This window comes from Prunus persica, chromosome G4 (genome assembly GCF_000346465.2).
Source record: "Prunus persica cultivar Lovell chromosome G4, Prunus_persica_NCBIv2, whole genome shotgun sequence".
NCBI lineage: Eukaryota > Viridiplantae > Streptophyta > Magnoliopsida > Rosales > Rosaceae > Prunus > Prunus persica.
In genome coordinates, this window is record NC_034012.1 from 22,206,249 (window position 1) to 22,271,195 (window position 64,947).

General features: G+C 37.2%; 2 protein-coding genes across 2 annotated transcripts; one reads left to right on the forward strand and one right to left on the reverse strand.

Annotated features, from left to right (window-relative positions):
- Positions 26,333–31,921, forward strand: LOC18780853 (ras-related protein RABC1). The gene is made up of 6 exons (XM_007211990.2): positions 26,333–26,636; positions 26,789–26,857; positions 27,671–27,736; positions 30,510–30,631; positions 31,164–31,292; positions 31,553–31,921. The coding sequence occupies exons 1-6, from the start codon at positions 26,501–26,503 to the stop codon at positions 31,661–31,663; spliced, it is 633 nt and encodes a 210-aa protein (XP_007212052.1). The 5' UTR covers positions 26,333–26,500; the 3' UTR covers positions 31,664–31,921.
- LOC109948718 (protein FAR1-RELATED SEQUENCE 9-like) lies at positions 48,865–49,455 on the reverse strand. The gene has a single exon (XM_020562421.1). The coding sequence runs from the start codon at positions 49,453–49,455 to the stop codon at positions 48,865–48,867; it is 591 nt and encodes a 196-aa protein (XP_020418010.1).

Below are 64,947 nucleotides of genomic sequence, written 5' to 3' on the forward strand. Positions count from 1 at the left end.
ATAGTAAATCGTAGTAGTGTCTCCCCCACTGCTTTCTTTATGTTCTTCTTTCTATGGGGAATTTTACTTAAAGCTTTCGACATGCACAAGAATAAAAAAGGGTAAACACAACAAAACTTCTTCTTTTTTAATCTCGTCCATCTGCAATTATTGTTATAGTTTTTTTTCTTATCTTTTTCATTTTATCTATACAATGGTTGGCTCACTTAGATCTGGATTTATTTTGGGTGTGTTTTGAAGGTGATTATTTGCTACTTAGATCTGGGAGTTTTGTTTGTTTGTGCTCTTTAAAATGAAGGCTGAAAGCGTGAGCTAATGTTGAAGGTGTGATTTTTAGTTCAATTTGTTTGACTCCTTAGTTGTACTAAATCATTGTCTCCAATTTTAATTTGGTTAGTTTTTTTTTTTTTGGGTGTATCTGCAGGTTTGATGGAGGATGCATAACTTTTATTTACACTACTACAAAAAGTGAAAAAGACGACCAGAAAACAACGACGGTCTAAGTGAAAACCGTCGTGGTTTTTAAAAAGACGACGGTTCTAAAAACACCGTCGTGTAATACCACCTTAGACAACTAAAAAATGGAGATTCAAATGGCTGTTCAAAAACAACGACGTACCTAATTAAACAACCGACGTCTATTTGAAACAGATTTCCGCAGTGTAAAATCAAAGCCAACAAAGAACGGCAGAAGTTATGAATCGACCGACGTAGAAAGTAAAGACGACGATTTCAATAAAAGCCGCCGTTTTTACTCATAAAATAACATGACGAGGTTTTCGTATAAGACGCCGTATAATTACAAACAAATCCACGGCTTTAAAATACAAAATATTGCCGTATTAAATTAATGTACAACGACGGAAAATATAAATATATCGACGTCATTCTCGTATAGTTCTACGACGTTATCTTTAAATCGTACTATAAAATTTAACGTCGTATTTATTCATTTTATACGTCGTACCTTTAATTGAAACCGTCGTCTTAATAAGAATTTTTGTTAACAATTTTTTTCTTTGATTTTCTTATCCTACGTCGGTAGATCTACTTAATGACAAGAATTGAAATAACCACGACGGTTTATATAGAAAACCGCCGACATAATCAGATTTTTCTGAGATCCCAAGGGTTACGAAATCTTACCAGATGGAACTCTGTTCCACATCATAATCTTAACAGATGACACAGATTTGCAATCAGAGAGACAATTTTTTGGAAGTTGATGATGTGTGTGCGTTTGTGTACCTACAAATATTATACCTAACGTCGTTGCAAATTTGCAATCAGAGAGACAATTTTCAACGACGGTTATATTATACCTAACGACGTTTAAAAAACAAATCAACGTCGCTCAACAAATATATTACGTCGTCTTAGTCTTACTTAAGACGACGAAAAACGACGACAGTAATACAAAAACAGTCGTTGTTTTTATATTCTTATTTATTTAAATCTGTCATCCAAAAAAGAAACTTTACATATTCCAGAACATTAATTTCCTTCATTTTAAATTTCCTCCGGAAAAAAAACTCTATTTATAACGCACTGTAATTGAAAAATAAACTGAAAGGTCACGGGAAAAAAAATTCTATTCATAATTTAAAAATTCAAATCCACGTCGGTTATATTAAACCTAACGACGTTAAATGAAAAGATTCCACGTCACAAAACAAAGAAAAGACGACGGTAGAACAGAAAACCGCCGTTGTTTCAGTTTCTTTAACAGTTTGGTCCTTTATCTTTCTGCAGGACTTGTATAGTTCAAAGCATTGACTTGTATAGTTCAAAGTATAGTTCAAAGCACTGATTCGATTGCTCATGCTTTAGAGGCCATCTGAAGCCATTTCTATTCTTTATCGCATTCTTGAAACCCATCGTCTTCTTCTGAAGCTCTACGGATAAAGGAAGAGGCTATCACAAATCTGACCGATCTTCTTAGCCAAGAAAATCAAGCAGAGGATCAGGCACATCTGATCTTCAGATTTCCCTGAGAAGCGAACTTTCCTTCGACAGCGAGTGGAGGCCAGGCTTGCATCTCTTTTGATGGAAAGCAAGGAGTATTCAGAAGCACTAAGTGTCCTATCAGGCTTGATCAAGGAAGTGAGAAGGCTAGTTGACAAGCTTCTTCTTGTGGACATAGATTTGATGCGAGTAAGCTCAATTTCTCTTTGAGAAAGACATCCAAATTATTGTCTTTGAGATGTGAGAGACAGTGTCTCTGAGAGAGGAAGAACTTGGAACCCTAAATGTAAACCGAAAATGAATGAAAGCGACAAATTTATAGAATAAATTTTTAAAACCAACGGCGGTCCTTACAAAAAAACCGCCGTTTAAATTGTAAAATCAACGTCGGTATTAACGACGTATATTACAGAAATCCACGTCGGTACATTAATAAAAACGACGTGTTAAATAATCTACCATGACGCGAGTTATTACTTATGTACTTTAATTTTTGAGTTTACTACGACGGTACCTACAACACTACTGTCGTATTTATTTACCACGTCCGAAGTTAAATGTACCGTCGTATTTTGTAATTTATACGTCGTAGTTATATGTAACCGCCGTATTATTTTTTTGAAATGGTTTTATATGTAAGCAACTTTTCGTCTACCTGACTTACACATGCACTGTTTCCAAACCCGATTAAAAATTTCAATCTCCAGAGAAAACTTTTTGTCTTTTTTCCTTGTCAGAGCACTGTCAGAGTATCTCATCGTCTTCCTCTCGTCTTCTTCGTCGTCTCTGAACTTAAACATCGTCTTCCTCTTGCTTTGATTGCACGCAAAAGGTAAGCTTTCATTTTCACTATTTTGGTTGCTGTTTTGCATGCTCATACGTTTTTTGTTTGAAAAATCTTTTTACCTTTTTTCTGGCCAAAATCATTTTACTTCTTTCCAAGTTTGATAAAATATACAGACAAAGAGGGAAAGTTTCCAACTTTGAAAACAACTACCTCAACTAAATAAGACGACGGTAGCTTCTTATTTACGTGGTTAAATATGTAGACCACGACGGTTCGTCAGTCGTTCTAGCGTCGTCTGAAAATTGACAAAGTTGTTTTTAAAATTATAGTCTTTTTTTTATTTGCTTGTTTAATTGCAGGTTTGATTTCTCTGAACAATGGTTTTTGTTTTTCCCTAATTTGATAAAATATAAAGAAAAAGAAAGTAGGGTTGGTATCTAATATAGACGACAGTATCTTATTGTTTTACGTCGTGTGAATGTTAATACCACGACGTCATATTAAAATACCGTCGTCTATATAAGATTCCAAAACTTTTTTTCTTGGCCTTGTATTTTATCAAATTAGAAAACAAAAACCATGGTTCAGAAAAATCAAATCTGCAATCAAACATTCACAGAGAAAGAAAGAAGGGTTTTGGATCCTTATATAGACGACGGTATATTACTACTGACGTCGTGTGAACATCAATACCACGACGTTATATAAATATTTCGTCGTTTATAGTTAATTATCACGTCGTCCGGTAAATATCGACGTAATAAGTTATTATTACGTCTTATTTTATATTATTTCGTCGTTGTTTAATTCCCTTGGTTTTAAACATTTATTACGTCTGAGATTATTTCATTGCGTCGTTTAAAATCATATCATACGTCGTATTTTATTAATAACCGTCGTTTGTGTTCTTAATCTTTTCCTGAAATATTTTCACTTGCAGTTTTGTCTGTAAAAATGGTTTCTCAAGACCAAAGTAAGGACTCTAGCTCCAAGAAAAATGGAGGTAAGGAGCTTAGAATGGTAACTCCTCAAGAGAAGTCTTCGAAGAAGATGAAGTTTGCTTCATCATCTGCTGAGACAGAACCAACCAGCACGACAACAATCTCTGATGATTCAAAGTCTGGTCGAGGTATGAGCACAATGCCTCGTGTTGTGAAGAGAAAACTTCAGAAACTCAAGCCAATTGTTGAGTACAATAAAAGGGGGAAAGGAATTGGCCAAGCACATAGTGAGATGCAGTCCTACATTGGTGTGTTGGCACGCTCCAGAGTTCCACTTGTGGACATGAAATGGGCTCAAATCCCCAAGGATATAAAGGAGCAGATTTGGGAAGCAGTTGACATTGCTTTTGTGGTAGGTCAAGGGGGCAAGAACTCTGTGTTAGCTTCTGCTGCCAAGAAATGGAAGGATTTCAAGTCTACACTAACGAGGCATTATATCCTTCCATACACCAATGACAGGGAGAGATTAAGCCAACCCCCTGAAACATATAAATTCATAGAGAAAGCACAATGGGATGCCTTTGTAGCTTCAAGGTTATCCAAAGATTTTGAGTCTGTGCATTCTCAACATGCACAGATTTGGGAGAAACTCGAGTACAATCATCGATTGTCTCAAAAAGGATATGCTGGTTTGGAGGATCAATTGGAGGAAACCATGCCTGGGGTAGAAATTGATCGATCTACCTTATGGAAGAGAGCTAGACAGGACAAACATGGTAACATCCCGGATCCAAAGGTGGCAGAGAAAGCAAAATTAATTGTAAGCCTACTCACTCTGTTTTAAATTTTTATTAAACTGTGAATAATTCTTATTACGTCTTATGTTATATTTTGCGTCGTGTGAATGATATTACCACGTCGAAATTTTTTAAAAAACGTCGTTAAAGGTCTAAATAGGAATCACTACTCTGTTTTCTGTAATTATAGCATAAGATGTCGGTGGTTCATTTTCGCGTCGTTTGTATTAAATTACTACGTCGAAATGTTTTAAACAAGGTCGTTAAAGGTGTGAATATTGAATCATCCCTCTGTTATCTGTAAATAAAGCATAAGACGTCGGTGGTTTATTCATTTCGTCGTTTTAAAAAACTAACCACGTCGGTATAACTACCGTCGTGATAAATTATAATAACGTCGATTTATATGTTATTGCGTCGTGTGAAATTATATAATACGTCGTTTGTATATAAATAACCGTCGTGTGTTTTTTGTTCTTACTTTTTTATATATCTTTGCTTTAGGATGAATTGCAAAAACAAGTCTCGGAAGGCAAAGTCACTGCAAAAAAGATGGAAGCTAAGGCAAGGGAAGAGGCTTTAAGGATGGAGGCTAGAACCAAACAATTGGTAGAGGCTGAGAGGGAGCATTTCCTGAGTCAGCTTTCCCAATTAATTCCCAATTTTGATCCAAGCATGCTTAAACCAAGAATTAGCCAAAGTCCCAAAAATCCAATGTCTGACAAAGTAAGCTGCTCTGGAGGTGATGTGAGATCCCTACATTTTGAGGATGATACTGCCAAAAATGGGAAACATCAGGAAGAAAAGGTAACATATCTGAACTTTGAATTCTCTGTTTTTTTAAAAACCATTAGACGTCGTTATTATTAATAAAACCGTCGTTTGAAATACATACCACGACGATTTTAAAAATAAACCGTCGTTTGTATTTCAATACCACGTCGTATTTAGTTTACTTGTTTTACACGCCATTAAACGTCGTTATTTTTAAAACTTTGTGGTTTTTAGACGACGGTGTTAGTCATTCCCGACGTAATATATAAATCCCACGACGTTTACTATTTACCATCGTTTAATAATTTAAGACGTCCATAATTCTTACATATTGTCTTGTGTTTTGTCTTACCACGACGTTTGAATTTAATTTTTTTACTTTCTCTACATTCTTTATTACTTAAAACAGAAAAATGAAGGAAATCAAGATGAAGAGAAGAATGAAGAAAAACAAGATGAAAAGGAGAAAGAAGATGAAGAAAAGCATGACGACAAGGTATGTTCACATAACTTTGCCTTTTTTATTTGTTTTTCAAAATTTCAGACGTCGATATTTTTCTTTAAACCGTCGTTTGTTTACAACTTAGACGGCGGAATTTTTTTTTAAGACGTAATAAATTATTCACCACGACGGTTTTTTCACCGTCGTTTAAATTCTTTTCAGACGACGTTTTATTCCTTAAACTGTCGTTTTTATTGAATTACCACGTCATTTTTTTTATTTCTTTAAACAGGTTATTAAAGTTGTTGATTATTCAAATATGGAGGCGCCATCTTCTTTAAAATCCCTTTGTCGTTATGTGGAAACGACACTCGTGCCTCAGGATAAGACCCTGCACTTTACAATTGATAAGGAGGTGTTTGGTCTAGAACGCGATACCTTCGTCCTGCCTGAAGATATTACACAATTTGCAGGCATGGAAGAAATATGAGCTACTGTGGTTGCTGTATATATGAGGTTTGTCATTCTAAAATAATACGTCGTTGGTTTATTTATTGCGTCGTCTTAACTAACTAACCACGTCGTTAGTATGTACCGTCGTGATAAATATATTATAACGTCGTTGTCTATTTCAGTACGTCGTGTGAAATTTTATAATACGTCGTTTTGTTATACATAACCGTCGTGTGTTTTTTTGTGCTGACTTGTTTATATTATTTTATATATTTAGGTACTTACATGATGTTTTGAAACAAGCAAATATGTGCAGCATGGTTGGCTTTATCGACCCTGCTACAGTTAGTGCCAACTCTGGGACAATAGCTGACATATCACGATTAGTAGCAGCTCGACTTCAGAAGACTGATGGTGAACAGATTTTCATGATGCCTTACAATCCAGGGTTAGTCTCCTTAACAGGATTTTGTTTTTATGATTTTCAATAAATGACAGCGTATAAACTAACCACGTCGGTGTTTTATTTTATTGAGTCGTTTGAAACTACTAACCACGTCGGTAGTTATTTATCGTCGTGATAAATATATAATGTCGTCGATTGCTACTTTATTTCGTCGTGTGAAATATTATAATATGTCGTTTTTGTAAATAACCGTCGTTTTTATATTAATTTTGTGCAGCCGTCATTGGATCTTGCTGATTGTGAGAGCAAAGAGGGAAACCGTCTATTTTCTGGATCCTCTGCCCGGAAATCGTGTGGTCGATGAAGAGGCCAAAAACATCGTGAACAGTGCTATAAAAATATATAATTCTCACATAGCCAGAGCAGGCCGTAAAGCAGTAATTTGGAAAACTCTGTCAGACACACCAAAGCAACCCAGCAGTGTCGAATGCATGTATTATGTGATGCGCTTCATGAGGGACATCATCATGGATCCTTCCTTGGCGTTTGAGAAGAAGGTAAGAAGAAATTACCTTTATACATTTTACGTCGTTTTTTGTATTATCAACGACGGTCATGTAAAATTACCGTCATTGAATAGATATACTACGTCGGTTATGAAAAATATCGTCGTCTGTGATTGAATTTCTTTTTATTTATAAACCCTAATAGTCATTGTTTATGCAGTATGCCAAGGGAAAACAGGAAGCGCCATACCCCCAAGAAGCAATTGATGAAGTCCGGAATGAATGGGCAGAGTTTGTTTGCCTTCACTTGGAATAGGGGAATTATTGAACACTTGATATTTATGTATAATGTACAAATTTTGTCTATAATATATAATGTAAAAATTTGTTGAGGTTTTCTTAAATTAAAGAAAAAACAAACATACAAATTGCGTAACCGACGTGTAATACTTTTCCAACGACCTAATAAAGTCAAAAACCGTCGTTTTTTGTTGTTTCGTTTTAAACAAATCCGACGTAAAAGGATATTTAGACGACGTTCTTTGAACAATTGAGTCGTTTATGGTTTACAACGTCTTCAATTTCTTAAGGGTTGAGGGTAGTACTTTGTAACGACAGCGGTTAAGTCGTGGAATATATATTTTACGTCGGATAGTTAAATATCCGCCAAGGTTTCTCATTTAAACGACGTTATTTTAACAACTTAGTCGTCTATTACAATTTACAACGTCTACAATTTATTAACACCGACGTGGTTTGTTGTTGTGATAAGAATATTTTATTATTTTTATATCAAAATATTCAAAATAAATTTAAAATAAATCAGAAAAATGCAAAGTCAACTCCTATGAAGTCATTGATATATTTTCTTCCCCCTAAACCTTGAAAAAATTCATTTTGAATAACAAAAATTTAAAATGACCATCCAAAACAAAATTGTTTTGATGAGTCATAAAATCACTTCTAGTTTTATGGTTTAGGGTTTAGAGTCTAGGGTTTAGAGATTAGGGTTGTTATTTATTGGGGTTTATTTTTAAAGTATAATTTTTGGGTAGTCTAGGGTATATATTAGGCTGTAAAACCATAAACCCTTTTATAAACTTAAATTTTTAAATTATATAATTTAGTTTTAAGGGTTTAGGGTATTAATTTTTAACGACGGTGGTTGAGTCGTGGAATACATATGTTACGTCGTGCAGTAAAATATCCGACATGGTTTATACTTTAAACGACGTCATTTTAATATGTAAGTCGTCTATTATAATTTACAACGTCTTCAATTTCTTAACCCCGACGTGGTTTTTCAGTCGTCTTTATATCAAAATATTCAAAATAAATTTAAAATTAATCCGAAAAATGAAGCGTCAAAATAAACGGCGTTACGTTCAGTGTTTCCGTCGTGGAATATTACATTTACGTCGGTTCTTGTAGAACTTTCGCCATGGTTTTTCTTTCGACGTTTTAAAGAGCGCGCTCTCTAAAAATTTTCGCGCGACCTAAATTTTTAAGATTTGGCTCTTATTCTTATACTTCTAACCCTGAACCCTAAAATTTTCAGATTTCGCGCAACATAACATTTCGCTCTCTCACTTCTGCTCTAATTAAAAGTTGCACTCTCCAGGCTCCGTCGAATCTGTGAGCTCGTCCAACCTGTAAGTACAAACCCTATCTTCCCCTTGTAAATTCATTGAATGATATTAGGTTGTTTTGTTAAAGGGTTTTAGGTATATGCTTTGCGATCTGTTAATAATGTGCTTATAGGTATGGGTTCATGGATTTTCTGTTTAATGGGTTCATGGATTACATTATCTGTTATGTTGAATTGGGAATGGATTTAATTTTGTCGGATCTTTTAATCACCCTATGTTATGTTGAATTGGGAATGGATTTATTGTTTTCATGCTTGGTTTCATGTATATGTTGGTTTCTTGCTTGGTTTCATATATATGTTGTGTTCTTAATGGGTTTTGGGTTCTTGAAAATAAACTGAGACACGACGCCTTTTTAGGCATACGACGACGATTACACGGATGAGTCCTACCTTATATCGAGTACGTATGAGTTTTATTCTTTAAGTTTCCATTTTAAATTATTTCTTATGTTTATCTTATATATTTGGGACCGTAATGCTTGAATTTTTCGTGTCATGTAGGCAACATATGATCCACATCAAGACTGCTTATCCAAAATTTAGAAAGAGAACAAAGTGGCTGCAGGATAAGCACAATAGCACTTTCATTCAATGGCTACGCTTCAAGGTATATGTTGTTGAATAACATATTTTTCTTTTAATTTTCTTCTTATTTCTATGTTAGATTGAATTAAGATATGATTAATTTGCAGGTTCAAAGTGAACTTGAGGAAGACAATCATGGCGTATCAGAAAATTTAAGGTGGCTAGCAGCTGGTCCAAACATGGCAGTGCCATTATATAGGAGCTATCTTATTAAAGGTATTAAATTCAATATCAAGGCACAAGATGATGTGCGGACAACTCAAAATAGTGGAGTTTATTTACTTGCACATACCATGCAAGTTGCTAGTGCCAAGGATAAAAACCCAATTCTCTCAAATATGGGTTTCTATGGTGTCATTCAAGAAATTTGGGACCTTGACTACCAAAAGTTTACAATCCCAGTCTTTAGGTGTGATTGGATAGATAGTTCTGGTCTTGTAGTCGACGAACTTGGATTTACCCTTGTAGATTTGAGTAAAATTGGACATAGGAATGACCAATTTGTTTTGGCTTCTCAAGTCAAACAAATATTTTTTGTTGACGACCCGATGCATCGTGGTTGGTCGGTAGTGTTATCAATGCCTAATAGAGAATATAATGATGTTATTGGTGATGAAGTCTTAGGTGATGTGATAATTGAGTGTGAGCCATTTACTAGAGGGATGCCAAATGTTGACACATTTGATGAACTGGTGGGTGAGTTAGGTGGTCAAAATATTCGAGATGGGTGTGAAGATATATGGATTGAATGATGCTTATGTAATTGGCAGTGTATGACATTAATTTTGTAATATATTGTAATGTGATTTCTTCACTTTCATTATACAGGTTTTGGCCACAAAACAATCAGTGCAAAAAATACTGGTTCCAGATTACATCATTATATTCTGCATAAAAAACGACTTCTGTTCAAATAAAACACGACGTTATTGTGAACCAGTTATTCAGCATATTTACCGACGTCTTAAAACAACGTAACAATGAAGAACCACGACGCTATTGTGAAGCAATTATTCAGGATATCACGTCGGGGAAGGATTAAGAACCGCCATGTAATTCAAAATAACACGACTCCAATCCCATAATACCGACGTCTAAAAAACGAGATATATAATCTGAACGTTAAAAAATACGACGTCATCATACATTTTCCACGTCGCAAGTTCTTTTATAAACGAAGAGGAACAAAATGAATTCCGACGGTAATTCATTATAACCGCCGTCTAATATCAATTAAACGACGTTATTTGTAATACGGCTCTCATCATAATCAACGCCGTCTATATGTTCTGTAATACGGCTCTCATTTATTTGGAACCGACGTTGTTTAGAAGTTCAACGTCGTCTATATTAATAAGTGCGTCGTGAGTAATGAATACATATAAATACAACGTCGACTGTATAAATGCCATCGACGTTGTTTCGCATTTCAACGTCAACTATATAAATACATACGTCGTAAATAATGACACTGACAACTATTTCCACGTCATCTTTTTTAGAAAAATCGAAGTGGAAAATTTATTTCACGACGGTTGTTTGTAAATAAGAAACGTAGTATATTTCAATAACGTCGTCTTCTCATGTATTTAAAGACGTCATATTTTTTCTTGTCGTGAAAATTATATTTAACGGCGTAGTGTTTTAGTTGTCGTCGTTGTATGTCTATCTTGTGGCCTTGTTCTTTTAATATGTGTCATATTTTTCCTTTTTAACGACGGTGATTTGTTTGAGTTGGTCGTCTATTCTCATCCTCGACTATTTTTTAGAACTTTAGCAGACTAAACACGTCTGTTTTTATTTGTTTTCGACGTTGTTTTATTTAACAACATCTAATATTTATCGTCGTTGTTTGTTTCTGAAAATAGGACGTATAAATTTTGTAATACGACTCTCATATATTTGTAACCGACGTTGTTTCGTTGTTCAACGTCTACTCTATAAATACATACGTCGTAAATAATGACACTGACAACTATTTCCACGTCATCTTTTATAGAAAAATCGAAGTGGAAAATTTATTTTACGACGGCTGTTTTTATATAGGCGACGTAGTAGGTATCAATAACGTCATCTTCTAATGTATTTAAAGACGTCATATTTTTTATTGTCGTGAAAATGATATTTAACGGCGTCTTATTTTAATTTTCGTCGTTGTATGTCTATCTTGCGGCCTTGTTCTGTTAATATGTGTCATATTTTTCCTTTTTAACGACGGTTTTTTTAGAGAGTTGGTCGTCTATTCTCATCCTCGACTGCTTTTTTAGATCTTTTTGCAGTACAAAGACGTCGTTTTGTATTTGTTGATGACGTTGTATATTTTAACAACGACGGTGATTTAGCGTCGTGGTTTATGAGGGAAAAGATGACGGTGGATTCCACGACCATTGAAAAACCGAATACATGACGGTGATTTACCGTCGTCTTTTTGCTTTTTTGTAGTAGTGTTAGTTTTTATTTTTCCTACAGCAAATTAAGAAGAAGGCCAGGAGATTTCTTCTATAAAGCTTCAGAGAGCAAGAGTTTAAGTTGTGTGAATGTGGGGAAGAACAAACCAGTAGAGAGATTGAAGTCAAAAATTGTGTTTCTTTTCTTGTTTGGAGAGATGGAAAGAAAGAGAATTGTATGTTGGATTTGAAATTCAAATTTTGAAAAATTTGATCAAAACAAGACTTTTGCGTTTTATTTTGGAATTTTTTATATATATTAAATGAAAATATTAGGGGTGGATGCGTTAGCCTGCATTGCAAGGCTTTTAATGGAGTTTGCCAACGTGGCAACCAAATTATAGGGGTGGATCTTTTCAACTTTTACGCCCCTAATAGTAATAGAGGCGCTACTTATTGGGGCGTATATTCTTTCCGCCCCTCCTTTTTCATTAGGGGCGTTTTCTCACGATATGTGCCTCTAAAAGTGCTTAATAGGGGCGAATATTAATGCCAGTAATACTTCAAATTTTGGTAGTGAAATATTTCAGGATAATACTTAGCTCCAAGTAATGGAGGAGTTAAAAGTGCTCTAAGAAAGATAATGGAGGAGGGAAGGGAAAAAGTGCCCCACCTTTTTTAAAAAAAAGAAGAAAGAAATCATCTTTCCCTTTTTCTTTTCCCTTTTTCCAAATGTCCCTTCCAAAACTCCTTTGTCAGCTACTTTACAGTTATATATATATATATATATATATATATTGTAAAGTAGCCTTTTGTATAACTGACCCTAATGACAAATCGAAGCGTTTTGGGACGCGAAGCGAATCCAAGAGAGTACAATAGAAGAGAAACAACTTTCTTGTTTCCCTGCGAGTTGCATGCGTACATCCCAAGAAAACATAATTGCTTTTTGGGAAGTTGTGACGACTTTGTTAGAGAAAATTATTTGTGAAGCACTCATGTCAGAAAAGGAACTCATGATTAGGGTTTTGCTGATCATAATTGTCTTTAAAAGAAAATGAACGCAGAATAAAATCATAACCATGCAGAAAAGAGAAGAAAAATAAATCATAAATATAATGTCGTCTTTCGTCCCATTTTCTCTAGATCTCAACCTAGCTCTGCCAACACAAACATGGGGGCAAGAAGCTGCACCTGTCTGGATGCATTACTTTGCTTCCTCACGAGGTCCAGTGAGAGTTAACGACTCGTTACTCCTTGACAACGAAGTTGCCATTGGAGTTGCAATGGGTTTGGCGACTCCCAAGGATGTGTGCGTGCTGGGAACGAGGGATGACAACCGGTTAGTGAGTGATTCCATGGCACTAAGCGTGGAAAGTGCGGCATCTGTCGCAAGTGTGGGGCATCGCCTCACTGCGAAATATCATGAGGTGCAAGTATTGAGAGCTCAGTTGGCGGCACAGCTGAATTTGGTTGATGAGTGTCAGTGTGAGATCAAAAAATTGAAAAATGATAGGGCAAAGACGGCAGAGGAGAACCGACGTCAACTTCGAATATTGCAGGAAGAGAATGAAGAGCTATCAAAGATGGTAAATGTTTATTCTAATAACATGCAAAAGCAGCTGGAGGCCTTGTAGAGTAGCAAGCATGGCTTAGGCGGAAGCGTGATCACGATAGGAGTTCAAAAGAGAAGGGTGTGGTCTTTGGAGGCTCAAGTGATGAGCCCCAGGAAGCGATGCGTGAAAACCCAAAAGAGGATATCAAGAGGGCCAAACTAAAGTCTCCTGTTGTGGAAAAATGAAGTTTTGATTTCTTTGATTTAGAAGTGAATGGCGTGGTTGATTGTTGTTGTAATTTTTTTTTTTTTATAAAAATTTTAATACTGTGGCCTTATTTCCTGTTTTGAATATTTTATTTCCATGGGCACCACTTAGCTTTAATTATTATTACTATTTTTTTTATATATAATTCTTTCGACCCCACCAAATGTTTTTCTAAAAAATATATTGAAAAATATATATAAAATAATACTATTTTTTAACATTTACGGTGAAGTATAACCAATCGGTTATCAAATTCAAGTTAAGTGTTTTAAAGACAAAACAATGACATTGTCTCATCTTTTATCCCATCAAACTAGGTCTGTGCATCATTTATCCTTTACCCTACCTAGGTCTATGCATCATCATTTCATCAAATTAATTTAATTAAAATTAAATAGGTCACATCAATGCTAACATGCATGCAACAAACAATCAAACAAATATTGTAGCAATGTGGGTCTTTTCTTTGAATAAGTCATTGCACCACTCCAGTGATGATCATATTGTTCATGTGAAGCCTGATCAAGATCAATTCAAGAGTGAAGAGCAATTCACCTCACACTGATATCCAATTTTTCTTGAGAGTTATTGCATAGGTGACGTAGTTGGACTTAATCCACCGAAAACCTTCTCCCTAGCTAATAAGGGACCCTCGTAGGCCAGCAATGACTTAATTACTTAACAAGATGGGATGAGATGTTCAAAGAAACAAAAGAAAAGCAAGATGAGATGTGGTCAAGATTTTTTAGTGCGATTATTGAAGTCAAGATATATATAAAAAAAATCATGGTTAATGTGAATGATTAAGGAGGAAACCCTGCCTTAGGTACCACAAGTGCTGCTATGATTTAAATAATATTTCATTAATAATTTCTTGCGGACCATTATAACATTAATAAATTCATAGACGTTGGTTAGCCTTAATTTGCCTTTGATTTAGTTATGATTAATAATTGAGGGAAAAAAAATTTTTTTATTAAACAAAGTTATGCAATTTATAATGATGATCATGTCAGCTATAATGATATATTATGATTTGATTTGTTTAAATATACTAGTTACATATTGGATTCACGTGGTAGACTAGTCTTATTTTTATAAAGGATATGATTAGTAAATTTAGTATGGGCAGTTTGGCATTGCTGTGCTATGAAAATAATCACTTTCAAATTTGCTGTAATAGAAATCAGCTGTGAATGAAAGCAGTTGAGCGTTTGGTAAACTATATGCTAAAAGTGATGTGGGTACAAAAATCAGTTTTCTGAGAGTTCGGTAAACTATGATGTAAAAGCGTTATAGTTATTCACCTCATACTGATATCCAATTTTTCTTAAGAGTTATTGCATAGGTGATGTAGTCGGACTTAATCCACCGAAAACCTTCTCCCTAGCTAATAAGGGACCCTCCTAGGCCAACAATGACTTAATTAACAAGATTGGATGAGATGTTCAAAGAAACAAAAGAAAAGCAAGATGAGACGTGGTCCAGATTTTTTTAGTGCGATTATTGAAGTCAAGATATATATAAAAAAATCACGGCTAATGTGAATGATTAAGGAGGAAACCCTGCCTTAGGTACCAAATATTTTAGTCACTTACTTGATGTGCTTAATAGATCTCGTGGCAGTGAAGAATCATGTTGTGGTGGTTGTGACTGATGTGGTGCACGAGATGGTGGTTGTGCTAATGGAGATGGTGGAAGTGGTGGTTGAGCTAATATTTGCTTCTCACCTATAGTTCGACCGCGAGTTTTCTTCTTCTGCAAAGAAGGTACTGCACAATTTCCATGCCCTATAAACAAAAGAAACCGGCAAGAAATTTTAGTAATTTAATTATAAAAAAATATACACAAATATTTCAGTCACTTACTTGATGTGCTTAATAGATCTCGTGGCAGTGAAGAATCATGCTATGGTGGTTGTGGTGGTTGTGATTGATGTTGTGCACCAGATGGTGGTTGTGCTAATGGATGTGGCGTAAGTGGTTGTTTAGCAAATTTTTGCTTCTTATGTTTACTTACCACCTTCTTGATCCTGCACATAAAATTAATAAAAACCAATCTCTCATTTAAAAATCGTAGTACGCCAAATCAGGGGACATGAAAAACCTTACCGCTAAAAGCAAAAAGATAAGTTCTTTAGAGTAAGAAAATAAATTCCTTTCAAAAACCATGAAACAATACAAAGTGAGGAACTACAAGTTAACGGTGACCTCATTATAACCTCCCGAAGAAAACCACGTGGGACAAAACTCCGTGGTAGGAAAGAATGCCACTCATACTTTCAACTACCAAAAGAATCAAACTCATACATACAAACAAATCAAACACACCGTCAACATTAATTTTAAACTAAACATCATGTAGAGGATGCCAATGTTGTTCACAATCTGACAAAGAAGGCCTCCTATGATGAAGCATATGGGTATGTTGAAATTCAACATCATAGTTCTTTGCACATATAAGAAAAAGATAAGTTGAACATGTATAAAATAAAAATAAAAATATGTCAATCCAAATCACTATAATCATCACTGTGAACGCTATTTGACTCATTCCTTGACAATTGTTCTTCAATTGAGTCATCATCGGTAAAATCTTCCTCATAATCATCAACTTCTATTGGTTCTAAACTAATGTCCTCCTCAACTATTTCAGGTTCTGCATCATCTCTACGAAGTGAAGTGCTTGGTAAGTCATTCTCATCTCAACTTGTTATCACAATATCCTCACCATCTTGGTCTACTCCTTCATCATAGATTGTTTCAACTTCATGAGCGGCTTCATTTTTAGGAACATCCCACATATGTCTATGTCGAATCTTCTGAATGACTTTCCAACCAGAACCCAATTTAGGGTCGTCGAGATAAAATATTTGTTGGGCTTGTTTAGCAAGCACATACAGATCATCTTTATACCATACATTGGTTGTATTCAAGGAAGTGAGATGATAATCACGAAGAATACAGTGAATCTTTTTCTTTCTAAAAAATCTTGGTTGAGTATTAAACCACTCACAATTGAAAAGTATAACATGATACCCATCTTGAAAACCTATCTTCACAACATTCACCAATCGACCATAAAAGTTAGATTGTTGATCACCATGTGTCCCCGGTACCATAACTCCACTGTTCTGAGTTGTGCGTGTTTCTTCTATATGCTTTACATGCCACCGAACTCCATTTACAACACACCCTGTATACAGACCAACTCTTTTATCTGGACCATATGCTAACGCAGATAATTCATTAGTTGCAACCCCCAATCCTTGTTTGCTCAATGTTTTAACACGAGTCTTTAACTATTGCGGAAACAATTTCCTTTGTCTTTGTTCCAAGTTATCTGGGCTTTCTATTTCTAATAGTTGGAAAAACTCACTGTAAAATTACATTCAATTTAAAATTCTTAGTTAATAAATTGAAACCAAATATTAAAACAAGCACATTAAACATGGATCGACTTACACACTTTTTGAAAGGTTCAACTTCATCACAATTGTCGAGAATTTACCAATAAGCTGATTTCATTTCCAACTCTGACCATTGAACCATTTTGTAGCCACCACACGAGCGTGCATTATGCACGAAAACTGATAGCTTCACATTGATTTCACCACCATCATTGTTTCGTTCATGATGAAAGGAAATAATTTCACCATTACGGAGATACATTGAACAGAAAGTTAATGATTTGTTTGAAATGTACCCCTCAACAATGGACCCTTCAGGCCGAGCTCTATTACGTACATAACCTTTTAGCTTCCCTAGCATTCTATACTACACATAATAATATATTATGTGGACAATATAAAAGAATTCAAGATAAAGTTAATAAAATAGCACAAAAAATAAGCAATACCTCTCTATCAAGTACATCCATCGATATCCTATTGGGCCTGCAAGTTTTGCCTCATGTGGTAAATGGACAGCTAAATGAACCATAACATCGAAGAAAGCAGGTGGAAATATTTTCTCAAGTTTGCATAGTATGAACACAATATCAACCTCCAACCTATCCAAATCTTCAAATTTTAACGCCTTTGCACAAATCTCTTGGAAGAAGTTTGACAATTCCATAAGCGGTGCACACACCTCTTTGGCAAGTACGGCCCAATCCCAATAGGTAGAAGTCGATGAAGCAAAACATGACAATCATGACTTTTCAAACCCGATAATTTCCCACCTTCTTTAACATTCTTTGATATGTTGGCTACATACTCATCTGGAAATTTTACGGATTTCAAAAATTTACAAAATGATTGACGTTGATGTGGTGACAACGTGTAGATTGCTGGGTACTTCTTAACTAAGTTAATTTCATCTCTACGTAAGTGCAAAGCCCTTTGTATATTCATGTCTATCATATCCAAACGTGCATTGATCGTGTCTTTTGTCTTTCCTTCTATGTTCAATAGTGTCCCAACAATGTTATCGCATATATTCTTCTCAATGTGCATTACATCCAAATTATGTCTTATTTTCAATTTAAACCAATACTCCAATTCAAAGAAAATACTCTTTTTTGTCCAATTTATTCCATGTGTATTCGTTTCCTCTTTTTATCATAATTATCAGGGTGCTTACCAGGCTTCCAAGGTCTGAAATGATTGAATTGAAGTAATATCTCATCACCAGAGAATACCCTCGGTTGATCACGCATCTCATATTTTCCATCAAAGTCACAACTTTTACGCCATGTATGATTCTTTCTCAAATAACGACGATGCCCCATGTAACAAATTTTATTGCTCAACTTGGTATGTGATGTGTCCTTAAAACACACGGGACATGCCAAGTAACCTTTAGTGCTCCATCCAAACAAATTGCCATAAGCAGGAAAATCGTTAATTGTCCATATCACAGTTGCTCGCATCTTAAATCCAGAATCAGTAAACTTATCATAAGTTGGAACGCCCTGCCACAACTCCTTAAGCTCATCAATTAATGGGCTCAAATACACATCAATATCCTTTCCTGGTGCTTTTGGGCCTGGAATAAGTAAGGTCATGATTGAGTATTGTTGTTTCATACACATCTAAGGTGGAAGATTATATGGAACAACCACCATCGGCCACATGCTATAACTTGTGCTCATACTTCCAAATGGGTTGAACCCGTCTGTTGCAAAGCTTAACCTTATATTTCTAGGCTCCTGAGCAAACTCAAGGTACATACTGTCGAACTCCTTCCACGCAATACTATCAGCTGGATGCCTCATAAGACCATACTCATCAACTTGTTTATCAAAGTGCCACCTCATTTGACTAACTGTATGTTTTGACATGAACATTCTTTGTAATCTTGGCTTTAGAGGAAAATAACGCAATACTTTTTGTGGAACTTTTTTTTTTTTTCATTAATACTTGATTTATATCTTGGCTCATCACACTCAGGACATTTATCATTCCCAACAGGCTCTTTATAAAACAAAGCACAATCGTTCACACAAGCATCAATATTTTCATACCCTAGACCCATATTTTTCAACATCTTATTCGTACCATAATAAGTGGTTGAAAAATTATGTGGCTTAGGACAAGCCCAATTTAGTATCTCTAACAATATATCAAATGATTTGTTAGTCCAATGATTTTCAACTTTGGCCTGCATTAACCTTACCATGACGGTCAAAACTGAAAGCCCATTAGTACCGGGAAAAAGTTCTCCTTCGGCCTCGACCATTAACTTCTCATACTTATTAGCCGCAACTCTATGCACATTAGTTCCATCATCTTCCCTCTCACCTACACCTTCATTACCTCCAAAAGTATCACATTCTCCATGCAAATCTTGATTCATGTCTCTAGGAAATGCATCATTTAAGATATCATAAGAAACATCATTGGGTCCCAGTGCCTCTACACCATTTGGAAGAGTTGCATCTTGTCTGAGGAACCCAAAATTTTCTCCGTGATATATCCATGTGTGATAAACAGCAGACATTCCATACTCCCCACAAATGTGCATGGACAGTTTGAAGAGTATGCCATCTCGTATTCAGACATTTCTTGCAAGGACACCTGGTCTCATTCTTTTCATTCACATGCTGAATTGTTACTCTCATAAATGATGCAATACTATCCATATATTCCTTACTCAACCTATTTTTCACCTTAATCCATAGTTTATCCATGTGAACGTCCTGTAACATAATTTAGGTGACGTCACATTCTTTCCGAACATGAAGTGTCTCCTTATGATATATAAAGTTTTGTATATCTATGCTATTTTAAATATTATGCATAGTTAGTTAATTATCGTATTATTCATGTATTACTTCTGTTTTCCGTACACTTATAAAAAATATGGAAAAATTTGTGTTTGACATATGTTATCAAAGATATGCAAACATATCATTCACGTATTATAGACGTATTTTCCAAACAGGGCCCAAGGTATTGTATGTGCATAAGTTCCAAGTTGGAACAACTAACAAAGCCTACAAATTTTAGGGCCAAGTAAATCTAGAAAGTTCCTAGATACGTACCTCAGTGATTGTTGAACCCTTGTCCACATAGGTAGGGTTCGCGGGCCAACCCAAAAGTTTTGGGTTGGGGCCAGGTCTCACAAGCTTTTTTTGAATTTTAGAGATGAGCCTGCCCGAGGTTTCAACTGTAAAGAGTGAGAGATTTTACATCTTTATTTTATTATATGTGAAATGGAGATAATTTTTGTGTGGTACTGGACAGGTTTGTGTGTTATGAGTGGTCTTTTGGGTGAGGCAACTGAATTTTTTGTATATTATTGTAATTTTGGACATCCTTAATGAGTGGTTTCAAAAAACTGCTAATGGGTGGGAGAAGGGTGACTTAAAATGAAATATTTAGACTATGAAATCTAGATACAGTGGCAATGCTTGTAATTTATGATATTTGTTACTGCAGTTTAGGAATTTTTGATTCATGAATTGATTATTGACATTTTATTGAATATGTAAATTTTGGTTTTATGTTCCGTATTATTAAACTATATAATGATCTTAAAACAAAACTTTGTTATTTTAATAGTTATTTTTTTCTTCCTTAAAACCTTTGAAATTACCTCAAGTTGTTTTAGATGTATAATCTCAAAGTGTCTTTCTTGCATTTGGTTTTTATTTTGGGTAAATAATCATAGCCCTTGGAAAAATGTGGCTTCCAATGAAATACCAACATCTAAATCCTATTTTTGAAGTAGTGAATTTCTTCAATTACCGAATATACATTCACAACATATATCGATCATTATGGCCAAAACCAATAATCTAAGCAAAGCTATTTGACATTATTATTATAATTTTACAGCTAAGTATTGCATGCAACAAATGAAACATGTGGTTCCCCACATTCCTACTTTCATTTTGGTGCAAAATATGACATATCAACTCGAAGAATCCACTTAACTAGGTACTAGAAGGATTATTCTTTTTTTTTTTTCTTTTTTTTTAAATTTATTATTTTTTCTTCTTCTTTCATGCCATCCACGATGATTGTTGTGATGTTTGCTTGTTCATGTTCAAAGAACAATTCTGACTTTACTGTCTTCTAAAAAGCTCTAATTGTTAAGAATCAAGTTTAAATGATCAAAGTCAAAGATTTGGTTTGACATGTAATTAAATTTAGGATGCTATTTTAGAGTCAACATTATTCAGATATACAATCATACAAATCCAGCCAAAATTGCAAATTTCCATAACCCATAAAACCGTAACCATAAATAAACCACAAAAAAATTGCATAAATTAAGAGAGCTTAACCAAGCAATTCAACTTCGAACCTATAGCAAAATTAAGACAGAGGAAAAAAAAAATTATATCAATGCTTAATAATAAGAAGAAAAAGAACGAAAAATTATATGTAATCTTGTTGTTATGAGGAAGTTCTATGTTTGTATCGGGGTTTGGCTTGTTACCGCCCTTGATGTTGTCTTCAATAAAATTCAGATTTGTTACAAAAAAAATAATAAATAAAAAATTTCTTTTATATAAACTCGATCTATATGCTTATTTTGTCACTTTAGAAGAATTAGAAGAAATTACCTAATTATAATATCCTATGGAAATTCTGTAACTTTATATTTGTCTTTACTTTACCCCCACCACCCAAGACAAACATAGAAAAACAAAAACAAAACAATTGTTTCTCTGTGCCTCTGTAACTTTATATTTATGCTGTTGTCGTTGCATCGACTTCTTCTTCTGCTTTAATTTCACAACTTACACAGTACACTAATTCCTTGAAGATAGAATATATTGGACGGTGATAACAAAAAAAAAAATTTAATATACTTGGCAGCACCTTTTTACATGCATATTAGTTACTGGTTCTTGAAAGAAAAATTAAAAAAAATATGTATAACATTGCCAGAAGAATATACTCCCTCCCTCAGTTTTGGAAACTCCACATCCCTCCTAAGATCAAGACATTTCTCTATTTCCCTATTGTTTGTTTTATCTCTTCTTCTTCGTCCTCTTTCTTTCCCTTTTCTATTCTCTTTGTTTTGGATATAGCGGCTAGAGATAGTTTCCTTTTCTTTTTTTTTTTCCGCTAAGCTAAAGAAAAAAAAAAGCAAAATACCTTGTGGAGCGATTGCAGAAGAGAATAATGTGTGGTTGGCGTCGCTGAAGGCAAAGGGTGGAGACAGACCTTTCTACTTACCAAGACTGCATGTACATTACAGTGTAATAAGTTCAAGGTAGACAAATTGAAAGAACAAAAAAAAAATCTTGGAACCATAAACAGTGGACTAAAACAGAGAAAATTGATAGGAAAATAAAAAAATTCTATTAAAAGAAAACACCTTCAAACTCTGTTTGTTTTTTTTTTTTGGGTTGTTCGCTGGGTTGTAGGAAAGAAATGGTGGATTGCAGTGGGTGGGTAAGAGAGGGGACCTTGAAAAGAGCTTTGAATTGCAACTTGCTGGGCATCCGTTCCCTAAATTCACCATGTTCAACAAGTTTATTGAGAAACAGGGCAGAATAATCATGATTTTTGTTCTATTTTTTGCAAATCAAATGATTGAAATCTTTAAAGGGCTAGACAATGTGATTATAAAAAATAAAGCTTCTTTTGGTCCAAATAAAAAAGAAAACAATCATTTTAAGAAGGAAAAAAAACCACCAAAAACACTTTAAAAAGCATTGTTTTGGTAGAGTCATTCCGTCTTTATAATGTATCTGCGACAAAAGGTGATGAAACTCCATGAAACATTTTTAAGCGGGAAAATTCTTTGGCGACGAAAGGTACTGTGATGAGCGACTAATTGTTTTGTCGCATGATTGTCTAGTGTTTCCCGCCTAGAATTTCATCTCCCTCCCACTTATTTGGCTACCAAAATACTAAGCAGTCGTAGATTCCAACATGGAAAGGAATCATAGTTGGACGCCAATACTTCGTATTTCATCGCAAATCATCACCCTTTATCAAATTTGATATTCTTAAATGTTAAAGGGAAAATGAGCGACCAACTTTTAAAATACGGTCGCAAAATCATTCTATCAGTGACCCAAAATATTTTGTTGTTGATACATTTTGTCACCAATTATGTTTTTTCTAGAAGTGAGTCTTCCGAGGTTATTCCACCATTCGAAACCCGTAGTTGGACCTTAGGAACTTTCCGTTCGTCATACACACACTTTGAATCCTGGAAAAATTAGGACTTTATTTTAAAGTTCTCGTTCGAAGTATTTTATTTTAATCTAGTCTTCAAACTCTTAAATAGGTACTCAAGCTCCTCGTACTCAGTAGGCGGGACCCTCTCAAGGTCATGCAGCTTTGAATTAACTGTGAGTGGACTTTGTTTTCAAATAATAATCATTATTTTCAATACGCAAAATTATGCATAATGAGTTATATGATTATTGAGCCTATTATATATTTAATGTGGAAATATAATATTGTTATAAAAGTATTGGAAGTATATTTGGATATTTGTAGATTGTGATTATCTTGAATTGATATATGCTATTTTTGAGAGTTATTATCTATACTTGGATGTGTGTTGGGTACTAGGGATTGCTGGAAAGAGATTATGGAATGGGATTTGGGTTGTAGTTTATACTAGTCTGGAGTGCTTTAGGCACTACCCTGTGTACCTCCCCGATTTTGGAATACTTGGATTGGATACATGGAATTATGGGATACTTGGTTATGTCGGAACCCGGGCACCCTTGACGGGGTGTTTCGTAGGCCCTTAGCAGGGTTAGTCTGCGCGCGTAGGACTTGTTACAGGCGTACGAGTATTGAGGATTCTACTGTACGTGCTGGTGAGCCTAGTCCCCCGGTTGGACGGCTCGTTCCCTGGCCACATGGTCAATTGAGGATTCTTCCATGTGGTCTAGTCAAACAATCCTCCGGTGGGATTGTTTCCCTGGTACAAGTTTGGTAGTGGTCATACTTATGTATATATATATATATACATATACTTTCATTCTTGTTTATCAGTGAGAATCCTTCCTCGCTCGCGGTGCCAACGGGCACGCGTTTTGGGTGAGAGTAGTTTGGGGAAAATGGGAAAGGTTTTGAATGGGATGGGTATTAGTATACCATTATGAGAATATGGATTTCACTTCGGTTTTGACTTAACTATATATATATTGGTTTTGAATGCATACCCTTTTTAGCATCGTTTTCCAAATGGTGGGGTTAGTATGTTGTTTTTAACTACGTGAAAATTTTGTTTTTGTCCACTCACAAGTTTTCTGTTTTGCGCCCCCCAAGCATAGTAGCTTGAGCTGAGTTGAGCGGCCGAGCCAAGACTTGTGCTATCGAGCCCCGAACTCTTGTAGGACAACTTTTATTTGTTTTTATTCCCGTTAAACTTTATATTTCGCTTGTAATATGAAGTTCTTTAGAATTGCTCTGTTATAGCCCATGTTAGGGTTGAATGTAAGGCTGGAGGCCTACCATGTAAATTGTGTGCTATTACATAGTGCTTGATGTTGTTGGGATGATCTTAATAAGTTTGATAGGTTAAAAAAATTTGGGAAATGTTCTTTTTTCAGGGGAGACTCTGTTGAAATTTCGGCAGAAAGTCCCATCCCTCTTTAGTAAGTGGGCCCAACATCAGATTGATGTAGGAAAAACCACAGGATTCGTAGCGGATTTTGAGGGATTCGGGGTGGGTCTTGTCATAGTCTTCCTCTAATTCTAAGGGGTGTCCACCAAGGTCCAAACATGCAAATAATTAACATACAATATTTTTGCTAAAAGTAATTAATAAATAATTAAGCGATAACTGAAAGGTGATGAAACTGTGTTTTCTACCAATTGTTTAGGTGATTTCTATTCTCAAGGTACTTTACTACTGTATTCTTATTATTAGTATGCCAAACTTGGCCCTATTAAATAGTCGGATGACCATTATAACAGCTAGATGTCAAGCCTTGAACCTGGAACTGGAATAACGACCAACCAACCTTTGGTCAAAAGAGCAGAACTAAAAGGTTCCCTGAACTTAGAGGTCCTCTGATTGACTCCTAGCAATTACTATGGCATGCACCAAACTATAACAGAGCGGTCAAACAAAGTATGATCGTCAGTTTAACATAATAATAATACAATTATAATAGTGTTTCTCTGTTTTGGACTAGAAGTCTGTGTGTGAAAACCGAAAAGGAAAAAAAAAATAGATGAAGGAAGCTTACTTATTATCTGGGTTCTTACTTGAGGCTTGGAGACTTTGGAACTAATAGGGAACTCAAGAGAGAGAGACATGTTTCAAAGAAAGTTTATTATCTGGTGGAAGAGAGCACTGAAGTGTGTATGCTTCAACTGTGCCTCTGGATGAAAACATGAATGGTTTTCATACTCACTTTTTATAATTGAAAGAATAATAATGTTTATACAAGTTGAATAAAAAGCAAATATGTACAAATTGACAAATGAAAAGCAAGCCTAAAAGCCTACTAAAGAAAGCCTATTAAAAGTAAACGAAGTTAGTCTCTCCAATATGGGAAAATTCATGCCGGTTGTTTTTGTTGTTTTCTTTTCCTATTTAGCCCCTTTACCCATCACCATCAAATACTCCTTGTTAGAGATGTGTGGTTGTGATGTTGGTTCGCTTCTAAGGTTCATATATGATAGCCTCATTATATTTCTTTAAGAGACACATGCATCAGGAGAACTAGCCCTAATTAATTTAGATTTAGGCAATTTCATTTTTCATATGGTAACAAAATTTGGGGATTAGGGTTCAGGGATAGCCCCCCGACACTGACAGGGACAGGAAAGGGGACGAAGATTCCTCGAAAATTCTTATTGAGTATGGGGTGGAGGCGAGGACAGGGATGCTAGCCTATTGCCATATTCAGCCTCCGAACCTGCTTGTTGTCATCCCTATTGTAAGGTGAGTATTTTTTCAACTAAGGTTTTTGTTTAATGAGCATGTAAGTTAATTTCTCATAGAAAAATTGGTATTCCTAATGGTAGAACCACAATCTTGAAGAATTCGATTATTTATATGTTAAAATAAAGAGTAATGCTACTCTTACTACATTTGTACACCACATTCTTTGATTAAAAAAACAAAAAGTATACCACATTCTCATATCACCTTATGTGGCAGATGAGGTGGACAACCACATCAATTAAAATTAATTTAATATTTTCTTTTCTTTTATGATTTATTGACACTTTTTAATTGATGTGGCTATACACCTCATCTGCCACATAAAGTGGTATGAAAATATGATATATAAATGTGCTAAGAGTAGCATTATTATAGAATAAAAGCCTAAAATATAATATATAAAAACTAACACGTCGTATGGATGAAACACGGAGGAAACTGAGGGCAGTAAAATGAAATTTATTAAATAAAAAAAAGTGGCATTTGTTAGTATCGAGTATTGAGAGAGGGAAGGAAAAGTTCCGAGTTATGAGCAAACTCGGTGGGAGTGTTGGAATTACGGTTGTGTCCTTGGTTGCGTTGCAAGAGTTTGTTGTTGGATAGATCTTGGCGTTGCGTTGAAATTTGAAATCTTGGATGTGAAATTGATTTTGAGAAATGGAATGGGGTTCGAATCAAGCGGAGTTCGATTACTTGTTCAAGCTGTTGATGATTGGGGACTCTGGGGTTGGTAAGAGCAGTCTCCTCCTCAGTTTCACATCCGATTCCTTCGAAGACCTTTCTCCTACCATCGGTTTGCATCTCCTTTCTCTCTCTCTCTCTCTCTCTCTCTCTCTCTCTCTCTCTCTCATTTTCCTTTCAATTTCATCATATTCTCTTTCACATTCTTGAAATTGAAATGGTGTGTTTTCCCAATTTTTTCTTTTCATTTTTTGGTGGGTGTAGGTGTTGATTTTAAGGTGAAATATGTTACTCTTGGAGGCAAAAAGCTCAAGCTTGCAATTTGGGATACGGGTAATCCCAAATCACCGCTCATCTTCAAATTTCTGACATTTTTTAGATTTTACAGTTTTTGGTGCTTGCTCATATGTGATTAGGTCATTTTGGAAGTTTTGATTACCCAAAATTGTATGATAAATTCCGGAAATGTGGGATCGTTAACGAAAACAAAAAGGATTGAATTAAATACAAAATATAGTTTCTGAAGGATTTTTGTTATTGTTTGTGATTGCCTGTTAATCATTTCCTCTTGTTGCTTGGAGTGTTTTAACCAAACGAAACTAGTTTTCTTATGTGCATTCAAGTTTCTGTTTTTTCCCCCGGCTTTTAATTTTTGTTATGTTTTTTGTTTATAGTGGTTTTCCTCTGAACTCAAATTGTTTAAGTGCTCATGTGCAACTACATGTGTTTCCAATTATTTCCAGTTGGGAATGAATCAGAAGACTTCTTCTGCGTTAACATTTAATATGAATGGTAGGATTCCGATTCAGCTCTGCTGAATTGAAGTTTGAGAAATTTCTGCAGTCATGCCAATGCTATGATTTGCCTTTAAACATTCTTTTACAAATCTATGTTTGGCTTTTGGCTTGTATGCTTCTTGACATTGAGTCTTATTCCATGAGATCATCTTGTCATCATTGTATGGATAAGCTATTCATGACCTTGGATATTGTTCACTGCTTCTTTTGCTAGGAATTCATTTTTCTTGTAAATTGTTTTATTTTTTATTTTTTTATAGGTAAGCTATCCTTCACCAATTTTCTCTTTTTGTAAAGAGGAGGGCTTGGACTGCCATTTCTAACAGGTTCTAAATGTTTATAAACTCAGCTGGTCAAGAGAGATTTCGAACGTTGACAAGTTCATATTACAGAGGTGCACAAGGAATCATTATGGGTAAGCGTTACATACATCTGTTTTATATTATTCTTACAAGTGAAATTGCAGGTAATGACTTATTGCAAAGTTGTGATAGGATGCTGCCTTTTCTCTTTAGTTTTGCTCTTTAGTTTTGCTCTTTATTTATATTTTTAGAGGATAGATCCTTTGAAATATTGAATTATAAAAAAACTTTTGGAAGAGGAATTGTAGTAGCTACCCCGTGATGAATTTGATAGCATGTTAAAAAACAAAGGGCATTCACTTATTTGGGATTTATGATTAAATCAATGTGTTTTGGTTCTATAGACGTGGGAGAAGCCTGACATGTAGCATATTTTTTGGCTTAAGAATCACATTTTAAATGTTAAAGTGTTATTCTTCTTGTTGTGTTGTATACAATTATGAACTTCTATGGGTATTTATGTGTGCTCAAGAGTAAGTCGGAATTGTTTGAGGTGTATGGGATTTACAAATAATGTGCTTGTATACTACAGAACAAAAGCACAAACTTGATTATAATATGGCTTAATTATGTTCATGCCCCCCCAAATCTTTGAACTTACTTTACCTCCCTAAAATTCATCTTTGTGTCTATCTTTTCCCAGTTTTTTCAACTCTCTATCAAAAGAATCCGTTAGGCCTCTTGATGTGGCAGGAGTGGGCCCATTTTTAGTTCATGTGAAACCAAGTTGGCGCCATGCAGACCAAAAAATAATAAAAATATTGGCACCACAGTTTTTTATTTTTTTAACTTCTTTTTAAGTCCAACTGAATTTTTCGTTCTTTAATATTGTTAAAAGATGAGAAAGTTTAAAAGAAAATTTTATTATTCTTTGGTCCACGTGATGAAAACTTCACTTTCGTGCGAGGAAAAAAAGGGTCCACTCATGCCACGTCAACAAGGCTTAATGGGGTTTTTTTGAAAAAGTTGACAAAATGTGGCAAAGTGTTTTTTTTTGTTTTTTTTGTTTTTTTTTTTTTGAGTGATGCTAACTGAGGCAAAGTGAACTTCAGGGTGTGAAGTGAGAATCAGGTGATAGTTTTTGCGAGAAAAGATTTGGGGAAAAAGAAAGTTTCAGAGTTGCTTAATTTTCAAGAAATTAGAGAAAAAAAAAAAAAACTTAAAGACATTTAGTGTTTCTAAGATGCATAAATTGATTCTATATAATATTTGACATTAACTCTTAGGTTGACCCTTTGACTGGTTGGTTTTGTTATTTATTTTTATTTACTGACACTTCCATGGACTTGTCATTACATTACCATGGATTATTCTTGCACTTCAAAAGAGGATATAACTTTTTCACCAAGCAATAGTAGCTATTGTGTAATTTCGCCTCTCTGAAAGGAACTTGACCTTCTCCAGTTTGTTAGTGGACGAGAATAGAATCATCTTCTTCAATGTGTTTAAGGACATTACCAGTTGTCCTCGAGTTTCATGAGAGACTGTAGGCCCTAGCTTAAACTCATAGTTCCCATATATAATGAAATATAACATAATAGTGCACCTTCTAATGACGTAACCATGGTTGGCCCATTAGACTTTGACACACGTTTACCTTGTACATTATCAACTAATCCTCCAATAGAATAGGTTACCTGATTGATGTAAGTCGACATTTGTATCACTTACCAATACTACTTTGTACATATTTGGATGAGGCTCAGTAGGCGAAGAGTACTGTTGTTGTCTGTATGGACTAGAGTGTTTGATTAATATTGCTCTATCACCAATCTTCCTCTTTGCATTCCTTTTGCTTAGTCAGAAGAGCATTAAATAAGGTTGCCCTTCATAACCACAATGAGAATTCCTGTTATCATCACCTTCTTGTGTCAATCCCAGCAATGTCTCTTGCTACTCAGGGTTTACGAAGATAATGTGAGCTTACTTATCCGCAAAAGCCACCTATCAATTTGGAGATTGTGCTGAAAAATGTCCGGAGCTTGTTTTATCCAACATTGTCCGTTTAGTTTTAGTTTTAGTTTAGAAATAAAGCTGAAATTACTATGTGCACTCCTATCACCAAATGGTTGGTAGAATAAGTGAAACCACCATATGATTTGTCAATTAGTTTTCCTTTGCTTGCATTTGTAATGGACTTCTCATTTCTGACATTATTTCGAATGGACTCTCATGGAAGCTCTCTTTTTATAGTCTTCTTCTGTTGGATAATCAATCTGAACAACATCAGTCATAGTGTAAATACAACTAGCTGCTAAACCTGAAGAATATGAGAAATTAATATTTTATGATACAAACAAATCCAGGCCCCTTCAATAATCTGAATTGTCTACTTTTGAAGTCTCCATTCATAGATCATTGTTCTAAAAATTAGCCAAAAATCATCAGTTCATCTAACGATGATCAAATAAGTAGACGAACATAATTCAAATGGTCAACTGTTTTCCATTTTGGATAAATTTTTGCAAGGATGATCTTTGTTTGTAGACATAGAAAATAGACGGTTCACATTCTTGAATTACAGTGCAGAACGAGGGATCCCCATTTTTTCATTTTCGAATTGCCTTAACTTATTTAGGAAGTGACAGGCTTTTCGTTTCCTTGCGACTTGTCTTAAAATCTAAGATTGGACTCTTGAATAGAAACACCTGTTGTCCTGTGAGTTGAAATAGGACAGGCAGATGACTTCCCATGAGTAGTTGAAATACTTATGAGAAAATAATTATGTGTCAGCAGATAAAGTATAAAGTTATTTGTTACTTGCTAGGCCTCTGATTCAGGAATTCTTTATGTTAAGTACTCATTTGGTTTTGAAACTCTTAACAGTTTATGACGTAACAAGGCGAGAAACATTTACAAACCTTTGTGATGTATGGGCCAAGGAAATAGAACTCTATTCAACAAATCAGGACTGCATCAAGATGCTTGTTGGGAACAAAGTTGATAAGGTATTTAACTATTCCAATTTAAATTTCTCGGGAGATGTTTATTGTTTTTAATCATTTTTGGAGGAATTACACTACAAGCATTCATATGTGCTCTGTCTGTATGTATTTACATATTCAAGAGCTGAGATGTGAAGGGTTTGGAGTCATTTCTTATATCGCTTCTGTATGCTCGTATTAAAATATTAATTTTTAGAAGCCCCTTGCAGAACGTGCAAATTTCAAGACATGATTCTGTACTGCAAGAATTTAAATAAGATTTTCAGGATACCTCTAATTATGATTTTAAATTCAGTGGATTTTTTTCCTTCAATTTTTGAGATTCTGTCTCGTGCTGCTGCTAAGGATGCCCTATTTTGTACTTTCGAGCTCCGTCCACTTGTTAGACAGACACTTGGCATTTAACTGAATGAACACAAGAAACATTACTGGTCAAGTTAATCACCAAATTCTAGATGGCCTTGAATCAGTATACTATTTTTGTTAGGTACCTTTTGAGATTTTGATATTGACTCAGATCATCCTTATTTTTCAGGAAAGTGACAGGGTTGTGACAAAGAAAGAGGGAATAAATTTCGCCAGGGAATCTGGATGTCTCTTTATTGAATGTAGTGCTAAAACTCGAGTTAATGTGCAGCAGTGCTTTGAAGAGCTTGTTTTAAAGGTTTGGAAACCTTTTAACTGTTCTTATCTCATTTATTGTGTCTGCACCAATCTATGGAACTTGTGTATTGAGAAAGTTTGTGGAATAAAAGAAAACATCACTGTTTGCATAGCGACATATAATAATGTCAAGACAACATTAATAAAACTTGGTCAAAGAATTGCATTAGACTAATTTAGACATAGGTTGAATACTTACTAACAAAACAAAATTAGAGCACCAAATGACGGCACGATAACTGCAATCATATATATATGCAGATTCTGGATACTCCCAGTCTCTTAGCTGAGGGTTCTAAAGGGGTGAAGAAGAACAACATCTTTAAGGAGAAACCGCCACAGTCAGATGCATCCACAAGCAGCTGTTGCTGAAGTTGATACCTCTTGTATCAAACTTCTGGCATTTCAGATATTTAACTACCAGAAAATTGGTTCCTTTTTTATTCCTAAAAGGAATTATTCTCATTGTATTCATGTTTTATATGAACTGCAAATTACTTGTAAAATATAAATTATGCGATTTCTGCCCTTTCCTTTTGCTTTCTGTGGGACTAATCTGTTGTGTACAAACACAATTACAATTAATATAGTGGTGGAGGCCTGGAAGAATTACTGATATAACACAATTCATTTCAGCTGATTTATCATGTGCTTTGCACAGAAAGGGGGTTGTGACATCAACACTTGATAAGCTTAAACATGTAGTTATTTATATATTTTTGGTCACTGGGGTTTAGCTCAAAATCAAATTTGGTCACTTAACAAATCAAGTCCAATGTCAAACTCCGTCAGTTTCATTAATTAAAAAAATATTTAATATTAATTAGGAACAATTAACTTAATATTTCTGAAAAAAAAAAAAATATATATATATATATATATTTAAAAAGAAAATTAATAAGATTAAAATTTAAATTTAAAAAAAAAGGTTAAATAACCAGCCGTTCCTCCGCCTTCGTCTCCCCGTCATCTCTCCCTCTGTTATCTCTCACACCAGAGGAGGAGAACGAAGAAGGTTGTTAATTGTTGCTTAATCGTGGAATAAGAGGATGGAAATTGGTGGGTATGAAATCGGATTAGGAGGATAGAGAGATGAAGAATGAGATTTACACTCAGCCCCTCAAATCTCAAAATCCCACAAACTATCAAAACCAAAAAGTCCAGAGATAAAAAACACAAACCAGAAAGAAAGCACCAGAATAGCCATGGCCAACACGATCATGGCCTCCTCCAAAGTACCCATCTCTTCCCCTTCCTCATCTCCCATTTCAAAGCCCAGAATCCCAATCCAAATCTCCATCCCCAAAATCCCAACCCCCCCAAAACTCACCAAGTCCCAAATTCTCTCCCTTTGAGCGTCCCTCTCCGCCATCGCAGCAACCTCACTCTCCTGGGCCCCCCTCATTCGCAGAGGGGATAGAGAAAGAAGCCCTCCTTCGCAGTGGTTGGTTGGGTGGCTCAGTAATTTTGCGGGGTAGGGTGAGTTGGGTTCTGTTTGTGCAGCGACGAAGAGAGAGGAAGAGACGGGGAGAGAGAAAGAGAGAGGGAGAGAAAAAAAAAGGGAAATAGTGATTAATGCCACCATTTTTTTAATTTTAACTGGAAATACCACTGTTGAAGGAAAAGTGTGATGCACCTCCTCAACATAATTTCACCACCACTAATTAAATAATGGGGTTTTACTATTTTAGGTTTGACCCATTTGAGACGCAAGTCTCTTAATTACAATCCCTTACTTCAAGGGAACACCCTTTGATTCTATCATAAAGAAACAAAACGTGTGTGTTTGATTTTGCGGCTGCTCTCAAGTCCAATTTCAGGATGCCTACGTATCTCTCATGGGAATCAAGCCACTCGTAGTTTAAAGATTCGCAATGAATAAATAACTCATTGCAAAAGGCGGAATTTGATTTGAATTGTGTTGAGGAGTATTTGAGTGAATTTAGCTGAATAAACCAAGGATTCAATATGGAATTATGTTTAGGACGGTTGCATCTAGATTGAATATCTAGATTGCCTACGCATCCTTTTAAAGGGATCAAGCCAACGTAGTTCGGAATTGATTTGTGTGGAGATAGATATTTGATTTGCGGAAAATTGGTTGTGGTTGCGTCTATTGGGATGCTAGACTGCCTACGTACCCTTGATGGGATCAAACCGGCGTAGTTCTAAATTTTGAAAATTAATGGGTAAGTGTGGCCCACTAATTGAGAATTTGTGTCTTTGGGACAATTTGGAGATTTCCATAGATAGATGACTTATGGGAGAGATTGGAAATTAATGGGTAAATGTGGCCCATTAATTGAGAATTTTTGTTTGAGAGATTTGAATTTAATCTCAATGAAATTTGCATGGGTAGATGACCCGTGAAAAATTGGATGGTTTTGTACCACTTTTCTTGTTGTCAATGTCCAAGAAAAATAATGAGTAATTTTAATTATCCCATTAATTTTTTCTAAAAATTGACAATTGCACTTGGGAAAGTGTTTTGGCAAAATTTGGTTAAGATAAACCAGGGATTTAAATTTGGTTGCGGTTGCGTCTATTGGGATGTTAGACTGCCTACGTACCCTTGACGGGATCAAACCGACATAGTTCCAGAGTTTGAAAATTAATGGATAAGTATGGCCCACTAATTGAGAATTTGTGTCTTTGGGACAATTTGGAGATTTTCATAGGTAGATGACCTATGGAAAAATTGAAAATTAATGGGTAAGTGTGGCCCACTAATTGGGAATTTGTGTTTGAGAGATTTGAATTTAATCTCATTGGAATTTTCATGGGTAGATGACCCATGGGAAAAATTGGATGGTTTTGTACCATTTTCCTTTTTGTCAATGTCCAAGAAAATTAATGAGATAAATAATGAGCAATTTTGATTATCTCATTAATTTTCTACAATTGACATTTCATTTGGGATTTGGTGTGGTTTTGTACCACTTGGGTCTTCACTTGGCGATTTGGGAATTAATGGGGCTTTTTTTATTTGAGCCATTTAATCCATAATTTGTGAATTTGAGACTTTGTACCAATTATTCACCCATTGGAATTTTTTAATGACCAAGCCCGTTGTATTTGAGACCGCTGAGTCTTGGAGTGTCGGCTTGAGACTGACTGATCTTGAGATGTGAGACGAGTCCCGTGGGTACGAGACCATTATGCCTTGGGCCATCAAATCTTGTAATTTCGTATTGGGCCTATTGCTGTCAACGATTTGGTAATGAGCAAAACCTTCACGAGTCTTTAGCTTTCTTGATCAGGGCGGTTATCTAGTGAGAACGCTTATGTGCGAACGTTATATGAGAACCCAATCCAGCCATCCAAATTATCTGAACGGCTAAAGAGAAAAAGCAAGCTTACGGTAAAAACGGGTAGGCTGCAGTTCTCCTTAGCCCAAGTGTCAAGTCACGCCTGTTTCGAAAGAACACGCCTTTCTTCTTCCTGACAGTCGCCAGTCGCACCTTTCTTGTCAATAAATTGATGAATTGATGAATTTATGAATCAACCCTAAACACCCAAAATACCTACCAGACATAAATTTGTGTATTTCTCTTGTCGCAAAAGCTCCCTAGTGTACTCTGTCTCTTTCACTTCCTCCCTCATCTAATATTTCTCATTTGAACGTCTGAAAAGGTACGTTTCTCTTGAATTCCCTCTCTTTCATTCATATTAAAGTTTGCATGTTATATTGCATTCAGTTAATGTTTAAATCACATAATGTTTAAATAATGTTTAGGATTTTAGGGCATTGATTTTCTGGGTAAGAGTAGTCTGTCTCTGGTGTAGGATTTTAGGCTTTGATTTTCTGGGAATTGGCTTCAGTTGTTTTTTTTTGCGTCTTTTTCTAGTTTCTAGTAATTTGTTGAAGCATAGTAACTAATTTTTAAAGTATTTCTGTGGTTTAAATATTATTTACTTTTTCCAAAAGTTGGGTTGTCTTTTTATCGCAATTTATTGTGGTAATTTGTTGAAGTGTAGATTCACAGCTGTTGGTTGTTCCTATTTTTTTTTGCATTGTGCTTGCTTGTTGTCTTTTCTTAAAATTCCAGGAACCTTCATGTGTTGGTCATTGTAATCCTGCTTTGCCCATCTAGTGGTGTGAGTGTATGGCATCATTTTAGGGATTTAATGGGGTTTGGAAAACAAAGAATAAGTACCATTAGAAGTAGAATGCAGAAGAGAAAATTGAATCTTACTGTGAATATGAGATGATTTGGTATGCAGAAGGATCAATGCATCTTGTAGTAGGTATCAATTCTGTATGTTAATGTGTTGAAAATAGTGTTAGTAGGTATCAGTTCTGTGTGTGAATGTGTTGAAAATAGTGTTTGTAGGTGAAAATTATGCATCTTAATGAGTTGAAAATAGGGTATCAGTTTTGTATCTTAATATGTTAAGAATAGTGTTAGTAGGTATCCATTATGTATTTGAATGTTTGAAAATAGTGTTTGTAGGTACTAATTATATATGTTAATGAGTTGAAAATAATGTATCAGTTTGCATCTTAATATGTTGAAAATAGTGTTAGTAGGTATCCATTATGTATGTGAATGTGTTGAAAATAGTGTTTGTAGGTATTCATTATGTATCTTAATGTGATGAAGATGTGTAGATAATATTGTGAGTAGGTATCACTTTTGTACGTTAATGTGTTCATAATTTTGTGAGCAGGTATCACTTCTGTTTCTTAAGCAAAAGGTGTTTGTTGCAGTTATAAAATGGAATGTGGGTTTGAACTTTGTTTGCCGGAGTCAGAGGTCTATGCTGCGCGGGTGAATAATTTGTGTGCGGCGAATTCAGTCCTGTGTAATTTTGGGGCGCATTTCAGTGAGTCGCTTATGAAAAGATTTAGAGAGAGCTGTTTTGGGCACCCGTTGGGCCTCCATAAAATTGCATTTAGTGGTCAAATTGTGCATGCTCTGGCACTCCGGCGAGTTGGAGGACTTGGTGTTAAGAACATGCTGGGCCTTAGTTATGCAATAGGGTCCAATGTTGCTCAATTCAGTGTAAAGGATTTTTGTTTGATAAGTGGTCTGAAATGTGGAACAGAGCCTGACATAAAATCCTGGGGGGGATGCTCATAATCGATTTATGAAAGCACATTTTAGCAACAGGGGTCACATTACTTGCACTGACTTAGAAAATGCATTGCTAAAGTCCGAAAGAGGAAGCGAGGACTCGTTCAAATTGGGACTGCTGTATTTTGTGGAGTTTGTGATAATGGGTAAACCCCAAAATGTGAAGATAAACGAGGAGTACTTACATTTGGTTCATAAAATGGACGAATTCAACAATTATCCGTGGGGATCTATATCTTTTGAGTTTTTGCAAGATTCTCTGTTGTTTGCTCCTGAGAAGAAAGAGAGTGATGAAGAGAATGATGGGAAGGGAAAAGGACAGAAAAAGGGAAAAAAGGCGGTGCGGAGTTTAGTGAGAAAAGGGAAGAAAAACGTGGAAGATGAGAAGCCTAAAAGAATTAACAGACCTGGATGGAGTATAAAGGGATTGAGCTATGCTCTCCAGGTATGATGTAGTTCAAAATTAGTGTTTGTAAAATTTTAGTTCGTAATTAAGTACTGACTTTGATAATCTATTTGTTGTAGATTTGGGTGTATGAATTAATTGCTGAATTGGGAATTCCCCCCCTTAGATATTGTAAGCGGATCGAGGAACCTACATTAGTCCCTCGAATTTTCCGGTGGGAATCCACGGATAAAGTGCCTGAGTTTAGAAAGCTGAACGCTTATATATTTCAAAGCAAACAGGTGTGTAGTTAATAATTATTTCGTACTAAGTTCGTTTCATGAAGAAAGCTGTTTAGTATTGCGTATGACCTGTTAACTCTATGTGTTTGATAGCCTGTTATACTGCGCCTCTTACGATCAAGTCAATTGGAGATGAGCCAACCGTATTGGAGTTAGGGATCAGATGTTCCTGAATGTGATGCACCCAGTGTAGGTCCGCGGGTATGTAAGGACCTTGATGAGTTAAACTCTGTTGTGCAGCAGTTGAGGAATGAGGTTGCAGTATTGCACCGTGAGAAGGGTCAGCTAGAGGAGAGAGTTTTATGCTTGGAAAAGTGTACCAGTCATGCAGACGCGAGGAGACTGGGGTTGCGCGGAGAGGAATAAGACTAAGGATGCTGGAGAGGAGAGGAATAAGACTGAGGATGCTGGAGAGGAGAGTCAGAAGACTGAGGATGAAGATGCTAGAGAGGAGAGTTAGAAGACTAAGGATGTTGGAGAGGAGAGTGATAAAACTGAGGATGGTGGAGTAGCCGAATTGAGAGAGCAGTGTGTACAAAATGCTAAAAAAGAGGTGCAATATACACCCTCGGATATAATTGGGATGATCCGGGTGTGGTGTGTGTCACCCTTGTTAAATTTCTTACGAATCCTCCTCGAAAGATTGACATGTCCACTGCTGAGGGTGAATGTGGCGAAGATGTTATAGTTGGGGTCCGGCAAAAGAGGGGTCGGGGAAAGAGTGAGATTCTTGGCCCTGCGATGAAGAGGCGAAGGGCAGTGGTGAGGGAAACTCCATGGACAGGTCGGGAGATTCCCAATATTTCGGAGGACACAATTGCTGACCCCCTCAGGCCTGTTCCTCGTGATTCCCTTTTAGAGGTTGCGAAATTCTGCTGGGAATAGGGACAAGAAGAAAAGTAAGTTCCCACTGCCCATCCTTAGTGAAATGTAAATGGTTTATTATGATTTGTTATTGAGTGAATGGTGAAACGGAATTGATAATAATAATGATTCACAAATATAGTTCACATGTGCGGTTATGTGGAGAAGACGGTATGGAAGGTTCACATAAATTCTTTGTTCGATTGCTGACCAAGGATGGTTGGTTGGATGACTCGGTAAGCATTGATTGATTTGGGATTTTGTCGAACTGCCCATGCTATGTAGTGATTTATTGATTTAATAATGGAAACAACCTTTTTATGTAGAACATAGACATGACCTTGCTTTTGCTATGGGAGCGCCACGAGAGCTCTGGCAACTGGGTAGGTTCTGACTGGACGATACTGGACACCACTTTTCAGGTCTGTATTATTTCTTAAGCATTGTTTATTTTCAAATTTGGTATCGGTTATGATGCATAACTCGTGTGCCACTATGCAGAAATGTGCTGCCTTGGATTACAAGCAAATGAAGGCGTATGTGGGAAAGGAGGACAGGCAGCATAGCAAGGGTCTACTGGGAATGGTCAAGGGCGAAGAGCCTAAGTTGGCTAAATCATGGTCGTCTGTGAATTGCGTTTGTTTGCCCTTCAACCTACAAAGGTAGAAGCGCTGGATCTTACTTGTTGTCGATTTAAAAGAGTGTGAGATAAGGGCATATGATTCAAACGTAGATCTGTGCAGAACTCAAGCCATCGAACGGGCCGTGCAGCCGGTGGCGAAAATGCTGCCCCAGTTGTTAAAGGAATCTGGATATATTGGCGACGGTCTACTTCTGAAAAGTGAGTGGCCAGTTATTCGCGTCATGGATGCACCCCAACAAGTAGGCGGGTGAGTAATATTCCACCTAAAGGATTGTCTTATAAAATGGATTTGTTGTACAATGAATCACAGCTTCTTCGATATGTTTCAGGGGCGACTGTGGGATGTACATCCTCAAATACTGCGAGTTTCTGACCTCGAATGTAGACCTGGCCTAGATTTCCCATGACACCAAGCCCTTCTATCAGTTGAAGCTCGCTGTACAGTTGTTGCAGGGATATTGGTAGCTGTGATTCATTAGGAGATACTATAACTTGCAAAGTTTTTAACTGGGTGGGTGTAGTGTAGTATATGAACTTGCAATGTTAATTTAACCGGGTGGGAAATTTGTTGGTAACAGACCTTATATTCACGAGTTACAAAACAAACCTTTCTATAATAATATAAGGGAAGCTTGAAGAGCTTTCTTCGCATGCTTGAGCGCATCTTTCCCCTTTCTATTTTAGTAAGGTTTTGAAAAGGTAGTTTTCTTGTTTATTAAGGAACAAAGTCTTCTTTATGATCCAACTCCCCCTTTTCACTTAAAATTAAAGAATTAGTTTTTGTATTTTGTTCAAATACAAGCTGTATGAAACCCTCAACACATATTGTTGACAGTAAGCTGAACCCGAACCCTAAATGGTGCATGATTCTTTTCAAATGTCGAATAAATAGTAATGTATCTTGTTTAGGGCAAACATGATTGTGAAGTTAAGATGCAGGCATATGAAATGTTGAAGTTTGTCATTGACTAACTGTGCTTAGGCGTAATTATATTTCTACATTTCCAAACACGTCTTATATGTAGCTGTCCGGATTACAAAATTACAAAACATATACTTAAACGCAAAACATTTCTTATTTTTTCATCAATTTAACAGCCAAATTCAGAAATGATAGAACTAACAGCAGTAGGAGGATTTTATGAATGCCCTTCAGTATACGGATTAGTTCAGTATATGCATTAAGTTCCTTCACATCCACCTGGTTTTGAATGTCAGATTCATTTGGGGTGTTGGCTACTGTCACCCATTCATAGCCACTACACCTTGTAGCTCCCTATAAATAAATAAAAACAAAAAAAAACAAAACTACATTTTTCAGTACGGGATTACAATGTCAGACCATATTCTTTTATCCAGAGCAGTTTTAGTTTGGGATTATTGTTTATTTTATACAGCTTATTCGATTTTACATACGAGGTTTGGGAAGATTATACTTACATATGTTGTGAAGCACTTCCAATACGGTCTGCCCAGATTCCTTTCGGATTTGGAAATTAGCTTCACCATCTCAGCATTGCAGTGCCAACACCTCTTTGCTTCAGTGTTTGATGAAGAAATCGACATTGCTTTGCCTAGAGTTGAAAATGAAGAAAACAGAAGAATTATACCCTTCCAAATATTTGGTCAAAACCCCCAAATTATTTTCCTCCGATTCTGAAAAGGAATTGGATTTTATTATTTGGTCGAAACATATATGGAGTTTGAAGTTTGAATTCGCCTTTTTTGGTCCCGACAATCCGTGAGCGGGAAATTCCAAAGTTGAATATTTTTATATATTTTTTACCGTAATACATGAGCGGGAAAATAAAAAGCATTGATGTGGGGAATTTTTAATAATTTTTCTACCCTAAACCGTAGCCTTAAAGGCGTTTATCAAATGAAAATATAAGTAAGACAAAAATTTAAAGGAAAAGGGGCGTGTGGGGGCATGGGAATGCGCCGCGTGTCACTGAGGTTTGCAGCTTCCCACTCCAGCTCCGCCACTTGGCATTCCGTGTGTATTTTATTCCTTTTTTTTTCTTCAGAAAATCGTAAAAAATACAGGAAATTCAGAAAAAATGCGGGGAAATTCCTAAGTATGTATCAGGATGAATACTTCGTATTGAAAGTAGAATAACGGATTTTGGTGTGAGGGAAAAATAAAATTAGGGAACAAACCCTAGTGTTGGATGATGCAAATCAAAACACTAGTACACTTTTCAAACCCTAGACTCTTATTTGTTCGATCACATTAATTCCGTATAGATATTTATATGACGCGGCCTTTTCCAGATATTTCATGGAAGGAAATGTCGTCACGAGTCCGGAGGATTTTTTATGGAATTTTTCCCCCTTAAATTCGATTTTTAAAAGAATATTTAATTGGAAATGAATAAAAAATTTGAAAAGGGGCGTGTGGCGGCATGGGAATGCGCCGCGTGTCGCTGAGGTCTGCAGCTTCCCACTCCAGCTCCGCCACTTGGCATTCCATGTGTATTTTATTCCTTTTTTTTTTTCCTTCAGAAAATCATAAAAAATACAGAAAATTCAGAAAAAAATGGGGGGAAATTCCTAAGTATGTATCGGGATGACGCGGCCTTTTTCCGGATATTTTATGGAAGGAAATGTCGTCATGAGTCCGGAGGATTTTTTCTGGAATTTTTCCCCCTTAAATTCGATTTTTAAATGAATATTTAATTGGAAATGAATAAAACATTTGTAAAGGGGCGTGTAGCGGCATGGGAATGCGCCTCGTGTCGCTGAGGTTTGCAGCTCCCCACTCCAGCTCCGCCACTTGGCATTCTGTGTGTATTTTATTTCATTTTTTTTTTTCAGAAAATCTTAAAAAATACAGGAAATTTCAGAAAAAAATGGGGGAAAATTCCTCAGTATGTATCAGGATGAATACTTCGTATTGAAAGTAGAATAATGGATTTTGGTGTGAGGGAAAAAAAAAATTAGGGAACAAACCCTAGTGTTGGATGATGCAAATCAAAACACTAGTACACTTTTCAAACCCTAGACTCTTATTTGTTTGATCACATTAATTCCGTATGGATATTTATATGACGCGGCCTTTTTCCGGATATTTCATGGAAGGAAATGTCGTCACGAGTCCGGAGGTTTTTTTCTGGAATTTTTCCCCCCTTAAATTCGATTTTTAAATGAATATTTAATTGGAAATGAATAAAAATTTTGAAAAGGGGCATGTGGCGGCATGGGAATGTGCTGCCTGTAGCTTAGGTCTGTAGCTCCCCACTCCAGCTCCGCCACTTGGCATTCCGTGTGTATTTTATTCCCTTTTTTTTTTCTTCAGAAAATCTTAAAAAATACAAAAAAATTCAGAAAAAATGGGGGGAAATTCCTAAGTATGTATCGGGATGAATACTCCGTCTATAGTTTTGACTTATACTTCTTAAGGAGTTTTTGGTTAAATATGCTATTTAAATCATTTTGTTAGTCAAAAGGGATTTCCGGATTATTGGATTGAAATTTTGTATTTTTGTTGTTGTTGCAACAATTGTAAACATTGCATGACAAATTCCGAATGTGAAGGGGAAAAACCCAACACTTATTTCCCCCCTTAAATTCGATATTTAAATCATTATGTTAGTGAAAATAGAATTTCGGATTTCTTTTTTAAACTATTTTTTATCTTTCAAATATAGTTTCAAGTGCAGGACAAATCAGGAAATGTGGGGAAATTGAAAACGTAATTAAAGGATCACCAGAGTATCTTAGAAGATCAAGGATGGCTCAGACCTGATCTGACTGAAAGGATAATCCCTCATGCGTTGACAACACGCCACCTCCCTGGCATTTGGGTGTCTGTCATCTTCAACGAATGACTGCTTCGGGAATCGGAACCAGCAATTCCCCGTTTCATAACACATAGTCAAACCATAGGACCTAAAACCATCTAAAACATATGCACGCAAGCTACAAAGGTCTATGGAACACAAATGTCTACAAACCTGTACTTAAATTGGATCTTAAAAGTGCACTGATCACAAAAACAGACCTTCAAACCATAAACATGACTTAAAACCACAAACGTCTACAACATTACCATAAATAGACCTTGAATTAAAAACATTAAATAGAAGGTAAACTTCCCCTGTAAATAAAAACAAACAAAACCCAAAACACACCTTAATACACATATCATACCATGGATATTTAATTGATTAAATCTAACAGGTCTCCCTACGGAGTTTGCGCTGGAAGCAGTACAGCTCCCTCTTCCATTTGCAGGGTTCACAGTAGTTCTAGGCAGCTACCGTGTCAGAGTAGTCGCCCGCCAAGTCCCATGAGAAATACCACTCTCGATTACCCTAACAGTTAATGCAGTTAAGAAAAAAATTTCTGTCAGCAGTAAACTTTGCAAGAGTTGGAGGAGTCACCACGCCCGAAATTGTATACCTCATCAGTTAATTCATAATTGATGCCCTGCATGCTTGCATGTCAATTTTCTTCGTTTTGCTTAGATGGCACAAAAATTCCATCGCATCCTCTTCGCCCTCCGTACGGTTCACCAGCCCTAGCAAGCCAACAATGTAGGCAGATTCCATATGCCCTGCCTTAGCCCCCACCCAGAAGTTGTTGACAGCCTCATCATCTTTGAATATGAAGAATTGAGTTACAGCTTCTCTATAAATGATTTCTAGATTGTTGTGTTCCTTGCACTTGTGCAAGAACTCAACAAGTTTCTCTTGATAAAACTCGTACCATTCAGGATGCCACCGGTACTTCTCTACAGACACGGTTCACCAAACCTGAGGATCATTCAGCATTTCTTCAAATAACTTGCATGTCCCCACCATGCTGTACAGATCTTCAGAGGAGTGCTTTGCAACCAAAAGCAGCACCTTAAACCATGCCAAGTCTGGGATGTCCATTTGGGTTGTTGGAGAAGAGGGAGTGCAAAAGGTATGTGGAGGAATAATGAACGGTGTGTCTGAACAAATCAAGAAGAAAGGTATATATTGGAACGAACCGTCGTCACCTAAACTATTGATGAAGACAACATTGGGTTTAGATCATGTATTATTGGCTTCGTTTCCCAACCAGTGTGACTGATAGGACAATTCACACACCTCGATGATCCAGGTTTTGGCCGCAAAATGGTCTTCTCGCGGCTCCATGCTTAGGTACACCTCGTGGGTGTTCGCATTTATGATACTAATAATCAATGTCAGCAGTCAAAAAATTAAATATACTTTTTATGATAATGATTATGCAAATATCACATCACTACTTATGGAGGTAAAATTCGTTGCATTTTGACATGACCATGTGAATAATTTAACAGCCAAGTATGAAACTAAATATCATATCAACGCACCATTAACAGTACAGAAAATGAAAACAGTGTTTATGACATCACCAGTTATGAAGGTAATATGAATTTAACATGAGCAAGTAAACAATTTCATCTTCTGAAATATGATACTAAATATGAATGCACCATTAACAGTAAAGAAAATGAAAACAATGTTTTATGACATCACCAGTTATGAAGGTAATCTGAATTTAACATAAGCAAGTAAACAATTTCATCTTCTGAAATATGATAAATATGAACTCATATCACCAATAAGGAAACAAAAAAAATGTGCTTGTGGTACTTATAATGCAAATATCACATCACAAGTTGTGAAGGTAACTTACATTTGAACATGACCAAGTCAATAGTTTCATCTTCGCAAATATATGATACTAAATACGAACGGTAAAGAAAATTAAAATATCGTATATGATACAAATAATGCAAATATGACATCACCAGTTCTCAAGGTAACTAAAGTTGCAGCTCCCCACTCGAAGTCAACATTGGCATTTTGGTGGGTAAAATGAAAATGGGGACTGCTCTATAAATACCAATGTAGGAGTATTTTACCTCCCATTGCACCTCTACTTGCTCCAAACAAGCCTAAACTCAGAATGGGTTCCCCTACAAAAATCCCCCACATACTGATAACAACCCCAACAAAAAATGCAGAACCTTTGTCACAGAGGAATAATAAAGCTGAAGATGTTGTTGATGGAGCTGCGAAATCCATAAACTTTTCATCGGAGGACCACGATGATGTAGCTCGGATCGGCAAGATGCGGTATGATGCCTTGATCATGGAAATCAAACGCCTGATGATATGTCTAAGATGGTATGAAGAAACATTGGGGAAGGAGAAAAAGAAAGCGAAATTCCACCTTCGATCAGTCCAAATAATGAAAGTGAGGGTTAGGCTTGCGAAAGGAAAAGGTGTTCGAAGGTTCAGTACTTCGAATGAGTCTGTGCAGATGAGGGAAGCAGAAGCACGCAAAGGGTTTGAGCTGTTCCGCGAGTTTGCAAGATGTGTTGTCCCAAGCTACAACTGGGACGGGATCGTCATGGAGTAAATCGTCGCTGGAGAAAGTTCATTTTGGGGGTTTTCCGTATTTTGCTCGGAATAAATGTGTGGTTCATTTTGAGTACGTTTTTTGGCATTTTGTGTGGGCTCCTGAAGGTGTAAACAATGTGGTTTGAAGTGTTCATATTTCTTAGGTAATGTATAATGTGGTTTGAAGTGTTCATATTTCTTAGGTAATGTATCCAACTGTAAGATGTGAAGGACAACTATAAACAAATGGGAAAACTGTTTTGGGTTTTTTAAGCGTACTTTTGTCTACATAAATTGTTGTGCTTTTATGAAGTTTGTTTATATTATTTTTTGATCACATATTTCTTTGTGTTATTTTATAATGCCTAAAAGGCATGGAATAGAAACAACAGAGGTGGATTTGTTGATAATCCAGGTATTTATGTCGCATAGTAATCAAGTGATGGAGGTTTGGCTTTATCTCTTTTGAGAAGGGATGGCAATGGGTTGAATCTGGGATGGGTATGCCATTTCCATGGCCCGCCCCATTAGGGAATAAAAAACCAATTATATAACTACTATGTTGAAAAGAAAAAAGAGTAGTAAGACAACATAATGAATACATAGAATACATACTTAGAAGACAATATAACAATGTTTATATATATGTTGAAAGTTAACTAAATAAATAAGTACTGTGGCTTAAGATTTGTATACAATATAATCTACTAATATAAAATATAAAACTTAGTCGATACTCTGTATGTTCATAGCATATTTATATATGAGGTAAATGCTCTTGTGTGTTTCCATTTTGGGTCATTTGAATAAAATAATGCAGCTATGCAGAAAAATATATTAGTAAATACAGTGCTGAATAAATTTATTTGGAAGTCTGCTTTTGTTTCCCCCTTTTTTAAGTAACTGGGTGAGTTTTGAGGTTTGAGCATTTATTTGATCACTTATATGGTAGCTAATTATGTTCGTAACTTGGCATTTTAGAGGTTTGCTTATTGGTTTCAAATATATAATTTTAGCAATGAAATAACAAGAACCATATTGTGTCTATCAATTGAAAGGAGAAAATATAGAAATATTTTTCCGAACAATTATATATGAAGCAAATAAAACTGATACTTGTGTTCTTATAAATTAGATAATGAACATTAAGGAAGTACGCTTCTAATTTTTGCAAAATATAATGTTACGGTTCAAAGGAAAGCAAGTTATCACCATATTCCAAAGATAGAGTGTTCACTCTGTATTGTCACATCAGATGAAATTAAGTAGGAAATTGAGTTTTCATAATCACTTTGGATGATTTGTAGCTTCCCCCAGTTTTGTAACAGCACAAGGAGCTAGAAGCAATTTTCCAATTTTTCTCCTATTTATTACCATTTTAAAAATCATTTTGATTTAAAAAAATTTAAAACATAAAGAAATAACACACATGGCGACAGCTGACCGCATCCCCCTTTAGTAGGTGCACACGTGTACGCCAGTGGCCATTGCCACATCCTTCCTTTCCGTGTGAATTTAAATGAATATTGCTATTTTCTTACAAAATTCATAACTAAATATACAAAAATTGGGGAAAAAATTTCGCAAATTGCTACGAACTCATTCAAACTTGATAAATCAAAATTCAAGTGTGTGCTAACATTTTTACTAATCATGTGAGGCTCCTGTGATTAACTAAATCAAATACTTGGATTACTTTAAAATATATCTATATATATATATATATATATATATATATTAAAGCAATGGGACAAAAGGAGAAAAAACAAAATGGAAAACTTCCTTACATAATATATAAACGTTGTTTTCTACCTATGGGCTACTCATGCCTTTCATCTCTCTTTTCTTCTTTCCAGTCGTCTTTTTTACATACAAACCTTCAGCCGAATCCCCCAATCTGATGATTTTTTCAACATGCCCTCTAGTTCAAGCGCCAAAGCGAATCAGGGGGACTCCGATGGCTCATGGGAATATGCCCCTGATTATCCAAGGTCCCCACCACCACCGCTGCCTCTTCCAACTCCTCCGCAAGCGAGGGGGACTCCAATGATCCCACTATGGAAATAAATGATATGAAGAACAAACTGGAACACAACTCTTCCTTAGTCCATTATTGGAGTCAAAAGTGTGTCGGAGCTGAGCAGAAGTTGGTTTATTTGACTCGGCAAGTTAACAAAGCCCGTTGTAGAAAAGAGAAGTAGAGAATTCGTGCCCAAAGAAGAAAGCACACAGCAGAGGAGGATGCTACGTACGAATCTTTGAGTATCCACAAAGGAGGCGACAACCAAGGCCAGACAAGGTCTGTGGCTTTCAACCAAGGTTTTGAGAAATTTCGACGGTTCGCTGCAGATGTCCACAAAGATATTGACTGGGACGCCATAACCCTGTCTGCTGCACAGGAAATTATCTCCAGCGGTGCACACCCAACAGAGCAAGGCCACCAACCAGCAAAAGGCAACGATAATGACTGGTGATAGCCGTATCAATCCGTAGGCAATCCCTTAGCAGTTGTTTGTTTTTGTTAATGCCCGATCTGGGTTAGTGTTTAAATGTGAATGCCCAATCTGGGTTAGTGTTTTAATGTTACGATCATGCTTACGTGCAGCTTATTATTTCGTTTTACAGTACTATCGAACCTAGAGTTCAATCATAGTTCGATCACTAACTTCCGGATTAGAAGCGTTCCTTTTGTAATAGTGCTCACAATTTTTTGTTTAATTCAGTGTCGGTAGGGAGACAATTTGTTTCAAGATTCTCTGACATAGATATTCGTCGGTTGAGACTTTACGGAGACATAGTGATTGTTTCAAGATTCTCTTACTGACACATAGTCATGGTTTCCAGATTCCCTTTGATGTTTCATATTCATTGCAACCATTGCAAATTTGTGTAGAAAACACCTTGCATGATTCCCCCAAACTCGTTCTCCTTCAAACAAGGGCTTCAGGTTCTGAAAATCCCAAACCCCAGAGGACATCCCGGAGATCCACCTTCAACAAAAGATGGATCCGAAACTTTGAATTACGAATTGAAAGCATGGTGCCATTCACGACCAAAAAATATGTAAATAGGTATCAATAAATGTTAAAACTCCGGGACCATAAATGAAATCAAACTCTTCCAGATAGTTATGTGTTTAATAAACCATAGTTCAGTATCAATGGACATGAGGCATTTACCTAAGATTCACTAACGCTTCCAGATACTTTCAAAAACATGTAAATAAGTATCAATAAGTGCTCAAACTGCGGGACCATACATGAAATCAAAGTCTTGCATAAATGACTCTGTCATAGTAGGTTCACTGTCCTGCGTGCTCTGAGTGGGTTGCAAATTCTCACCAACTGGACCACCAAGTTCTGTGTCGGAAGATGAAGAGCTGCCACATCGGAAAAAAATAATAATAAACTTCAACAACATAAATTTCAAAGCACAATATAACACATTCACTTACGGGCTCGCAAGTTTTGGACAACTCCGTCTATCATGATCAGTCTTCCTACATTCAGTGCACCGACGTTTATGTCGTTGCGCTGCCTTCTCTTTTTCTCCTTTAACTCTTTTCGCACGCCCTTTTACTTTCACTTGATGTGGATCTTTGATTCTGAGTTGGGGATAACTAGTTCCGACATCTCCATTAGGTTCTTCGACATGAGCTCTTGATGACACCAACCTTGTAAGCTTCCCACGAATGTCCTCAAAAGATTTTTCCAGCAACTCAAAACCTTCATCACACAACAAAGCCGAATCAATCAAATCACCTGCAACTTTGCAAACTTTCGATCTCTTAACCAAAAGAAAACCATCAACGCAATCATTAACTTCTTTGTGGTTCTTATCATATATTACACTGCTTTTCGCACTTTGAAGCCATCGTTTCAATATGTACTTGTCTGGCAAGTGCTCAACCTGCTTCATTCTTAAGAATGCTAGGATGTGTCAGCACAGAATACCCCAAAATTCAAATCCTTTGCAGCTGTAATAAGCTTTATCGGCATCTTTATCATGCACAAGCTCCTTCATCCGTGTCACCCCCGGATTTACCCTCTCACTCACTTTGTATCTGCAATGCGTCTCATCTTCGTCTACAAGTTCGAACAAGCATAAAAGACTTCTAAAGTCTTCCCTCTCAAACATTTCCAGAATTTCCATAGTGTAAATGCGTCCCATTTGATGTTGCATTGGTGTTTGAAATGGCATTGGAGGTTTTTCATTGTTATCAACATGATCAGCCATTAACTCCTTGTGTCTTTGTGAAGCAAGAGCTCTCTCAAAATGTACAATGAATTCCATCAATGTGTTTTTCCGGTTAATATATTGTTTGAAAAATGAATGACAGCTTTCGGCCCGTTGACTACTTGACATCCTAGCCGAAAACACATGTTTTACATATGATGGAACCCAATTCTCCCGCATAGCATGAATTGAGCTCAGCCATGCATGGTCTTGCAGCCCATTGTTTGTGATGATTTCCTCCCATTTCGCATCAAATTCTTCTTTCTTGTCCATACCCCATATGCATTTGTTCATTTCCGAAAAACATTCTCCAAAGCCGGGTTTCTCTGTAATCTTATTCAAGATATGTCATATGCAATATCTATGGAATGTTGTCGGGAGAGTTACAGCAATTGCCTTTGACATGGCTGCATCTTGATTAGTGACGATCATTTTGGGTGGCTCACCCAGCATGGCTTTCTTGAATTCCCCTAACAACCATACAAATGAATCCGTGGTTTCACTAGTTAGGAATGCACAACCAAACAACACTGTCTGCCGATGGTTATTAAAGCCTAACAAAGGCGCAAAGACCATCCCATAGCGGTTCGTGTTGAACGTCGTATCAAATACCACCACATCTCCAAAAAAACCCATAAGCTCGTCTTGACCTTGCATCTGACCAGAAAACATTACCATCCTTCCTTCTGAATCTACCTCCATCTTAAAATAAAAGGATTCATTCTTTTCTTGCATAGCCATAAAATGCTCCTTAAGCAGCTCTGCATCATGGCCAATCACCTCTCCATGCACGTCCCTTAGATAATTATAGACATCTCTCTTAACAAACCCAACATTTTTCAATCCCCCCTACTTGCACCTCAAGAAGGCTTAACTATTTATGTACCGGAATATTAACTTTGCTCATATCTGCATTATAGGCCTTTGTAGACTCTGTTAAGTTACGGTGAGATCTCAATAGATGGACTTTATCAATTGTGGTCATGTCATGGTTGTGTACCTCATTGAATCCTACAACAATGTACTTATTCTTGTCTTTCACCTTCAATATAGCAAGTTTAGCCTTGCAACCAGTTCGAGTACAACCTCGCCGTATTCTCTTATGACTAAAAGTGTTGTCAACACATACCCCTATTTACAACATACATATTCCTTCCTTGTTACCTCTCCTGTCAGTGTGCACGTCCTCGTTGTAGAACACCGAATGCCGAATCCGGCTTCCGCAGCATACATATTATAGAAATTGAACACATCGTCACAGCAATCAAATTCAAGTCCCAATTTTGGTTTCAACTCCGACCTTACTTCCGGTGTCACCTGTCCTTCACACTCCAGTGCACAGTTCTTGCAATTTAACCCTGAATTCACCACCATCATACCAACATTGGCATATACTTTCAAAGAGCTTCAAAATATATACATATTAACTAACATATGACATGAAAATGATTCCCTGGTGAAATATTAAAGACTTACATACAAACTAATGTAACTCATGCTTATGCCCAATAATAAACTTGACAAATACAGTGTAAAGAGCTTCAATATATATATATATATATATATATATATATTAACTAACATACGATATAAAAATGACTCTCTGGTGAAATATTCAAGACCAACATACAAAATTATGTAACTCATGCTTATGCCCAATAATAAACTTGACAAATATAGTATAAAGATCTTTAAAATATATACGTTAACTAACATATGATAGAAAAATGATTCTCTGGTGAAATATTAAAAACCTACATACAAACTAATGTAACTCATGCTTATGCCCAATAATAAGCTTGACATATACAGTATATTACTTACCTCGTGAGTCATTTCCAACTTCAAAATTTCTACAAATATGACAATGTCGCCCTTTTAGATCTGGACGTCAACCCCAAACACTTTTCTTCTTCCTCAACCCCTGTTTTGACCGTGCTCAACGATTTCAAAACCAAGAGAACAGCACAACGGTCGCGGTCACCAGTTTCCAACTCAAGACATTGCTCAAGGATTGACGAATGTTCTTTCCAACTCAAGACGTTGCTCAAGGATTGACGAATGTTCCGACCAGAAAGATCGAACCACAAAGACCGAACCACAAAGATGATAATATACAATACACGAACACTTTCTTTCGCCTGAATGAGAAACCCAGAAAAATGAGGGCTAATACTTCTGTGTTATTCCTGGAATCGAATAAGGAATAACAGGGGCTCTCTCTCTTCAGTGTTATTGGTCTTTCTCAATCAAAGCTGATAAAAAATTGGCCACTTCGAACAAAACGAATAGCTAGATTGGAGGATACGTCTGTTTTGGAGGGGACGTCTGTTTCCAACTCGACGTTTTAGCAGGAGAAGAAGGCCTCGTTCTAATACAACACTTACACTTACAATTGCTTTTGATGCAGCCGTTAGATTAGATCCAATAGTGTTCTCACGTAACGTTTGCACATAAGCGTTCTCACCTGATCCAAACCGTTCTTGATCACGCTTTCTCAAGGCAACAACTCACATGGCCTTTCAACTTGCCAACTGAGGTCTTTTGTGACCTTTGGCTATTTTGTTTGCTTATTCTTATCTTGAGTCTCATTTTTTGTGCAGGTGGCTTTGGAACAAAAGGGAATAAAACCACTTTCTTCTTATTTTCGCAAGGTGGGTTCACCTCCACAGGCTTTTATTCTTTTTGCCTTCTGTTTACATTCAGCAAAACATAGTAAACCAAAGGCCTTGCTTTGCTCCAGCTGGACGCCTCACAGATTGGTGCCATTAACAAGTGTCTTTTAATTTGATTAAGACACCCAAGGATAAGAATCCTTGTCCAAGTAGAGCCTGAATTAAGCTCCTTGCTGATTTGGAACTCTTGGATCATTAAGTAAAGTAAACTTCTTGTCCATATAGGATTAGGCTATATGTGTTTTTCTTATAAAAAAAGAAAACACATGAGTGTCAGCAAACAACAACGAAACGAAAGACTTAATATTATTCTTCATTTGCTTCTCCAGACTAGCACATAGCTTTGCTCAAGCCACAAGTTGCACCATAAAAAAGAAGAAACAAATTGTTTCTTCTCCTCTGAGATTTCACGTGGTAACCCACAAGCCATATCTTCCTGTTTTTTTTTTCAGTTCCATGCTTGTATGGATTTTATAGAGATGACCTCCTTTTTGTTGACCTGCTGGCAGCAAGTGTTTCATGTGGAAGGCAATTCAATTGCCGTGGGGGTCTTTTTGATATGCTGAGGTGAGTCCTTGATTTCAAGGACCTGTTAGCTTGCCATAAAAGAATAAGTCCTCTTACTTTGTTTCTTTGCTTTTTTGGACTTTCATGTGGTGGCTTCCACCAAATCCCTCTTCTATTTTTTCTTCTGTTTTTCTCCTTCACAAGGAAGGCTTTGTTCTAGACTCGGTGATGGAATCACCACATCATTGTCCATTCTTGCTTTGCTTTTTGCTTGCAGCCAAGTCAGACTTGGGGTTGTGACTTTCCCTTGTGACGGGTTTGAGATGGTTTCCACCATCATATGAGATCAATCCTTCTGGATAATTTTGGGTGCTTTACACATCGCAATAACTTGTTTTGGATGCTTTAAACATCAACAAGAGAGAGGCCTTGCAGTGGATTTGTGAAGGTTTGCTCTGTATTTTTTTTTTACAGCAGGAGCAAGGTGTAGCAGAAGCCATGGGAGCATGCTTTGCTCCGGTGTTGTTGCTTGCTTTTCTCTGCGTTGCGTGACTCCTCTCCTCCTTTGGCTGTTCCCCATTTTCCAGGCCTCTTGGTAGGTTCTCCCCTACATCATCGGCTATTCTTCCTTTGATGCTTGTTTGTGGCTTTGGATGCTCAAGGCATCTGTGAGAGAAATCTCACTGTGTTGCTGCCTTTAAGAACAAATAACAAAGAAATTCAAGTGGAATTTCTTTATCTCGTGCTTTTCTGCTCTTAGTAGAAATCTGTCAGCAATTCATTTGCTCTTGTATGCACTCCTCTTCTGCCTTTGTGGCCTTGTAGCCTTTTTTTTTTTTTTGCTTTTTCTCTTTGAAGCCTCCTTACAGAGTGCTTGTGAATTGGATGTTGAGCACATCCTGGAAGCATATGAGAGAAGCTGCACCTCGGAGCAGATCAGGACTTGATCTAATAAATTATTGAAATCATCTTGGCTGTCAATCCATAGCTGGATGTCGTGGAGGTATTTGAGAGGAGATATGCCTTAGAGTAGATTCTTGACTTAATTTGTGATGATTGAAATCATCATAGCCAAGAATTCCCATGGGTTGATTGTACTGGATGTTGAGTGCTTCCTTGGAAGTCTTTGAGTAGAGCCTTGCCATAGAGAGATTCCTAACTATTTTTTTACGATGATGGAAGTCACCATAGCCAGGAATCCTCTTATGTGTTTGCTCTTCCCCTTTGTTCCTGTGGCTCTCCCCTTCCCAGCAGTTGTTCTGTTCCCTGCCTCCCTTTCTTTGCTTCTAGGCGTCATGCCTCTTATAGAGGCTATATTATGACGAGTTTGAATTCAAGCTGATGACCACTTCTCAACTGAGATACTTAACTCTTGGTGTTTCATATCTAACCAAATACATCTCTTTTATTTTTTATTTATTTATCATTTATTTTTTCTTGATAAGACTACAGGGACAAAAATTTCAATTATATCCCAAGTCAAATTCCTGGCTGATTGCTTTTGTGAAAATTTCCCGTTCAACAACCACATTTTCCTACAAATTTTGTAACTATCACATATAAATACATACTTATTGCCCACTTATCGGCCAGATAACACTTTTAGTCAGTTTTTGGTTCCTCTCTCAGCTCTCTTTTCGCTCTCTCTCTCTCTCTCTCTCTCTCTCTCTCTCTCTCTCTCTCTCTCACTCTCTCCATCTAGCTAACTACGCCTCTTCTCACGAAAAAGAAGATCAAGAACAACCTACAAAACCCACAACTTTGCCCTCAAAACTCAGTTCTTCCTCTTCCTCTCTGTTTTCTTCTCTACCCAAATCCAAACCCTAACTTCGTCTCTCTTTGAATCCCTTCTGCAACCTAAACAAACCCAAACAAAACCATCTTTTCTAAATATGACAGCATGTCTTGGCATTAGGTGGCCATTGTTTGAGCATTTTGGTCCAATTTTGGGGGAGTTTTGAAGTCAGGGTTTACATGCCCTTTTCAAGAACAGCTTCTCCAGAAAATGAATTGTTGGGAATATGTAAATTTTGATGTTAAATTGAATTTGATTACTGAAATTGGAATTGTGATTGATTTTGTCTGTATTTTGTGTAGAAAGTGAAGTATTGGGATTGATTTTGTTTGTCTGAAACAACAAATGTGTTTGTTTTTTGTCGATAGATTCTTGCATCTAGTATTGGGATTTTCTATGAACTTGTTATGATTATATCATAGTGAGGTAGCATTGTTAATTTGCTATTGTAATTGTATTGTGATTTTATTGCGGTTGTATTGTAGTGGTATTGCTTTTGTATTGCTATGGTATTGTTGTTATATTAATTTTTTTTTTTGTTGTTGGTGTTTTATTGATATGGGACTGTAATTTAATAGGAATATATGTTGATATCATTTTTCTTTATTTGCTTATGATTTGTGTAGGAGTTGAGATTATTCTTGGTTGAAGTATTATTTACGATATGTCTCTCTCTCTCTCTCTCTCTCTCTCTCTCTCTCTCTCTCTGCTCTTCGTATTTTTCTCATCATTTATGTGTTAATTTAATGCATGGTATTGTTTTGGAAACATAATCATTGTCAATCTCATTGTTTCTTTAAAAGATTGTTGTGAAATTGTTACTTCATTTTCTTCTTTCCTTTGTTTTAAGATATTTTTGTTTGGAGAAAAAGAACTCTGCTTTTGTAATCTAAAAGACTAGGTACCCTTGGTGAGTGTTTTTTGATCTGCAAGATCCAGACTTTATGCATGTCAGTTTACTACTTTTGCACTTGAACTTTGGCTGTCTAAAATTGGCGTCAATGAGTTAATCGATCCTTGGCAAAGGAAAGCTGTCCTTTGGGCAAGCTTTGTTGAGATCGATATATTCTTAATACATATGTCATCCGCCCTTTGCCTTTCTAACCATTACCGAATTGGCCAACCACACGGGGTAGGTGGCCTCAATGATGAAGCCGATGGAACAAAGTTTGTCTACTTTGGTCTTCATGGCTTCGTACCATTTAGCATCGTACGACCTTTGCTTTTGGCGCACGAGTTTATGGCAAATGACAACGAGAGAGATACTGGGCATGTCGTCGTATGATCAGGCAAACACCTCAGAATGATCGTGAAGAAATTGGATGAAATCAGCTCAAAGGGCAGCAGTAAGGGTAGTGCTATCTTGACATGTTGATCAGGGTGGTTCTCGGGGAGAATCACCATTTTCGTATATTTAATCGGTTGGGCTTGCAGGGTTAGCGTTTCGTCTCTAGGATCATCAGGTCATTCAGTGCAGTTGCCGTTCGGCATACTAGTCACAGAGAATGCTTTATTGGGGGCACTCTATGTGGATGACCTAAGTGTCGTGGCATAACAAGTGTGTGCACTTATTATTGACATTGCCGACATTGCCGACCAGCTGAACCAGTCTCCAGAAAAACTAAGAAGATGAGTGAGCTGCCGATTTATGTACTTATTATTGATTCTGAGTTCTCCGAAAGTATCGGCAAAAATAACATTGACCGAACTGCATGTATCGACTAAGACTTACCCTACGTACAAATTGGCACCCTCGGCTTGAATGATCATGGGATCGTCATGCAGGAAGACGAACTCTTCTTCTTCATCCTCGTAGAAAGTGATGGGTTCCCATTGGATCTTTGACACCTTGTTCTGTCGTGCAGTCTCAATACCCAACACTTGGGGGGTAATGGGCAGCACAAACATAGCTCTTCATGGATCAATTGGATGTCCTTAGCAAGGGGAGGGCCGCAGCTGATTGTACTAATCATGTTGATCTACCAATTGGGCACTAGAGTGGGTGCGTGTTGGGGGCCAAGGATATATTGATCTAGTTTGCCTTCCCAAATAAGGCGCTTGATGATCTTCTTCAAACTGATACACTGTTTAGTATTGGGCTGTTATGTTGGTGATTCCAACAAACTTTTTATGTATCCTTGTTATGTTGCTAATTAGGTTTTCGGTTAGCTTATTTGGGATTGACCTCTTTCTCGTTCATGAGGAGGGCTTCATATGTGGTGTTGAGCAAAGTAAAAACCTCCTGCCTTTGATCAAGGTCCTATAGGGGTCCTCGATAATGGTTCATGTTAAACTTTCCTTTGTTTTTCTTGTAGGCCTTTTGCAGAGGCTGAAGGTCATCCTTTCATTTACTGCCTGACTGATAAGTGTTACGTTTGTCGAATGTAGAATATGGAGGCTTCTGTGCCGAGAACTTTTGTTGATCATAAACACCAGAATCTCCTTGCCGAGCTGAATGCCCGATTTTTGAGTTGAAGTATTTGGTTTTCACATGAATGGAAGCTTGCTTCATTAATTCATCGTACGTATTCCAATTACTGTTGTGAACCATGTATCGTAAATGAGATGATGGAAGGCCACTTTTGAAGGTATCGAAGGCTGCCCTATCATCCGTCTCTGGACACCATGAGTATTCATGGTTGAATCGAGCATCATATTCCCGTAAGGGTTCGTCGTCTCGTTGCCGAATAGTGTATAAATAGTCAGCCGAATAAAAGCGATCGATATGGATCACGAAATGGTTAAGAAAAATATGTTTTAACTTATCAAAGGAATCTACCATACCTGGCTCTCGTCGGTAAAACCAGTTGAGTGCTCATCTAGTGAGCATAGAAGTGAAGAAGAGACATTGTCCTTCACTGCCGAAACCCTTGCATCCTAACGCCGATTGGAATGTGTGCAAGTGAGCTAGAGAGTCTTCGACTCCCATGTAAAATGGTACTCGTAGAGTTTGGACATCTTTATCTTGCTTGGAATTTTTAATGCGATTGGTAAACGGTCTAGGCCGAAACTTGTTCCAGGTCAAGTCCTGTGAGCGGAATTTGTCATCTTCCATCTTTTTAACCTTCTGCAAGAGGAGAGGAACGACTAGATCTCTGCTGGGTAGATCCTCTTCTTCTGGGTAACCTACCGTCTAGCGTGACTACCTGCCCATGCGAACCTCGAAGTAACGTGACTCCTCTCTATTTGGAGTTGTCGAATGGTAAGCACTTTCTAGGGTTTTGGATGGGATGTACTTTGGATCCGAGTCCCCTGTGCCTTCCAGATCCCGCACCTGTCGAATGGGTGATTTATCTCCCAACACCCGCATTCGGGAATCATTAAGTCACGCTTGAATTCTGATTGGTGACTCACTTTCCTCCCGTTGATCCATTGGTCTATGCCTACAATCGGAATAGACCTTATGTGGCAAATGTTGCTTGTTCTTGGGAGCAGGGATGAGTAACTGCTTGGAAGGGGCAGGTTAGGCAGTCGTCGTGCCTTTCCCCTTCCTTTGCCGATTGGGTGTGTGTACACTCTAGAGAGACTAATTGGCTTGAATGTTCTAGGTTTGTTGCTGATTTAGCTGCTTTTGTGTTTCATCCACTTTAGATGAAAGGATGTTGTTGTTTTCATGCATCTTTGCCATGTCTTGTCGTAACATTGCAATTTGAGCCAAGAGTTCAATTTCGGTAGCTTTTTGGAGTGTAATGGGACCTACATTCAGCGTGCAAGGGGGCATCACTAGACTCGCCCCACCCTGTTTGCCTAATGGTGACTCGTCAAATGGTAAGAATAGTGGAATAAAGGAAGTACCCATCTTGGCTAGGTAAAGATTGTGGATCGATTAGTGACGATATTCCCACAGACGGTGCCAAACTGTTGATGCAAAAAAATGGTTGAACACTTTTGGGCCCAACTTAGAGATGATTCCACATTTGGCAGTGCCTTGGGCACCGATGTAGTATTGACCGAAGACTCTCCAATGTTTAAGTTAGTACTTAGTTTGGAGTAAATAGTGATCTGAATAGAGTAATGGCTAGGTAGCTGAATGTCCTTTTGAGAAGGCACCATGTGTCCTTCTGAGAAATTACTATGAAGTGCAATCTTTAGCCAGGATTGGCAGGTTGGGTTACTAAAGGCTCACCGCTTGCAGATGGTACTTTGTGGGACGTAAATAGATCGTCAGGTTTTGTGGGACCTCCTTGTGGATCCCTTGCTCCATGTGTCATTCTCTGATTGGCCGGTCAAATTTCTTATAATTTTTTTGAAAATGGATGTATGTGTTTCAAACTTGGTTTGATGGAATTACGAGGAATATTCGGTGGGTAACCACCGAATTCGTTTATGGTTTTCGGTTGTAACTTATCAAATTTGTTTTCGCGTTTTGGTGCGTAATAACTGAATTTGAGTTTGAGTGCGTACTTAATATTGTCTTTTGAGGCAGCACATTTGAAAGTTCTACTAATAGGTGGGCAAAAACTTCTGCTCATTGGATGGGTTATGTTTGAAAATTGGATGCGTCTTAGAGAATATAGTAGTATTCTTAGTGAAATTTGTATGAAATTGTTGAAAATGGATGTATAGATAGCGGCTTGTCGAATTGACTTTTGATTAGGTGTGTTTTTCTTCCATGATCATCAAACTTTGTGCAGTTACTTCTGTTGAGGCCCAAAAAAGTCACGGGAAGCCCAAAGACATTTAAAGCCCAATATAACATATAATGTCGGTCATGCGTTAATCCAAGCTGTATTTTGGGATTTAATTCATTAAATAAATATAGAAATAGTGCACATGCCATGCCAAACTAATAATACATTTTTCTCATGCCAATCACCCATCAAGCTCACATGAACCCAAGTCATGTGGCTTTGGGCCTAGTTCTCGCTAACTCAGACAAATGGGCAACGAGGTCTTCATTCATCACTCTATGGTGATCCAAGAATCAACAAGCCCGGATGAGCGTTCGGACGACAAAAGACCCCAACATAAATGGCGACTCTGCTAGGGACTAGGCCATTAGTCTTGTAGTGGCTCCTAAAAGATCACAAGCCTTAAAATTAATATTCATGCAACTGCACTACAACAAAATTTAAAGATATGAGCATTCTCTTTGATTTGCTTTGTTATGTTGTTCTTTAAAAAAAACAGGATGCAAAAGCATTTCTAATATTTTCTCTTATGTTGTAGATATACCTTCTCAGACAAAACATCTTGCGAAAGGCCTGTGGGGGCTTAGGCGAATCCATCATAGCAAATAGCACATGCAAACTCCAAATGACTTGGGGGCTTTATGCCAAGCAAAAGAGAGACAAGAATCCAGAAGCTACTGTAAATTTCAGTTTTCTTCCTGGAGGAAAGCAAACTGTTTGTTACTTATCTGGAGGAGAACAAGTTGTATGTATCTCTTCCAGCAACTCGCTTAGCCTCTTCCTTCTCATATTCAGTCTGCTTCTTCCAAAGATATTCTTTGAAGCAAGTTGCAAAAAAATAAAAAAAATAAAAAAATAAAAAATTTACAAGCAGGCCTCTACTCTGTTTCTCGACCCCGAGTAAGCCAAAGAGAATATAACCCAACTCTGCAACCAATTGCTGACCCCAACAAGCTGACTTGGGGGCTTCATGCCAAGCAAATTCGAGGAAGGACACTATGCCATCCAAACAAGCAAACCCATCCACCTTTTTTTGCCATACAGTATAAATCATCTCTTTGATTACAACAAGCCTAGATAATCTTGCATTATGGTGACAAACAGTTTTCTATTTCCCCTTTTTGAAACAAGCCAAGTTACATTGTTCCAACACCTACTCCATAAGCAAAGAATTTCCAGCCCCTACCCTATTTCAAACATCCTTCCCGCACATGCCTGATTTCAAACATCCTGCCAGTTTCAAATCCTTCAAAAGCCTTCATATTGCAAGTCAAGGTGCAAGCAACCAAAACTCACCTTCGTGCTGCCAAATTCCCAGCAAATTAGTAAGAAGATGACACTTCTCATGCTGTGAAGCCTCTCAATCAAGTCTGGAAAAGATACACTAGCCAAGAATCAGACGCCGAAAAGGGATGCTTATTTTATGAAGATGAATGCTTCAACACCTGGTCTTGTATCATTGCTCTTATTTTCTTCCAAAAAAAAAACTCCTGCAAAGTAGAGAGATGATGCATAAGTTTCATGGGAGGTGTATGCGGGAGCGTGCGTCAAGCGTGGAGGCAATGGAGGGAACGCTTGAAGTTGCTCCAAGACCGGGCCAAAGTCGGCAGTGGTAACGAGCCCATCTTGATGAGAAGTTCCACCATGTTCGGCGGCGGTGGCCGGTGCGGTGGTCTCAACTGCAAGTCCAGTAGGTGGCACGGTGGTGAGAGGTGGTGGTGCCACCATGTCGATCGTGGGATCGTGGGTGGAGTGGCTTTGGGCCATCGTGGATTCAGCCATCACGGCGGTTGCCTCTCGTCTTCTTGCTTCCAACCATGGTTGTTTGGAAGGCTTCAGTGGATTGGAAAATAAGTTTGGAGCACGCTTTGAGTATATCTCGTGCTCTCAATGAAAGACCAATTTGTGAGAGCAAATTTCCCCACGAGAATATTCGATTAGAAAGATTCCTCTTCCTTCTTCGCTGCCTCTTTCTCCCTACAAAATAGAACAAATAAGAGGACCACATCCGAGGGGTGTTGGCCAAAGGCCCTCTGATGCCTAAATTAGTTCAAGAGTTTGTAAGAAAAACACTAGCTAACTAGGGTACGGATATGTGTTTATAGTGTAAACCGGGCAGCCGGATCCTTATGTAAAAGAGAGAGAGAGGAGGTGGCTAGGGTTTGAGAGGAATTTTCTGCAGAGTTTCAGTAGGAATTTTAGACGTACCTCAACCCTTGTGTGTGGCCATCCTTTTATAGTGGTCTTGGAGGTTAGGGTCTCAGAGGAATAATTCTGTAAATGGAAATGAATTATTCCTCCCTGATTTGGAATTGATTTGATTAATTAGGAATTTGATTTATTAGGGTAAATCAAATCCCTAATTGTGATAGGTATCAAATCAATTCCTAATTTAATAAGGTAACTCCTCATTTAATTGGGAATTGTGGTAGGAATCAAATCAATTCTCAACGTAATTAGGTAACATTCCATTTAATCGGGTAATCCCCAATTAAATTGAGTAACTCCCAACTAGGTTGAATAATTCCCAATTTGGTCAAATAATCCCCAAATGGAAGGAATTATTTGACCTAGAGTTTTGATTTAATTCAGTTCCCACAACATCAACATCAATTCATGAACATGCCTCAGAAAAATGAAGGTAGAGAACACTACAACGATTGCATGATCCTCAATTTTGGCTAGGTTATCAACAATATAATTTCGAGCAAATTTTGTGAAGTAAGTGCAATCATCCGAGCATCAGAAATTAAAAACACAGGTAGAAGCAGAATCTGCAGTAACTCACCAGCCATGGATGAACACAGAAGTTGCAAACCAACTTCGAGGCATCAGAAAAATTCAAAAAATTCAAAACATTTTACAGGCTATAGTACTCGAGCAGATGAACAACTTTCATCAAGGAAGTTTTCTGATCCGAGCTTCCGAAATATGACATATGTACCGATGCACAGTACCCACGGGTTTGAATCTTGAAGAGAGAAAAAAGAGTTGGAGGAGAAGAAGAAAAAGAGGGGTACGGGTGCAGAGATAAAGACAAAGGGAAAAAAAACGTGTGGGATCACCCCATGCCAAAAAAAAAATTAGATATAACATGCCAAGCGATATTGCCAAACTAACATGCCACACCTCTTACTAAAGAATGAAGGGGTTACTGGCTTTCCCAAGGCAGACCAACAACAACAACAGAATTGTACACAGAGATGCAGAGACCCAATACTCAATGTAGCCATGCCCAGAGGATTCCGTAGATGTTCATGCTCAAGCTCCAATAAAAATAAGGCTGAGATGCAATAGAAATCGTGCCTAGCAAAGCAAAAACATCACAAGCAAAATGCAGATATCCTGGCCAAGCAAAAAGGAACTCTTTATAACATGCCAAGCCAAAGAAGAAACACTCTATCTCCAAAACCATGCAACTCAAGCATTTCACTTGATACAATCATCTCAAGAACCAGACATTACAGTTTCAAGCTTTCCAAGCAATACAATCATCATGAAAGTGACAATCTTAGACCGAGCAATTTCAGCTGCCAAAAGCAAGGAGAAGAAGCCATGCGCCATCATGATCATCATTGCAACAAAATGATACCCCAAGTTCGTTGCACCATGATTCAATCAAATGCCAAGAAGGTCATGCTACGAGCTCATGCAAATCGAATCTTTTCGTGATGGCTAGCATGCACTTAAGGGTTGAGAAACTGATTTTTTACATCCACAACCACATTCAGAGAGAGCAAGCATCCCCTCTCACTACTAGAACTCTTCAATTTCGAGCTCTTCCTTCCCATTTTCTCTTCTAGCAAAGCACGCAAAAGCCTAACAAAGCTTTTGTCAAGTTGCAGGAAATTTGCTAAAACCACCCATTCTTCCACCATCATCTTTTCCTCTCTTCTGTCTCTCAAAATTCCCTCTCCCCTTACTTTGAATCCCTGTTTCTCATGGGAAATCTAAGCCCTCTTTCTCTCTAATGCTAAACTCATAAATGCTCAGCTTTCATGCCACGAACTTCTCAAGCCAAGCCAAGATATTCATTTGTAAGCAACTGTTGGTTTTGTTGGAAAATGAAACCAAGGTGTTTGCTAAGGCTCTATGAACCTTTAGAAGCACCCTTGGGGCTTGATTCTTAAACTCATACACAAGGGCAACTCCACCCACTTGCTCTTTACAGCAACCCAGGCTCATCTATAGCTGCTGGAACAAAAAAAAACTTGCATAAATGCCAAAACCCAAACACTCAAGCACATCCACCGTGCTAAATAGCCCAAAAGCTATATTAAACCATGTCACAAAAATGACCCTACATAAATGCCAAAACCCAAACACTCAAGTACATCCACCATGCTGAATAGCCCAAAAGCTATATTAAACCATGTCACTTTAGCCAATACCAAGCATCCAAGCATACAAGCCAAAGCTTAGCGTACAAGCCAATACCAAGCGTACACGCCAATGCCAAGCATCCAAGCCAATTAGCAAGCGTACACGCCAATGCCAAGCATCCAAGCCAATGCCAAGCGTACAAGCCGAAGCCAAGCATACAAGCCAATACCAAGCATACAAGCCAATGCCACGCATCCAAGCCAATACCAAGCATACAAGCCAAAGCCAGCGTACAAGCCAATACCAAGCATATAAGCCCAAAATCAAGCGTACATGCCAATGCCAAGCATCCAAATCAAATACTAAGAATACATGTCAACATCAAGCATACATGCCAATACCAAATATACACGTCAAAACCAAGCATGCAAGCCAATATCAAGCATACAAAATTAATGCAACTCTTGCAAACCGCAACCATGTCAAATCAAGCATCACTAGTCACTCAAGCACATCAATCATGCAAGCTAACTTATTTTTGGTTAAAATTCAACCAAGCCTTATCTCCTATGTCATGCCACAAAATAAGCCAACTTTCGGTAACCCCAGTAAGTAAACTCCGATATTACAGTGTCTAGGAAAGTTCTTTAAGGCGACACCTTCGGTGTATAAGAAGATTGGGTTTTAAGCGGGACCATTGCGACCCCTCCAACCTTCCCGGAAAAGACCTAGCTATGATTTCAAAGACTATTAGCTGGTTATTCTTGAGTTGCTCATCATTATATATATATATATATATATGAACAAGCTAACAGTTGCCAAAACCATGCTAATCTTCATGCCAAGAAAAACAAAACGACTATGGCCAAGCAAACAAGCATGGATGTTTCATGCATATTGAAGAACGAGCCATGCCATGCCACTGCCAATTATTTTGGGCTGAAATTGATTATTGGGCCCATCTCTCTGCCACTTCATAGCCCCAATAATCAAGGGGCTAATGTTGAGGCCCAAAAAAGTCAAAGGAAGCCCAAAGACATTTAAAGCCCAATATAACATATAATGTCGGTCATGCGTTAATCCAAGCTGTATTTTGGGATTTAATTCATTAAATAAATATAGAAATAGTGCACATGCCATACCAAACTAATAATACATTTTTCCCATGCCAATTACCTATCAAGCTCACATGAACCCAAGTTATGTGGTTTACGGGGCTTGCATGAGGGATTGTGGTGTGGAAGGTTATGAAGGTCCACAAGGCCCACAGAAGCTCTTGGATAATGAAGACTTTGGGCCAGCTACTTGGGAGCGCCAAAGTCCAAGCCCATTACTTAGAGTTCTCCAATGTGGGTGAGAAAATGAGATATTTTTCAAGCACTTCCTTTTACCCATAGGAAATAGTCATTTTCCAAATGCCTTTACACGTTGGAAACAAGCCTTTTCAGCACTTCCTATTACCCACTGGAAACAAACAGTCACCAGCGCTTCCTTTTACCCATAGGAAATAATCAGTTTATGGTACCTAGCTTCACCTGCTGGAAAATAGCATGCCCCAGTGCTTCCTTTTAACCACTGGCAATAGGCTGGTTCCAGCACCTCCCTTTACCTATTGGAAATAAAGGAAACCCCTCACCCTCTATAAATTCGAATTCATGGCTCAAGCAAAGGACACCAATTTTTCTTCAGCCAACACTCCCTCACTCGACTGCTGCAAGCATCCCAGCAGCCATCAACCCCCTTCAGCAACCACCAGACCACTTTCCTTCCTCCATTCAGCTGCTGCAAGCATTCCAACTCCCATCCCAGCCACCCCTCAGCTATCACAACCATTTCTTCTATTTTCCTATCATGA

What these genes read in the sequence shown, in the direction of transcription:
- LOC18780853 (XM_007211990.2), top strand. Translation starts at nt 26,501, where the DNA reads ATGGAATGGGGTTCGAATCAAGCGGAGTTCGATTACTTGTTCAAGCTG. An exon ending in GCTTGCAATTTGGGATACGG is followed by an intron (nt 26,858 to 27,670) that starts GTAATCCCAAAT and finishes TTATAAACTCAG; the next exon opens with CTGGTCAAGAGAGATTTCGA. An exon ending in TTGAAGAGCTTGTTTTAAAG is followed by an intron (nt 31,293 to 31,552) that starts GTTTGGAAACCT and finishes ATATATATGCAG; the next exon opens with ATTCTGGATACTCCCAGTCT.
- LOC109948718 (XM_020562421.1), bottom strand. Translation starts at nt 49,455, where the DNA reads ATGAACAAATGCATATGGGGTATGGACAAGAAAGAAGAATTTGATGCG.